This window comes from Heterodontus francisci, chromosome 5 (assembly GCF_036365525.1).
Source record: "Heterodontus francisci isolate sHetFra1 chromosome 5, sHetFra1.hap1, whole genome shotgun sequence".
Classification (NCBI taxonomy): domain Eukaryota; kingdom Metazoa; phylum Chordata; class Chondrichthyes; order Heterodontiformes; family Heterodontidae; genus Heterodontus; species Heterodontus francisci.
Window position 1 is genome coordinate 199,152,140 of NC_090375.1, and position 72,089 is coordinate 199,224,228.

At 44.9% G+C, this 72,089-nt stretch overlaps 4 gene segments (V, D, J or C); all 4 read left to right on the forward strand.

Annotated features, from left to right (window-relative positions):
- The first annotated feature begins 20,051 nt into the window (after positions 1 to 20,051).
- LOC137370318 (immunoglobulin lambda variable 3-22-like) lies at positions 20,052 to 20,501 on the forward strand. The segment is given in 2 exon segments: positions 20,052 to 20,094; positions 20,185 to 20,501. Coding segments are annotated over 2 exon segments (360 nt in total).
- Positions 20,502 to 37,301: 16,800 nt separating this feature from the next.
- Positions 37,302 to 37,915, forward strand: LOC137370320 (Ig kappa chain V-III region PC 4050-like). The segment is given in 2 exon segments: positions 37,302 to 37,390; positions 37,473 to 37,915. Coding segments are annotated over 2 exon segments (483 nt in total).
- Positions 37,916 to 45,240: 7,325 nt separating this feature from the next.
- LOC137370321 (probable non-functional T cell receptor gamma variable 10) lies at positions 45,241 to 45,719 on the forward strand. The segment is given in 2 exon segments: positions 45,241 to 45,305; positions 45,400 to 45,719. Coding segments are annotated over 2 exon segments (363 nt in total).
- A 19,037-nt stretch (positions 45,720 to 64,756) lies between these two features.
- On the forward strand, positions 64,757 to 65,251 carry LOC137370322 (Ig kappa chain V region 3381-like). The segment is given in 2 exon segments: positions 64,757 to 64,844; positions 64,935 to 65,251. Coding segments are annotated over 2 exon segments (360 nt in total).
- Positions 65,252 to 72,089: the final 6,838 nt, after the last annotated feature.

Consider the following 72,089-nt stretch of genomic DNA (forward strand, 5'->3'; position numbering starts at 1 on the left):
TAAACTAACAGTCCCTTTATCACATTCCAGAAACCCGCTGTAAGTTTCAAAGCGGGGTTGGCAGCACCTGTGCAGAGAGAAACCGAGTTAACGTTTCCGGCCTGTGATCTTTCAGAAAAACATTGTTCTGATGAAACGTCCCAGATGTGGAACGTTAATTCTGTTTCTCTCTACACAGATGCTGCCAGATCTGCTGAGTACTTCCGGCACTTTCTGTTCGCATTTCAGAGTTCCAGCATCCGCGGTATTTTGCTCTTATCTAAGTTTCAATGTCTCCAGTGGCCGCACGGTCGTCTCTGAACAATCTACCTCAACCATCAAACCAACACTAATGATATTTGCAGTCACTGTCCTGTCATTAGAAATTAGGAATAGCAGTAGGTCAGTCAGCTCTCAGAGCCTGTTCCACTGTTGAATGAAATCTTGGCTGATCTGTGATCGAACTCCGTGTACCCAAGTCGTCCCCATATCCTGGAGACGGGAAGTTCAGCATGATGGAAATACTCAGCAGGTCTGGCAGCATCTGTGGAAAGAGAAGCAGAGTTAACGTTTCGGGTCAGTGACCCTTCTTCGAAACTGACAAATATTAGAAATGTCAAAGGCTATAAGCAAGTGAGGCGGGGGTGGGGCAAGAGATAATAAAGGAGAAGGTGTAGATTGGACAAGGTCACATAGCTGACCAAAAGGTCATGGAGCAAAGGCAAACAATATGTTAATGGTCTGTTGAAAGACAAAGCATTAGTACAGTTAGGGTGTTAACGGACTGAAAATTGAACAGCAGCAAGTATGAACATGAAAAAGAACAGCGGGTAAGCAAACTGAACAAACTAAGATGAAATGAAATAAACATACAAAAAAATTGTTAAAAATGTAAAAAAGAAAAAATAAATAAAAATGAAAGTAAAATGGGGGGCCCGTTATGCTCTGAAATGATTGAATTCAATGTTCAGTCCGGCAGGCTGTAGTGTGCCTAATCGGTAAATGAGATCTGTTCCTCGAGCTTGCGTTGATGTTCACTGGAACACTGCAGCAATCCCAGGATAGAGAAGTGAGCATGAGAGCAGGGGGGAGTGTTGAAATGGCAAGCAACTGGAAGCTCAGGGTCCTGCTTGCGGACTGAGTGGAGGTGTTCTGCAAAGTGGTCACCCAGTCTGCGTTTGGTCTCCCCGATGTAGAGGAGACCACATTGTGAGCAGTGAATACAGTATACTACATTGAAAGAAGTGCAAGTAAATCGCTGCTATACCTGAAAGGAGTGGTTGGGGCCTGGGATAGTGAGGAGAGAGGAGGTAAATGGGCAGGTATTACACCTCCTGCGATTGCAGGGGAAGGTGCCATGGGAAGGGGATGAGGTGGTGGGGGTAATGGAAGAGTGGACAAGGGTGTTGCGGAGGGAGCGATCCCTTCGGAATGCAGACAGGGGAAGATGCGTTTGGTAGTGGCATCATGCTGGAGGTGGCAGAAATGGCGGAGGATGATGCTTTGGATATGTAGGCTGATGAGGACAAGGGGAACCCTGTCACGGTTCTGGGAGGGAGGGGAAGGGGTGAGGGTAGAGGTGCTATGTGTTGCTATTGGTATCTGCATGGGTCCCAGATATGCCTGGCTTTTTGTGGGATATGTTGAGCATTCTTTGTTCCAGTCCTACTCAGGCCCCCTCCCCCAACTCTTTTTCCGGTACATTGATGACTGTATCGATGCCGTTTCCTGCTCCCGATCCGAACTGGAAAACTTTATCAACTTTGCTTCTAATTTCTACCCTTCTCTCACCTTTACATGGTCCATCTCTGACATTTACCTTCCCTTCCTCGACCTCTCTATCTCCATCTCTGGGGATAGGTTGTCCACTAATATCCATTATCAGCCCACCAACTCTCACAGCTACCTTGACTACACTTCTTCACACCCTACCTCCTGTAAGGACTCCATTCCATTCTCCCAGTTTCTCCATCTCCAATGCATCTGCTCTGATGATGCTACCTTTCATGACGGTGCTTCTGATATGTCTTCCTTTTTCCTCAACCGAGGATTCCCCCCCACTGTTGTTGACAGAGCCCTCAACCGTGTCCGGCCCATTTCCCGCACCTCTACCCTCACCCCTTCCCCTCCCTCCCAGCACCGTGACAGGGTTTCCCCTGTCCTCACTTTCCACCCCATCAGCCTCCATATCCAAAGGATCATCCTCCGCCATTTCTGCCACCTCCAGCATGATGCCACGACCAAACGCATCTTCCCCTCCCTTCCCCTGTCAGCATTCCAAAGGGATCGTTTCCTCTGCGACACCCTGGTCCACTCCTCCAATACCCTCACCACCTCGTCCCCTTCCCATGGCACCTTCCCCTGCAATCGCAGGAGGTGTAATACCTGCCCATTTACCTCCTCTCTCCTCACTATCCCAGGCCCCAAGCACTACTTTCAGATATAGCAGCGATTTACTTGTACTTCTTTCAATGTAGTATACTGTATTCGCTGCTCACAATCTGGTCTCCTCTACATTGGGGAGAACAAACGCAGACTGGGTGACCGCTTTGCGGAACACCTCCACTCAGTCCACAAGCAGGACCCTGAGCTTCCGGTTGCTTGCCATTTCAACACTCCCCCCTGCTCTCATGCTCAGATCTCTGTCCTGGGATTGCTGCAGTGTTCCAGTGAACATCAACGCAAGCTCGAGGAACAGCATCTCATTTACCGATTAGGCACACTATGGCCCAATACATTCCACTCTTTATCACTACATTCAAGCCAAGTCACCAGCGTTGGTTCAATGAGGAGTGTAGGAGAGCATGCCAGGAACAACACCAGGTATATCTGAATTGAGTTATCATGCTGGTGAAACTTCAAAACAGGACTACAAACATGCTGAACAGTGGAAGAAGATGCGATAATTAGAGTTAAGTGACTCAACAACCATAATATTAGAACAAAGCTCTGCAGTTCTGCCATATCCACTGGTGAACAGTAATGGGCAGTTTAAGAACTAGTGGGAGTTCCCCATAACAACCCCAGGAAGCTCCCATAATAAATTCTGGCAGACGCTGGCCAGCACATCAGTGTAAAAGACAAGACTGAAGCAGTTGTTACCATCTTCAGCTAGAAGTACCAAGTGGATGATCCTTCTCGGCCTCCTCCTGCAGTCCCCAGCATCATAGATGCCTGTCTTCAGCCAAATCGATTCACTCCAGGTGGTATGAAGAAACGGCGGAGGTCACTGGACACAGCAAAGGCCATAGCGTGACAACTTAATGGCTGCAGTGCTCAAGATTTGTGCTCCAGAACTAGCCATGCCCCTATCAAGTTACACTAGTGCAGCTACAACACTGTAATCAACTCGACAATGTGGAAAATTTCCCAGGTATGTCCCGTGCACAAAAAGCAGGACAAATACAATGCAGCCAATTACTGCTCCATCAATCTACTCTCAATCATCAGCAGTGATGGAATGTGTTGTCAACTGTGCTATCATACAGCACTTACCCAGCAATAACCTGCTCCAAACTGATAAAATGTCATGACCTGAAATGTTAACTCTGTTTCTCTCTCCACAGTTGCTGCCTGAGCTGCTGTGTATTTCCAGCACTTTCTGTTTTTGTTGCACTGTGATAGCTCCCCTGCCCTTCATTGAAATAGTGCCATGGGATCTTTTATGTACACCTGAGAGTGCTGACGGGGCCACAGTTTCACATCTCATCCAAAAGACAGCACCTCTGACAGTGCAGCACTCCCTCAGTACTCCACTATAGTGTCAGTCTGGATTTTTGTGCTTAAGTCCTGGAGTAAGACATAAAATCACAACCTTCTGATTGATACACTAAAGTGCTTCCAGCTGCCATGGCTGACACAATCCCCATGACTCCAGGGACTTAAGGGAAATGGCGCAGCCTCCAGAAACATGAAGGATGGCACTGCAGGACCGCCAATGTACTCTGCCTCCCTACACATTAGCTGACAACCTTCAATCCCCAGTTTGATCAGCATTTAATCCTTTATGCTACAATAAAATATATGCCCAGTTTTACTGTAGGATTCAGCTGATTCCTCACCCACCATCCCTGTAACCTCCTGAAGTCCTACAACCCTCCCTATCTCTGTAACCCCCTCCAGCTCTACAACCTTCACTATCTCTGTAACCTCGAGCTCATTCACCTTCCTATTTCAGTTCCCTCTTCCACCCATGACGCCCCGTGCTTTCACTGTAATCTCCTCTAGCCCCGGCGACCCTCCCTTTCTCTGGAAATTCCTTCAGCTTTGAGATCCTCCGATATCTCTGCACTCCTCTATTTCTGGCCTCTTGTGCCTCCTGATTTTAATCACTCCACCTTTGGAGGTCGTGCCTTCAGTCACGTGGGCCTTAAGATCTGTCATTCCCTCCATATCCTATCCACTTTTCTACCTTTCTCGCCTCCTTTAAAACTCTCCTTATAATCTGTCTCAGTGACCAGACTTTGGGCCATAGAGAATCATAGAAGCAGAGAAAGATTACGGAACAGAAAGAGGCCACTTGGCCCATCGTATCTGTGCCAGCCGAAAAATGTTCTTCCCACTCTAATCCCACCTTCTAGCATTTGGCCCGCAGCCCTGCAGATTACAGCACTCTGTCCTGATATCTGGTATTGTCAAATTTAGTCTGTTAATGTTCCTATGAATTGTCTTGAGCTGTTTTATTACATTAAATGTGCTATTTAATTGCAATTTATTGATGCTGTTGTTCAATTTATATCGTGTGGACCCGATCTAAACTCCTAATATAAATAAATAGCTACAAGCAGCAGCTTCCAAGATAAATCTCCCTGCAATGTCGTTTGCTCCCTGAAAAGTGCTCCCGGTTATCAATCCAAGAAGAACACGGATCAGTCAACCCTGGTTTCCATGGTTATTTGATTAACTGCGCCTGTTTTCAGCCTGTAAGCTGCTCCTCAACGTAATTCTGATGAAAGACCATCCAGCTGAAACGTTAACTCTGTTTCTTTCTCCACAGATACTGCCTGGCCTGCTGAGTATTTCCAGCATTTGCTGTTTATATTGCAGATTTCCAGTAAATTTGGTGCGGGGCTTCTCAGCAGCTGGGACTATTTCCCAGACAGAGTGTGCATTAGGAAAGTGCTGTTAATGAGGTAAATCAACAATAAAAGCAATGCACCTAAACACCGCAGTTAATGTTGGAAAATGCCTCCAGGCTCTTCACAGGAGCATATTCTGGCAAAAATGGACTAAAAGAAGATATTAGATAACAAAGACAAAGAATAAAGAAAATTACAGGACAGGAACAGGCCCTTCGGCCCTCCAAGCCGACGCCGATCCAAATCCTCTATCTAAACCTGTCGCCTATTTTCTGAGGGTCTGTATCTCCTTGTTTCCTGCCCATTCATGTATCTGTCTAGATACATCTTAAAAGACGCTATCGTGCCCTCGTCTACCACCTCCACTGGCAAAGCATTCCATGCACCCACCACCCTCTGCATAAAGAAATTTCCACGCATATCCCCCCTAAACTTTTCCCCTTTCACTTTGAACTCGTGTCCCCTTGTAATTGAATCCCCCACTCTGGGAAAAAGCTTCTTGCTATCCACTCTGTCCATACCTCTCATGATTTTGTACACCTCAATCAGGTCCCCCCTCAACCTCCGTCTTTCTAATGAAAATAATCCTAATCTACTCAACCTCTCTTCATAGCTAGCGCCCTCCATACCAGGCAACATCCTGGTGAATCTCCTCTGCACCCTCTCCAAAGCATCCACATCCTTTTGGTAATGTGGCGACCAGAACTGCACGCAGTATTCCAAATGTGGCCGAACCAAAGTCCTATACAACTGTAACATGACCTGCCAACTCTTGTACTCAATACCCCGTCCGATGAAGGCAAGCATGCCGTATGCCTTCTTGACCACTCCATTGACCTGCGTTGCCACCTTCAGGGAACAATGGACCTGAACACCCAAATCTCTCTGGACATCAATTTTCCCCAGGACTTTTCCATTTACTGTATAGTTTACTCTTGAATTGGATCTTCCAAAATGCATCACCTCGCATTTGCTGTGATTGAACTCCATCTGCCATTTCTCTGCCCAACTCTCCAATCTATCTATATTCTGCTGTATTCTCTGACAGTCCCCTTCACTATCTGCTACTCCACCAATCTTAGTGTCGTCTGCAAACTTGCTAATCAGACCACCTATACTTTCCTCCAAATCATTTATGTATATCACAAACAACAGTGGTCCCAGCACGGATCCCTGTGGAACACCACTGATCACACGTCTCCATTTTGAGAAACTCCCTTCCACTGCTACTCTCTGTCTCCTGTTGCCCAGCCAGTTCTTTATCCATCTAGCTAGTATACCTTGGACCCCATGCGCCTTCACTTTCTCCATCAGCCTACCATGGGGAACCTTATCAAACGCCTTACTGAAGTCCATGTATATGACATCTACAGCCCTTCCGTCATCAATCAACTTTGTCACTTCCTCAAAGAATTCTATTAAGTTGGTAAGACATGACCTTCCCTGCACAAAACCATGTTGCCTATCACTGATAAGCCCATTTTCTTCCAAATGGGAATAGATCCTATCCCTCAGTATCTGCTCCAGCAGCTTCCCTACCACTGACGTCAGGCTCACCGGTCTATAATTACCTGGATTATCCCTGCTACCCTTCTTAAACAAGGTGACAACATTAGCAATTCTCCAGTCCTCCGGGACCTCACCCGTGTTTAAGGATGCTGCAACGATATCTGTTAAGGCCCCAACTATTTCCTCTCTCGCTTCCCACAGAAACCTGGAATAGATTCCATCCGGACCTGGGGACTTGTCCACCTTAATGCCTTTTAGAATACCCAACACTTCCTCCCTCCTTATGCCGACTTGACCTAGAGTAATCAAACATCTGTCCCTAACCTCAACATCTGTCATGTCCCTCTCCTCGGTGAATACCGATTCAAAGTACTCATTTAGAATCTCACCCATTTTCTCTGACTCCACGCATAACTTTCCTCCTTTGTCCTTGACTGGGCCAATCCTTTCTCTGGTTACCCTCTTGCTCCTTATATATGAATAAAAGGCTTTGGGATTTTCCTGAACCCTGTTTGCTAAAGATATTTCATGACCCCTTTTAGCCCTCTTAATTCCTCGTTTCAGATTGTGCCTACAATCCCGATATTCTTTCACAGCTTCGTCTTTCTTCAGCTGCCTAGACCTTATGTATGCTTCCTTTTTCCTCTTAGCTAGTCTCACAATTTCACCTGTCATCCATGGTTCCCTAATCTTGCCATTTCTATCCCTCATTTTCACAGGAACATGTCTCTCCTGCACGCTAATCAACCTCTCTTTAAAAGCCTCCCACATATCAAATGTGGATTTCCCTTCAAACAGCTGCTCCCAATCTACATTCCCCAGCTCCTGCCGAATTTTGGTATAGTTGGCCTTCCCCCAATTTAGCACTCTTCCTTTAGGACCACTCTCGTCTTTGTCCATGAGTGTTCTAAAACTTACGGAATTGTGATCACTATTCCCAAAGTAGTCCCCTACTGAAACGTCAACCACCTGGCCCGGCTCATTTCCCAACACCAGGTCCAGTATGGCCCCTTCCCGAGTTGGACTATTTACATACTGCTCTAGAAAACCCTCCTAGATGCTCCTTACAAATTCTGCTCCATCTAGACCTCTAACATTAAGTGAATCCCAGTCAATGTTGGGAAATTTAAAATCTCCTATCACCACCACCCTGTTGCTCCTACAGCTTTCCATAATCTGTTTACATATTTGTACCTCTATCTCACGCTCGCTGTTGGGAGGCCTGTAGTACAGCCCCAACATTGTTACCGCACCCTTCCTATTTCTGAGTTCTGCCCATATTGCCTCACAGCTCGTGTCCTCCATCGTGCCTTCCTTCAGCACAGCTGTGATATCCTCTTTGACCAGTAATGTAACTCCTCCACCCCTTTTACTTTCCTCTCTATCCCGCCTGAAGCATCGGTATCCTGGGATATTTAGTTGCCAATCATGCCCTTCCCTTAACCAAGTCTCAGTAATAGCAATGACATCATACTCCCAGGTACTAATCCAAGCCCTAAGTTCATCTGCCTTACCTACTACACTTCTTGCATTAAAACAAATACACCTCAAACCACCAGTCCCTTTGCTTTCATCATCTGTTAAAGTGCAAAAAGTCTGACTGAAGGTTTTCTTAAAGAAGGAGAAGAGTGCTGGAGAGGTGGAGGGTTCTGGGAGGTAATTTTGGAGCATTGGACCCAGATGGCTGAAGGCACGACCCTCAATGGTGAGGCAAAGGTACAAGGATCTGAAATATTCAGCCGTGGCGATAATTACTGCCTTTATGTACCGCGTGGTTTGAAATTGCGCTTTCAGAATTGGCGGTGGTTTGCAACAGCGACAATATTAGATTAGATTAGAGATACAGCACTGAAACAGGCCCTTCGGCCCACCGAGTCTGTGCCGAACATCAACCACCCATTTATACTAATCCTACACTAATCCCATATTCCTACCAAACATCCCCACCTGTCCCTATATTTCCCTACCACCCACCTATACTAGTGACAATTTATAATGGCCAGTTTACCTATCAACCTGCAAGTCTTTTGGCTTGTGGGAGGAAACCGGAGCACCCGGAGAAAACCCACGCAGACACAGGGAGAACTTGCAAACTCCACACAGGCAGTACCCGGAATCGAACACGGGTCCCTGGAGCTGTGAGGCTGCGGTGCTAACCACTGCGCCACTGTGCCGTCTGTCAGTTTTGACAGACAATTTACAGCCAGGAAATTCCTTCCAGCACTTTCTGTCACAATTTATTGGTGAGCAGGAGAACAAAGCGAATGTCAGATTGCACTGCGATGGAGCTCCTGACCCATCAATATTTCAGCCACAGGCCCAAACTCAGCTACCTGGGAATCTGGATGACACGGTCACAGAGATTATTGGCTCTCTTGAATCGCTGCAGTGTGTGTGTTGATGGTTCCCCCACAGTGCTGTCACGCAGGGAGTTCTAGGATTTTGACCCAATGATGTTGAAGGAATGTTCAAGTCCGATGGTGATGCTGTTCCAATGCGTTTGCTGCCCCAGTCCTTGCAGCTGGAAGTCGCTGGTTTGGGATTTGCTGTCGATTTGATCACCTTGTATCACAATGTTAAATATGCAATGGAAAGAACGAACCGAATTTTGCTTTTATAAAACCTCCTAAAAGTGTTTGAAATTCAATGGAGGTTTCATTCTACATAATAAATCATAAATACATGTAACATTAGAAGTCTGACTTAAAGGTGTGACTTGTGTCAGATGCTACATATATACTAGCAGAGAACAGTATGAACAGGAAGTCGAGTCACACGTGGAATGTTGTGTGAGAGTCATTGCCCTATATATTTTATCCAAATGTTAATACAAGTGTCTCACACCTCAGACAGGCAACATGTTGCTGTGTTGGGTTGTTTTCGTGACATTGTTTCCACGTAAATGGATTTATTATTTAACTACGTTTCATTTGTTTTATTCAGACTGTAAAACTATTTGTAATCTGGTATTTCCTTCCCCACAGATGGATGTTTTGCTCAGGATTTGAAACAGAAACAACTGTCAGTCACCGTGGGTAATGGGAGAAGGACTACAATTACGTGTGAGCTGGGTGAATCAGTCAGTGCTTCCGTTATCCATTGGTACAAACAGGCAGCGGGACAGCAGCCCGTTCGGATGCTCTACTACGATAGGTATGTTCGTCGGGATGACGGATTCGATAAAAGGTTTTCAACAGAGAAGAGTGGAGCCAAACAATATGTTCTGCGTATTAGCGATGTAAAGGCAGAAGATACCGCCACCTATTACTGTGCCTATTGGAAACGCACAGAGTTAAACAGCAATTCAATCCGCTTACAAAAACCCTCAACACTGCAATTCAAACATCACCAAAACCACATCCGACTCAACTGAAAACTGCCGAAATCCTCCTCATTCAGTTCAAGGTTTACTCTCTCGCATATCATAAAAATTACACAAAGTAAAGAGCTACCCTCACCGAATTGTCCATTCCTTTACCTTTAGATCCGACATGGAACATCACAGGAGAAGAGGACACAGACAGTGCAATCGGGTAAAATATCCTGTTGATTCTCTCCCCAGACGGTAGCCAGGCGGTGCCCAGCACGGCACTGACCCTGTCTGAGTCTTGCTCACCCATCACCCCATTGTTTTCCAGCCGCAATTGGTTCTCTGGCTCTGAAACAATCGAACTGGAAATCTTGATCCTCATTTACAAATCCTCCTCTACTCTACCTCTGCAACTTTCCCTACTTTATATCCCGGGCCATGCCATTTGGTCCTCCCACTCTGGCCTCTTGTACCTCTCTGTTCCATCAATTTTCAGCCTCGAAAGTCTACACGTTGGGATTCTTTTGCGAAACTCCCCCCTTCCTACCTTTTCCTCCAGCTTCAGAGGTTTCCCCAGAAGCGATCTTTTTGACTCGTTACAAATGAAGCATAACTTCCTCACTTTTCAGCCGTCTCGGTTGACTCATCCACTCCTGTTTAACTGTCATATCCCCTTTATTTGCATCTTGATTTGTTTTTAAATTAAAGGTAAATGAATAGGAACATTGGAACATGAGGAGACCACTCAGCCCCATGAGTTTACTCCACCATTCAATTAGTTCATGGTTGATCTATATTTCATAGGAACATAAGAGCAGGAGTAGCAGGAACTAGAACCCCTACATATGCACACAGACAGATGAACCAGGACACATTACTGATATGATAGCCTGGGCTGTTAGAACATCAAACAGCCTGTCTACAACCACTCAACACTCAGGGACAATGGCCTCTTGAAATATGTGTGAATGGTTTCCTTCTTGCCTTATCAAGATGCAGATATCACATCCATGGGTGGTTTACACCTACGAACGCCTCCCTGCTGAGAGCAGGATATGACCACATGCAGGTGGTCTTGCATAGCCAGGCTAGGATTAATAAGGCACTGAAACCCAATCGGACCCAATTCAAAATATTACCCGGGTCAGAAAGGGGGAATAAAGCCACAGATCACAAGGACATTGTTGCTGCAGCTGGGAAGTGCGACATGGTTAGTCACAGGAAGACATGCAGAAGACATCATTCAGTGAAACTGACTGCCCAGGAACGAGTTTCTGTATGTGGGTCTGCTAAGCAACTGATGTTGTCAGTGTATACTATTGCTTGGTCAGTTAATAAATGTGTTCCACATAAAGTGAAAATTGTATCCAAAGTCTGTTTTGTGTGATTGATGCTCAGGATAGGGTCAGAACCTTAGAGAGAAGTGAGACCCCTCTTTTAAGAGTCTTACAGCTCACAAGCCACGAATGTAAAACTAACTAGCCAGAGTGGTTTCTAGGTCTGTCCTTACATCATTTCTTGAATAAAGGTGTCACATCTGCCACTCTCCACTCCTCTGGTCCCTCCACCTTATCTAGGGAAGATAGGAAGATTTTGGCAAACCCTTCCACTATCTACACTCCCACTTTCTTTACCAACTTGAGATGCAAGCCATCCAGACCAGGTGATTTATCTACCCTAGTGTAGCCAATCATTTTAGTACCTGCCCCTCTCAAGCTTTACTCTATACATTGCCTTTACTCGGTCCACTTCTACTGATATTTTGTCAGATTCCTCTTCCTTCGGAAACACAAATACAAAGTACACATTAAGTATTCTTGCCTTGCCCTTTGCCTCCAAGCACAATTACTGAAATTAGCTTTTAACTCCAGATGTATTTAATTAACTGAATTTAAATTCTTCAGCTGCTGTTGTTGGATTTGAACTCATAATTCCAGATAATTAGTCCAGAACTCTGCATTGCTATAATAAAAGCAAAATACTGCAGATGGTGGAAATATGGAATAAGAACAGAAAGTGCTAGAAATACTCAGCAGGTCTGGCAGCGTCTGTGGCGAGAGAAGCAGAGTTAACGTTTCAAGTATGTAACATTTCATCAGGATTTGAGCAAGTGAAAGGGGGGCAGGGGAAGAAAATCAAAAGGGAAGGTGTGTGGCCGGGCAGTGCGCAGGAGAGATTAGCAACAGCGATGCTACAGAATTAAAGACAAAGGAAGTCCTAATAGTTACAGTAAAAACAAAGCATTAGTCCAGAGAGAATGTTAATGGCAGAATAATGAACAGCTCTATACAAGAACAAAAACATGAAAAACAAGTTTAAGACAGGCACCTTGTTAATAAATAAAATAAATACATTTTTTAAAAGATTAAAATGGCAGTCATACTCTGAAACTGTTGAATTCAACTTTGAGTCCAGAAGGCTGCATAGTGCACAATCGGAAGATGAGGTGCTGTTGCTCAAACTTACATACAGCTTCGCTGGAACACTGTGGCAGGCAAAGGACAGGAATATAGACATGAGAACAGGGTGGTGAGTTAAAGTTGCAAGCAACTGGAAGCTATGGGACATGCTTGACAACTGAGTGGAGGTATTCTGCAAAGCGACCACCCAATCTGGACATTGTTGAAATGACATAGGACATCAGAAGAGTCACAGTAGGTGGGAAAAGACAGGACAAGGGGAGAAAAATACAGTCAAGATAGGAAGAAACAAGTTCATTGGGGCAGAAAATGGCTGATGGGTCTACCAGGACAGTCCTGTTTGTGGCCTATTCAAGATTGCAGGACAGTGAAGTGGGATGCTGTCGAGGGATGATCTCCAGAGAAGATGAGTTTGCTGACAGTCCTGGAGACAATGGCTTGATGTTTAATGGTAGGGTCATGGACCAGGGGGAGGTAGGAAGATGTGTCTGAGACTTGGCACTCTGCCTCTGCAAGGTAGAAGCCGGTACACCAGACAACAACAGCACCACCCTTGTAAGTGGGTTTGATCATAGTGGGGTGAGACCTGAGAGAAGGGAGTGCAGCAAGTTCAGAGGGAGGCAGTTTAGAGTAAGTGAGGGAAATTAAGACAGCCAATGTCACGCCAACAGTTCTCAATGAAAAGATCAAGAGCAGGTGAGAGGCCAGAGGGAGGGATCCAGATAGTGGTAGAGTACAGCAGGTGGGTGAATGGGTCTGCTAGTTGGCAGATGACTCCTGGCCAACGAAGCCGATGGAGGAAGAGATCAACATCGTGCTGAGCATGAAATTAATTGAGGTGGGCATTAGGGAAGGGTGGTGAATTAAAATGACAAGCGACCAGAAGCTCAGGGTTATGCTTGTGGACTGAGTGGAGGTGTTCCACAAAGCAATCACGCAATCTGTGTTTGGTCTCTCCAGTGTAGAGGATACTGCATTGTGAGCAGCAAATGCAGTATACAAAATTGAAAGAAGTACATGTAAATTGCTGCTTCACTTGAAGGAATGTTTGTGGCCTTGGATAGTGAGGAGAGAGAAGGAGAAAGGACAGGCATTACACCACTTGTGATTGCATGAGAAGGTGCCGTGCAAGGCGACGAGGTGTCGGGGTGATGGAGGAATGGACCAGGGTGTTATGGAGAGAACAGTCCCTTCACAATGATGATAGATGAGGGGAGAGGAAGATGTGTTTGGTGGTGGCATCACACTGGAGGTGGTGGAAATGGTGGAGGATGACCCATTGGATGTGGAGGCTGCTGGGGTTGAAAGTGAGGAAAAGAGGAACTCTATCGGGGTTCTGGGAGGGAGGGGAAAGGGTAAGGGCAGAAGTGCGGGAGATGGGTTGGACACGGTCAAGGTCACAGTCAACAAAAGAGGGGGTGGGGGAGGGAATCCTCTGTTGAGGAAAAAGGAAGACAAATCAAAAGAGCTGTTGTGGAAGCCAAGTTGATGACGTTTTCCAGTTCAGGTCGAAAGGAGGAAATGACAGCGATAGAGTCATCAATGTACCAGAAATAGAGTTGGGAATGGGGCCTGAGTAGGACGGCTGCAAGGAGTGGTCGACATACTCCACAACAGGACAGGCATAACTAGGACCCATATGGGTATCCATAGCAACACCTTTAATTTGGAGGAAGTGAGTGGAGTTGAAGGAGAAGTTGTGCAATGTGAGAACAAGTTCAGTCAGGCAAAGAAAAGTGGTGGGGATGGGGACTGTTGGGGCCTCTATTCAAAGAAGATACCGAGATCTCTTAGAATATCCTGGTGGGGGATGGAGATACCGTGAGATTGGACATCCATAGAGAACAGGAATCGGTTAGGGCCAGGAAACTGGATATTGTAGAAACGACGAAGAGCGTCAGAAAAGTCACAGATGTAGGTGGGAAGAGACTGGACTAGGGGAGAAAAAATAGAGTCAAGATGGGAAGAAATAAGCTCAGTGCGGTCAGAACAAGCTGAAACAATGGGTCTACCAGGACAGTCCTGCTTGTGGATTTTGGGAAGGAGGTAGGAGCGGGCTGTTCGAGGCTGTGGGACTATGAGGTTGGAAGCTGTAGAGGGAAGATCTCCAGAAGGGATGAGGTCAGTGACAGCCTTGGAGACAGTGGCTTGATGTTGGGTGCTGGGATCATGGTCCAGGGAAGGTCGGAAGAAGTTTCTGAGAGTTGGTGCTCAGCCTCTGCAAGGTAGAGGTCAGTATCCCGGACAAAAACAGCACTACCCTGTCAGCAGCATTGATCACAATGTCAGGGTGAGACCTGAGAGAACAGAGTGCAGCATGCTCAGTGGGAGACCGGTTACAATGAGTGAGGGGAGCAGAGAAATTAAGACGGTTGATGTCACGCCAACAGTTCTCAATGAAAAGTTCAAGAGTGGGCAAGAAGGGAGAAGAAGGGGTCCAGATGGAGGTACAATACTGGAGGCAGGTTAATAAGTCTGGTACAGGGAGGACTTCTGGCCAAAAAAGTGTGCCAGAGGCGAAGGCGACAGAAGAAGTGGTCAACGTCATGCCGAGCAAAGAATTTATTGAGATGGGGGTGTCCTTTGCTAAGTTGAGATCATTCAGTATCAGCGAGGGGAAGATCAGAAAGTATTGTGAATAGATAGCGTGGTGTGGGATTTGGAGAATGGATGAGGTCAAAGGGAAGTGAAGGGGAAGAAAGTTTGGGAGGGCCATTGGGTCCCATGAGCTGCTGGTGCTTGCATTCCTTAACACTTGAAAGGAAGAGAAAAAGATTTTTGTTAATGTGTCGGATAAGATGAATGATGAAATGAAACTGCAGAACAGGACAGCTTTGAGATAGGGTGAGTTGGTCTTACCTCCCCTGGTGCATGGCACTGAGCGTGGATCTCAGGATGCAGCGAGAACAGCAGACCCCAGGAATGTTGTATATCTCGGAGATACCTGTAATCCTGGGTGGATTCAAAACATGAAAGTTGGAACTTCAGTTGGAATCCACGTGGAATAATTCAGAGCCGGAGACAGTCAATGAGGAAGGAGATGTGGCTTGGAAAACAAATTTTGCGACACAGCTTCTCAAACACCAGGAGGGAAATGGGGAGCGATGAAGGTAAATAAGGTAAAGGACAAATGGAAATCCTATCAGAAATAAGAGCAGAATTTCTTCAACGTAGGCATTCTTAGAAGAGAAGTGGAAGTGAATTAAAGACTAAAATTAAAGCAAAATACTGTGGATGCTGGAAATCTGAAATAAAAAACTGAAAGTGCTGGAAATATGCAGCTGGTCTGGCAACATCTGTGGAGAGCTCAACAGATTTAACGTTTCAGGTCTTTGATTTTTCATCATAACTGACTTAGAAATGTAATTGGCTTTGAGCAAGTGAAAGGGGTGGGGGTGGAAGAAGAACAAAAGGAACGGTGTGTGATAGAGGAGAGGACAGGAAAGATTAATGACAGAGATGTCACAGAACAAAAGAGAAAGGGAGTGCCAACAGTTGTAGTAAAAGACAAAACATTAGTCCAGAGATAGTGTTAATGGCAGAATATTGATCAGCTCTGTTCAAAAGGAAAAGTATGAAAAACAAGTTTAAGATTAGAACGTGGGCATTTAAAAAATAAAATTGAAAGAAAGAAATCTATAAATAATAGGGCTCGTGGTCTGAAAATGATTGAACTCAATATTGAGTCCAGAAGACTGTCGAGTGCCTAATCAGAAGATGAGGTGATGTTGTTTGAGTTTGCGTTGAGCTTCAGTTGAACACTGCAGCAGGCCCAGGGCAGAAATGTGGGCATGACCCGGGCATCCTGAAATCCAGAAATTTCTATCTTGCTGGGGATGTTCACCACAGCTCAGAGTAATCGATCTGCTCTCTTGCTGAAGCGTTTCATGCCCAGAGCATCAGGATCACAAAAGGTATTATAATTCATATAAATGCGGGTTCGGAGTGTCTATGTCTTTGTCGAGTGTAACTATATTCGGAGAGTGAAACGAATTCACTGTTAAGTTTGATCCAGTCCTGGGAAATAGGTTTACCTCTTCCCACTGTCTCTCCCCCTCCAATCTGACTGCACACACCTCCCAGCTGGTTCAAACAGATGAACTCAGAGCCATTCATTTCCCATTTAAAAGTTCGCAATCCAAATTGAATTTTGAATTAACAATTTACGCGACTGTAGAATCAATGGAAACAAATAAAAAACAACAGAACGAGGTGAGTTATCACACAGAGAGTGACAGGTCTCACATTTTATTCTGTAGAGTGACTGTAAACTGGGCGGGTTTTCTGCCGATAGGAAATTCGCGCCATTGGACTGATTATAGGAGGAGGGGGCGGGGCAGAATGGACCCGGTCTTCAACATTTATAACCGTGAGAGCAACCGAGTACCGAGCGGATGGGTCACTGCACGATGTTCTGGGTGATAGTGACGCTATTTTTACCCAGTGTGTGCTTATATTTATTTATTTATATGTTATGTCTGTCCAGCATTCTTTATCAAGTGTTCATCATTTTCAAATCAGATAATTTTGCGCATTTTTTCTAGGTGGGTGTTTTGCCCTGTCTGTAACACAGACTGCAATATCAATAACAAGAAGCCCCGGTAAAAGTGTCAGATTTCAGTGTACGGTAAGCGGAGGGAGCACCGTGATCCATTGGTACCAGCAGAGACCCGGTCAGGCGCTCGCCAGAATCCTCTATTATGACAAGAGCCTCACTCGGGATCCGGAATTCAGCTCCAGGTTCAAAGCAGACAACAATAACAATGTGTGCACTTTAATAATCAATAACATCGCGGAGGAAGACTCTGCCACTTATTACTGTGCCTATTGGGACAGCACAGTGCTGAACAGAGACAGAAACCCTTATCAAAAACTCGGGCGTTTCAGCTCGCTCCCCCGACAGCTACCACTCAACCAACGACAACTTACATTTATATATGTCTTTAACGTAATTTAAACTTTCAAGATGGATAGATTTTTGTTTAGGAGTATGAAAGGATATGGAGCAAAGGCAGAAAAATGGAGCTGAGGGACGGACCAGCCATGATCAGACTGTACAGTGAACAGGCTTAAAGGGCTGAATGACCTCTCCCTGTTTCTGTGATCCACAAGAAATGATAGGGTCATAGAGTCGTACAGCATAGAAACAGGCCCTTAGGCCCACTGCGTCCATGCCGGCCATAATGCCTATCTATACTAATCCCACCTGCCTGCATTAATTCCATATCCCTCTATGCCTTGCTCATTCAAGTACCTGTCCAGATGCCTATTAAATGACGCTACTGTTTCTGCCTCCACCACCTCCTCAGGCAGCACATTCCAGATACCCACTATTGTTTGTGTGAAAAATTTACCCCTTTGATCCCCTTTAAAGCTCCTCCCTCTCATCTTAAATGTATGCCCTCTAGTTTTAGTCACCCCTACCATGGGAAACAGACTCTGGCTATCTACCCTATCTATGCTTCTCATAATTTTATATAGCTCGATCATGTCCCCTCTCAGCCTCCTTCGCTCCATGGAAAACAGACCCAGCCTATCCAATCTCTCTTTATAACTCAAGCCCTCCAAACCAGGCAACATACTTGTGAATTTTTTCTGCACCTTCTCGAGCTTAATCACATCTTTCTTGTAGTGCGGTGACCAGAACTGCACACAGTACTCCAAATGTGGCCTAACCAATGTTACAGCTGTAACATGACGTCCCAACTCTTGTACTCAATGCCTCAGCCGAGAAAGGCAAGCATGCCATATGCCTTCTTCACCACCCTGTCTATCTGTGTTGCCACTTTCAGGGAACTATGTACTTGCACCCCAAGGTCTCTCTGCTCAAGAACTCTCCCCAGGGCCCTGCCATTCACTGTATATGTCCTGCCCTGGTTTAACTTCCCAAAATGCACCATTTCACACTTGTCTGCGTTAAATTCCATTTGCCACTCCCTTGCCCACTTTCCCTGTTGATCTATATCCTGTTGTAACCTTAGACAACCTTCTTCACTGTCCACTTGGTGTCATCTGCCAACTTACTAATCATGCCCTTTACATTCACATCCAAGTCATTAATATATATGACAAACAACAGAGGGTCCAGTACCGATCCCTGTGGCACACCACTGGTCACCGACCAATCTGAAAAACAACCCTCCACTACCACCCTCTGCCTCCTATCACCAAGCCAATTTTGAATGCAATTGGCTAGCTCACCCTGGATCCCATCTGTTCGAACTTTCTGGACCAGCATATCATGCGGGGACTTGTCAAAGGCCTTGCTGAAGTCCATGGACACAACATCCATCGCCCTGCCCTCGTCAATCCTCTTGGACACCTCCTCGAAAAACTCCATCAAATTCGTGAGACATGATTTCCCATGCACAAAGCCATGCTGACTATCCCTAATCAGACCATGCCTTTCCAGATGCATATAAATCCTGTCTCTCAGAATCCCTTCCAATAACTTTCCCACCACTGATGGAAGGCTCACCGGCCTGTAGTTCCCTGGCTTATCCCTGCTGCCCTTCTTAAATAAAGGCACAACATTAGCTATCCTCCAGTCTTCCGGTACCTCACCTGTGGCTAATGATGTTACAAAAATCTCTGCCAGGGCCCCAGCAATCTCCTCCCTTGCTTCCCATAGCATCCTAGGATACACCTGGTCAGGCCCTGGGGATTTATCCACCTTAATGCGCTTCAAAACCTCCAAAATCTCCTCCTTTGTAATGTTGAAATGCTGCAGGATATCGGTCTTCCCTCCCTTGAACTCACTAGCTTCCATGACTTTCTCCATGGAAAATACGTACGAGAAATATTCATTTCAGGCCTCGCCCATTTCCCGTGGCTCCACACATAGATTGCCACACTGCTCCTTAAAGGGACCTACTCTCTCCCTCGCTACCCATTTACTCTTAACATACTGAGAGAATCTTTTAGGATTCTCCTTTATCTTATCTGCCAGGGAAATCTCATGGCCCCTCTTCACCCCCCTAATTTCCTTCTTAAGTGTAGTCCTAAAGTCCTGGAAAGACTCGCTTGATCCGAGCTACCTATACCTGACCAATGCCTCCTTCTTTGTCCTGACCAGACCCTCAATATCCCTCGTCAACCAGGTTCGCTAAACCTGCCAGCCTTGCCCTTCCATCTAACACCTTGGTTAATCTCGTCCCTTCACATTCCCGACTGGAATAAAAACTGGACTACAAGAAGAAGTAAGCCCCTGTGTGTCTGACACATGTACAGGTCTTCAATCCCCCTGATAAAACGGAGCCCAACAGAATATTACAAATGATCGATTTTTCAATTATCTACTATTCAGTTTTTTTTTCACTTTTTTCTTTTCTCAGTCCATTACCACCTCCTTTTGCCTCACACCATCATCCCTTTTCTCATTTAATCTCTCCTGCCTCCCACTCGATCACAGACATTCCCTTTTTTTCTTTCACCCAACCACCCCGCCCCTTTCTCTGAATCTATTTATGCTCAAAACCTGTCGCATTTCTAACTTTTGCCAGTTCTGACGAAATGTCATCGACCTGAATCGTTAACTCTGTTTCTCTCTCCACAGATGCTGCCGGACCTGCTGAGTATTTCCATCATTTTCCGTTTTTATTGCAAATAATCGATCCGGGCATCTGGAAAGAAGTGAACGAGAAGACGGGGCGGGTTTAACAAAATCTCACTGATTGGGTTGTGGGAAGTGAATCATTTCCTTTTAGTTTGTAACCAGCTGGTTGAGTGAACAGTCCCTGATCCAGCAGAGTGAACATGTCACTGTATTACTGGTTCATTGTGGTGACCGTTTTTCCCTGTATGTGTTTCTGATGCTATTATTCAAATGCTGTTATTCAGTCTGCTCTGTCACGCTGTTTATTTGTAACCGTGTCTATTCGTTTCTCAGGCGGATGTTTCGCTCAAACCTTGAAACAGATTATCCCATCCGTTAGCAAAGCTGCTGGTAAAACCGGTAGATTCCAATGCGAAATACAAGGTGGCTCGGTCAGCAGCAGTAACCCCCTTCACTGGTACCAAAGCAAACCCGGCCAGGCACCCACCAGAATACTCTATTATGGGGGAAGTATATCGCGGGATCCAGGATTTGGTGAATTGTTGAAAGCTGGGAAGAGTAAAGACAATGAATTCTACCTCACAATCGACAAAATAAAGACAGAGGACGCGGCCACTTATTACTGCGTGTATTGGGTGTACACAGTGTGAAACAGAAAGACAAACTCTGTACAAAAACCCTGAAGCACTCGAGCTTTAACTATCAGAGAAACCCACACACTCCTCGCCTAACCCGGCTAAGCAGCAGCGACACCACAGCTGGATTTGTCTCAACCTTTTCTGCCCAAACCCAAGAATTGCCAAGTGATGCGATACGAGTGAAGAGTTGGTCTTTCAGAGACCGATTTCCAGGCTGTGGGATATTCGCTCAATGGCGACCGGATCAGTGTCATCCCGCGGGATGGAGCAGGCCTGCGCGGAGAGGAGGTGTTGTTTACACTGGAAGACTCAGCCAGCTCTGGTCCCATTGGAGCAGTAAAGCCGGCATCGCGGACAAACTTCACATGAAGTAGGAGAGGGGATTCTGGGCTTTTTTAACAGAGGCATAGAATAAAAAGCAGGGAAGTTGTATGAAACCTTTATAAAACACTGACCATGTCTATTGTGTCCAATTCTGGGCACAGCTCTATAGGAAGGATACCACTGGAGTAGGATACACTGGAGTAGTACCATGGATGAGGAATCTCAGTTCGGTAGAGAGATTAGAATAGCTGTTTTCTCTTGAGCAGAAAAGGTTAAGAGGATATTTAATAGAGTTGTTCAAAATTATGAACACACGAACATCCACATTCGGAGCAGGAGTAGACACTCAGCCCTTCGAGCCTCCTCCCTCATTCAATAACTTCATGGCTGAACTGATTACTCCACATTTCCACCTACCCCCGATAACCTTCCATCCACTTGCTGATCAAGAATCTATCTCCCTCTACCTTAAAAATATCCAAAGACTCTGTTTCCACCTCCTTTTGAGGAAGAGAATTCCAAACACTCACAACCCTCTGAGAGAAAGAACTTCTCCTTATCTCTTCTTAAATGGCTGACCCCTTATTTTTAAACAGTGACCCCTGTTTCTAAATTCTGCCACAAGGGGCATCATCCTTTCCACATTCAACATATCAAGACCCCTCAGGATCTTATGTGTTTCAATCAAGTCGCCTGTTACTCTTCTAAATTCCAAAAGATACAAGCCTATCCCATCCAATCTTTCCTCGTAAGACAGCCCGACCATTCCAGGTATTAGTCTAATAAACCTTCTCTCTGCTGCCTCCAACGCATGTACATTGTTCCTTAAATAAGGAGACCAGTACTGTACACAATACTCCAGATATGGTCTCAGCAATGCTCTGTATAGCTGAAGCATAACCTCTCGGCTCTTGTATTCAATTCCCTTTGCGATAAGTAACAATATGCTATTAGTTTTCCTAATTACGTGCTGTACATTAGTACTGACCTTTTGCAATTCATGGACTTGGACACCCAGATCCCTCTGCATCACAGAGTTCTGCAATCTCTCACCATTTAGATAATTGGCTTCTTTTCTATTCTTCCTGCCAAAGTGGACAATTTCGCATTTTCCCACATTATACTCCATTTGCCAGGTCTTTGCCCACTCACTTAACTTATCTATATCCCTTTGTAGCCCTCTTATATCTTCTTCACAACATACATCCCTACCTATCTTTGTGTCATCAGCAAATATAGCAACCATACCTTTGGTTCCTTCATCTAAGTCATTTACATAAATTGTAAAAAATTGCGCCCCCAGCACAGATCCCTGTGGCACAGCACTCGTTACATCTTGCCAACTAAAAAATGATCCATTTATGCCTACCCTCTGCTTACCATGAGCTAGCTAATCTTCTATCCATGCCAATATGTTATCCACTGCACCATGAGTTTTTATTTTCCGCAATAACCTTTGATGTGGCACCTTATCAACTGCATTCTGGAAATCTAAGTACAGTACATCCACCGGTTCCCCTGTATCCACAGCACATGAAACTCCCTCAAATAACTCCAATAAATTGGTGAAACATGACTTCCCTTTCACAAAACCATGTTGACACTGCCTGATTACCTTGAATTTATCTAAATGCCCAGCTATAACGTCTTTCACAATAGCTTCTAACATTTCCCCTAAGACAGGTGTTAACAAGCCTGTAGTTTCCTGCTTGCTATCTCCCTCCCTTTTTGAATAAAGGAGTTACATTGGCTATTTTCCAATCTAACGGAACCTTCCACAAATCTAGTGAATTTTGGAAAATTAAAACTAACACATCAACTATCTCAGTAGCCAATTCTTTTAACACCCTCGGATGAAGTCCATCAGGACTGAAAGGTCTTGATAAAATAAATAAGGAGAAATTATTTCCACTGCCAGGAGAGTCACTAACCAGTGTACACGGATTGAATTGGATAAGAAGCAGAGGGGTGATGAGATTTTGTTTTAGTTGGATTGAGATGTCGAGATTGGACACACTACCTTAGTGGTGGTGATCCCATAGTAACTTTCAAAAGGAAATGGGATAAACGTTTGAAAAGGAAAAGTTTGCAGGGTTATGTGGAAAGAGCAAGGCAGTCGGATTAATTGGATCGTTTTTTCAAAAGAGCCAGCACAGGCATGATGGGCCGAATGGCCCCTTCAATGCTGTAACACTCAATGATTCTGTCACCTGTACATGGAATCATCAGTCCCTAAACTCCAACATGTCATGGTCAGCTCATTTACAGGAATGGATTCACATTAAAAAAGGCAGGAAACCCCATTAACTTGCTTTCTCACCACACAGATCATGAGGTGAAAGTAAATGGAGACCCAGGCTAACACCTGATCTTGACCTATGGGTCCACTTAGGTACATGGGCTACCATTACCAAAGATGACAGCCAGAGACTCCCATTTGTTGTGTGGATTGTGGAGCACAACTGTCAGAGGCCCACCCTCCTGCCGATAAAGAATTTACATTTATTTCGCACCTTTTCATCTCAGGACGTCCCAAAGTGCTTTACAGCCAACGAAGTACTTTTTCAAGTTGAGATCTGTTGTAATTAGAAAAAGTGGCTGTCAATTTGCTCACAGCAAGCTCCTGCAAACAGCAATGGATGAATAATCTATTTTAGTGACGTTGGTTGAGGGATAAATATTGGCCAGGATACCGGAGAGAACTCCCCTGGTCTTCTTCAAATAGTGCCATGGGATCTTTTACATCCACATGACAGGGCAGACAGGGCCTCAGTTTAAGGTCTCATCGAAAAGACGGCACCTCCCACAGTGCAGCACTCCCTCATTACTGCACAGTGAGCGTCAGCTTAGATTAAATGTTCAAGTCTCTGATGTGCGTCTTGGACCCACGAAATTTCTAAACTGTCAATGACCAAATTTTTAGAAACTGAAAATAATCGCCAGGTTTCTATGTCGTGTTGGAGAGCGGGGTTGAAGAAAATATGAAGGACGGAAAGTGAGAAAAAAAGCGAAAGTGTGAAACGGGGGAAATGACAAATAAATACAGTCAGCAAGACAGGACAATAAGAACTCCAGTCATATGAGAGAGCGAAACGATTAAAAGCGAATTGTTGGAGACTATAATGATTACAAACCTGCATTAATGGGAGTGAAAAACAAGAGTGAGGCAGCAATTTAATTACTTCAATTTTGTATAAAAGATGCACCGTCTGTAGTTTACAATAGGTTTGACCCACTGCGGCTCTCAACTCCTGTATAACAATGGAAAAACGCTTAACCATTGAGTAAACAGCGGCGAAGCAATGATCCAGATCCTGAACAGATCACGGTACCACCAGGAAGTGGAACCGCTTCAGTCCGACTGCATCCGAGTTGCGAGTCATTTCCTGTTTAAGAATCTGGTTGAACAGAGCAAGTGCAACCTAATCTTCATTGCTGTAGCATGGTTGTTCCACTGGTTGGTTATTGTGCTGATTCTTTCCTCCAGTAAGTGTGCCAGGAATCAGTTACAATCATGGAATGGTTGCAGCACAGAAGGAGGCCATTCAACCTGTCGTGTACGTGCTGACTCTATGCAAGAGCAACTCACCTAGTCCTCCCTCACCCTTTCCCTGTTGCCCTGCATTTTTTCCCCTTCAGGTGTTTATCCAATTCTCTTTTGAAAGCCGCGATTGAATCTGCCTCCAGCACACTCTCAGGCACTGTATTCCAGATCCGAACCACACACTGCGTGAAAAATGCTTTTCCTCATGACATGTTGGGTTCTTTTGCCACTCGCCTTAAATTGGTGTTTGCTGCTGGTCGACACTTCCGCCAATGGGAACAATTTTACTCTATCGACTCTGATTTCTGCCTATCCTTCAAAACTATATGACTTTTCTGTGTTTTCTTTGCAGGTGAATATTTAGCCGAGGCATTGATGCAGTTTCTGATATCAAGCCTAAGACGACAATGGTCAAAATACAATGTGTGACACAAGCCACTAAAACTATTCACTGGTACCAGCAGCAAACAAACCAGGTGCCTAGAAGAACAATCTGCTATCGCTAAAGAGGAGCAGTGTTGGACCCTGGAATCTCAGTCAAATTCTCAGCTGAGAAGAATGACTCTTCATTCCTACTTGTAATTGATAACATTTGTTACGACCGGGTGAGGAAAGGGTCTCAGACTCCGCTCTTGGCCCTTTCTTGGTTTGGCCAGAACAGGGTTTAAATTTTCAAAGATGCTACTTTAGCTTCACCTCAGTGAGTCCTTGTTCACTGCTCTGCAATTGTAACTGTAAATGAACCAATCAGACAGGGTTTCTCAGGTTTAAACAAGAAAGGTGTAAGTTTATTAACCTTAACACTCTAACTCAGTTAAAGTTAATAAAATTATGCGACACAATCACACTAGTAAGCATACGCAATACACACACAAAAATGTATACAGAGGAGGAGAAAGAATTAAGTGGGGGGTGGGTGTGGAGTAGTAAATAGAATATAGTTACTGTCTTTGGTTTGGATGTAAAGACCATGATTGGAGTTAAGTCCTGCAGTTCTTGCTGGGGCCCAGTGCACACTTTCAAGCTTATTTCCCTGGCACCAAAAGACTGAAGAAGTCCTCTTAAGCTGCTTCCGTGGGTCCCTGGAACTTTGCTGGAGAGAGGGAGAGAGAGAGAGGGGTGCTTTCTTCTTGAAATTCAGTTGCAGTCTGCCCCAAAACTTTTTGTGAGGCACAATTCAGTCATTTCCCAGGTTAGCTGGCAGGCCAGTCATGTTACCAGCTGTTTGTTTGAAACTGCATTGTCTGTGAGGGTTGTTGATTCTTCAAAGCTTACGAGACACACTGAGTGGGGGAGGGGATGGAGTGGAGTGCTGGGTCTTACACAGACAATGGCTCTCAATGTTTTTGGATCATCACGATTGACAAAAGCCACTCACTAACTGAATCAGGGAGCACTCCCATTGTCTTTCTATTCAACTGTCTCTCAGAATGCAAATGTGCAGCCATGTTTTCAGCCATCCAGCTCTGTGGTCTTTTTAAACAAGGTATGTTCAATGTCCAGTAAAAGTGCAAATAGTGTTCCATGTGATAAAATTGATGCGTTTGCATTTGACAAGAGTGGTTTCGTCACACCTCCACCTCTCGCCGAATGAAATGTGACATTAGTGGGAGCATTTCATTATAAATTAGAAGGAAGAGAAAGTACAGGAAAACACACATGCATTTCTCTCATTCATTCTCATTCATTCAGAAACCTTAAAATTGTTTCAGCCTGTCTTTCCTTGTAGCAGTACTCCTTTGGACTGCCCCTTTGTCCTTGAGGTAGATCTAAGATAGTTATGTGTTGCTCAAGGGATTTAACGTTTCTTCACTATCAGGCTGCAATACGTTGGGAATGAAAATCCCAATAAACAGGCGATTTTTGGGAAGGTTTGAGGTTTGCGCATTTCCTTGATTTTCTAGGGTGTGTTTGTTCCTGTTGGGGTCTGCAGGGTGATGGTTAGATTTAATTTGCCCGGGTTTGGAGCTTTGATCATGGAAGGCGGCAGTGGGCGGATTCACTCTGATCTCCCTTTCAGTGCTCTGATGAGTCATGCAAGTGCCTTCCTCTTTAGGGTATTGTGGGTTCCTGACTGTGGTGGTGGATTCTTTGCTAATCTCATTGTCCTCTGGGACATTCCTGCATGCAGGTATTTGTCCAGATTCCACTGCACTCCCCTGGGGCACTTCGACGAGGGAAGGCATCACCCTCACTGTTCTCTGCCTTCTTGAGGACTTTCTTTGCCACTGCAGGTTTCTGCAAATGCTGTTAGCAACCCTGGTGGGGTGCGTCTGGTGTCTGCATTTACATAGGAGGATGTGGGGCCTTATTATTCCAACAATTCGGGGTTGGCTGACCGGACAGTAGGGTCTTTCATTTGGGAAACCTCCTGGACCTCCTTTAACCTGCCCTCTTGGTCCCTTTTCCCCTTTCTTCTCTAACGTTTAGCCAGCCCTGGGTTTGTTTGTCCCCTTTTATTCTTGTGGGGGTGACTATGAAAGGCTTTCCCCTGAGGAACTGACTTGCATATCACAGCAAATGCATCAGCCAGAACTGCGGTTGGCCTCGGTCTATGTACTTTTTGTTCCTCCATGTGGGTCTTTATGGGGAGTGGGAGAGAGTTTTTAAATTTCTCGAGGAGAATTACCTCTCTGACGTTTTCATAGCTGGGCTGCATTTTAAGAGCCCTGAAACACTGATCAAAAGCCAACTGCTTATTTCTCTCAAACTCCAAGTAAGTTTGATGTGCTGGCCAGCACATCAGTGCAAAAGACAAAACTGAAACATTTGTTACCATCTTCAGCCAGATGTACCAAGTGGATGATCCATCTCGGCCTCCTCCTGCAGTCCCCAGCATCACAGATGCCCGTCTTCAGCCAAATCGATTCACTCTATGTGATATTAAGAAATGGCTGAGCGTACTGGATACAGCAAAGGCCACGGCCCTGACAACATCCCGGCTGTCGTGCTGAGGACTTGTGTTCCAGAGCTCGCCATCCTCCTAGCCAAGCTACTCCAGTGCAGCTGCAAAACTGTAATCAACTCGGCAATGTGGTAAATTTAACAGATAAGTCCCGTGCTCAAAAAGCAGGACAAATACAATGCAGCCAATTACTGCTACATCAATCTACTCTCAATCATCAGCAAAGTGATGGAATGTGTTTTCAACTGTGCTGTCATGCAACACTTACTCAGCAATCATCTGCTCAGAACCGATAAAATGTCATGACCTGAAATATTAACTCTGTTTCTCTCTCCACAGATGCTGCCTGACCTGCTGTGTATTTCCAGCACTAACTGTTTTTGTTGCATTGTGAGAGCTCCCCTGCTCTTCATCGAAATCGTGCCATGGGATCTTTTATGTACACCTAAGAGTGCAGACAGGGCCTCGGTTTCACATCTCATCCAAAAGCCAGCACCTCTGAGAGTGCAGCACTCCCTCAGTATGGTACTGTGGTGTCGGTCTGAATTTTTGTGCTTGAGACCTGGAGTGAGACTTAAAACCACAACCGTCTGATTCATACACAAAAGTGCTTCCAGCTGAGCCATGGCTGACACAGTCCCCATGACTCCAGGGACTTATGGACAATGATGCAGGCTCCAGAAACATGAAGGATGGTACTGTAGGACTGCCAATGTCCTCTGACTCCCTGCACATTAGCAGAGAACCTTCAATCCCCAGTTTGCTAAACATTTAATCCTTTATGCTGCAATAAAATATCTGCCCAGTTTTTCTGCAGGATTCCGCTGATTCCTCAACCACCATCCCTGTAACCTCCTCCAGCCTTACAACTTTCCCTATTTCTGTAACCTCCTCCAACCCTACAACCCTCCCTATCTCTTTAACCTCCTGCAGCCCTACAACCCTCCCTATCTCTGTAACCTCCTCGAGCCCATTAGCCCACCTTATTTCTTTTACCTCTTCGACGCCCGACACCCCTCGCTATCACTGTAATCTCCTCTAGCCCCGACAACCCTCCCTTTCTCTGTAGATTCCTCCAACTTTGAGATCCTCTGAGATCTCTGCTCTCCTCGATTCCGGGCCTCATGTGGCTCCTGATTTTAATCATTCCACCACTGAAGGCCATGCCTTCAGCCATCTGGGCCTTATGGTCTGTTACTCCCTCCATAACCCTCCCACTTTTCCACCTCTCTCTCCTCCTTTAAAAATGCCTTCATAACCTGCCCCAGTGAGCAAGCTTTGGGCCATAATCATAGAATCATAGAACGTTTACGGAACAGAAAGAGGCAACTTGGCCCATCGTGTCTGTGCTAGCTGAAATACGTTTCACCCATTGCAATCCCACCTTCCAGCATTTGCAGATTACGGAACTCTGGCCTAATATCTGGTATTGTCAAATTTAGTCTGTTAATGATCCGATGAAGTGTCTGAGGATGTTTTATTACATTAAATGTGCTATTTCATTAGACGTTGTTGATGCTATTGTTCAATTTATATTGTATGGACCCGATCTAAGCTCCTAACTTAAGTAAATAGCTACAAGCAGCAGCTTCCAAGAAAGAACTCCCTGGAATGTCGTTTTCTCCCTGAAAAGCGCTCCCGGGTATCAATCCAAAAAGAACACGAATCAGTCAACCCTGGTTTCCATGGTTATTTGATGAGCTGCCTGTTTTCAGCCTGTAAGCTGCTGCCCAACGTAATTCTGATGAAAGGCCATCCACCTGAAACGTTAACTCTGTTTCTTTCTCCACAGATACTGCCTGGCCTGCTGAGTATTTCCAGCATTTGCTGTTTATATTTCAGATTTCCAGTAAATTTGGTGCTGGGCTTCTCAGCAGCTGGGACTATTTCCCAGGTAGAGTGTGCATTAGGAAAGTGCTGTTAATGAGGTAAATCCACAATAAAAACAATGCACCTAAACACTGCAGTTAATGTAGGAAAATGTATCTAGGCTCTTCACAGGAGCATATTCTGGCAAGAATGGACTAAAGGACTAGATAAAGTGCAAAAAGTGTGACTGAAGGTTTTCTTAAAGCAGAAGAGTGCTGGAGAGGTGGAGGGTTCTGGGCGGTAATTTTGGAGCATTGGACCCAGATAGCTCTATCTTTTCTCCACTGGACCAGTCTCTTCCCACCTACATCCGTGACTCTTCTGATGCCCTCTGTCATTTTGACAATTTCCAGTTTCCTGGCCCCAACCGCCTCCTCTTCACTATGGACGTCCAATCTCTCTACACCTCCATCCCACACGGTTTGAGGGCTCTCCGCTTCTTTCCAGAACAGAGGCCCAACCAGCCCCCATCCACCACCACCCTCCTCTGCCTGGCTGATCTTGTTCTCACATTGAACAACTTCTCCTTCAACTCCACGCACTTCCTTCAAGTAAAAGGTGTTGCTATGGGAACCCGCATGGGTCCTAGTTATGCCTGTCTTTTTGAGGGATATGTCGAGCATTCTTTGTTCCAGTCCTACTCAGGCCCCCTCCCCAAACTCTTTTTCCGGTACATTGATGACTGTATCGGTGCCTTTCTGGCTCCCGCTCCGAACTGGAAAACTTTATCAACTTTGCTTCCAATTTCCACCCTTCTCTCACCTTTACATGGTCCATCTCCGACACTTCCCTTCACTTCCTCGACTTCTCTATCTCCTTCTCTGGGGATAGGCTGTCTACTAATATCCATTATAAGCCCACCGACTCCTACAGCTACCTCGACTACACTTCTTCACACCCTGCCTCCTGTAAGGACTCCATTCCATTCTCCCAGTTTCTCCATCTCCGACACATCTGCTCTGATGATGCTACCTTCCATGACAGCACTTCTGATATGTTGTCTTTTTTCCTCAACCAAGGATTCCCCCCACTGTTGTTGACAGGGCCCTCAACTGTGTCTGTCCCATTTCCCGCACCTCTAGCCTGAACCCTTCCCCTCCCTCCCAGAACCGTGACAGGGTTCGCCTTGTCCTCACTTTTCACCCCATCAGCCTCCATATCCAAAGGATCATCCTCCGCCATTTCTGCCACCTCTAGCATGATGCCACTACCAAATGCATCTTCCCCTCCCTTTCCCTGTCAGCATTCCAAATGAACCATTCCATCCGCGACACCCTGGTCCACTTCTCCATTACCCCTACCACCTCGTCCCCTTCCCATGGCACTTTCCCCTGCAATCGCAGGAGGTGCAATACCTGCCCATTTACCTCCTCTCTCCTCACTTTCCAAGGCCCCAAACACTCCTTTCAGGCGAAGCAGCAATTTACATGTACTTCTTTCAATATAGTATACTGTATTTGTTGTTCACAATGTGGTCTCTACACTCCAAAGGTGGAGTGATTAAAATCAGGATGCACAGGAGGCCAGGAATAGAAGAGTGCCGAGATATCAGAGGATCTCAAAGCTGAAGGAATCTACAGAGATAGGGAGTGTTGCCGGGGGCTAGAGGAGATTACAGTGAAAGCACGGGGCGTCGTGGGTGGAAGAGGTAACTGAAATAGGAAGGTGAATGAGCTCGAGGTTACAGAGATAGGGAAGGTTGTAGAGCTGGAGGGGGTTACAGAGATAGGGAGGGTTGTATGACTTCAGGAAGTTACAGGGATGGTGGGTGAGGAATCAGCTGAATCCTACAGTAAAACTGGTCATATGTTTTATTGTAGCATAAAGGATTAAATGCTGATCAAACTGGGGATTGAAGGTTGTCAGCTAATGTGTAGGGAGTCAGAGTACATTGGCGGTCCTGCAGTGCCATCCTTCATGTTTCTGGAGGATGCACCATTTCCCTTAAGTCACTGGTGTCATGGGGATTGTGTCAGCCATGGCAGCTGGATGCACTTTTGTGCATCAATCAGAAGGTTGTGATTTTATGTCTTACTCCAAGACTTAAGCACAGAAATCCAGACTGATACTATAGTGGAGTACTGAGGGAGTGCTGCACTCTCAGAGGTGATGTCTTTTGGATGAGATGTGAAACTGTATCCCCGTCTGCACTCTCAGGTGTACATAAAAGATCCCATGGCACTATTTCAAAGAAGGGCAGGGGAGCTATCACAGTGCAACAAAAACAGAAAGTGCTGGAAATACACAGCAGCTCAGGCAGCAACTGTGGAGAGAGAAATAGAGTTAACATTTCAGGTCATGACATTTTATTAGTTTGGAGCAGGTTATTGCTGGGTAAGTGCTGTATGATAGCACAGTTCACAACATATTCCATCACTTTGCTGATGATTGAGAGTAGATTGATGTAGCAGTAATTGGCTGCATTGTATTTATCCTGCTTTTTGTGCACGGGACATACCTGGGAAATTTTCCACATTGTCGAGTTGATTACAGTGTTGTAACTGCACTAGTGCAACTTGATAGGGGCATGGCTAGTTCTGGAGCACAAGTCTTGAGCACTGCAGCCGTTACGTTGTCACGTTATGGCCTTTGCTGTGTCCAGTGACCTCTGCCGTTTCTTAATATCACCTGGAGTGAATCGATTTGGCTGAAGACTGGCATCTATGATGCTGGGGACTGCAGGAGGAGGCCGAGATGGATCATCCACTTGGTACTTCTAGCTGAAGATGGTAACAACTGCTTCAGTCTTGTCTTTTACACTGATGTGCTGGCCAGCGTCTGCCAGAATTTATTATGGGAGCTTCCTGGGGTTGTTATGGGGAACTCCCACTAGTTCTTAAACTGCCCATTACTGTTCACCGCTGGATATGGCAGAACTGCAGAGAGTTGTTCCAATATTATGGTTGTTGAGTCACTTAACTCTAATTATAGCATATTTTTCCACTGTTCAGCATGTTTGTAGTCCTGTTTTGAAGTTTCACCAGCATAGTACATCATTTTAGATATACCTGGTGTTGTTCCTGGCATGCTCTCCTACACTCCTCATTGAACCAACTTTAGTCCCTTGGCTTGAATGTACTGATACAGTGTGGAATGTATTGGGCCATAGTATGCCTAATCGGTAAATGAGATGCTGTTCCTCGAGCTTGCGTTGATGTTCACTGGAACACTGCAGCAAGCCCAGGATAGAGATGTGAGCATGAGAGCAGCGGGGTGTATTGAAATGACAAGAAACCGGAAGCTCAGGATCCTGCTTGTGGACTGAGCGGAGGTGTTCCGCAAAGTGGTCACCCAGTCTGCGTTTGGTCTCCCCAATGTGGAGGAGACCAGATTGAGAGCAGCGAATACAGTATACTACATTGAAAGAAGTACAAGTAAATCGCTGCTATATCTGAAAGTAGTGCTTGGGGCCTGGGATAGTGAGGAGAGAGGAGGTAAATGGGCAGGTATTACACCTCCTGCGATTGCAGGGGAAGGTGCCATGGGAAGGGGACGAGGTGGTGGGGGTATTGGAGGAGTGGATCAGGGTGTCGCGGAGGGAACGATCCCTTCAGAATGCTGACAGGGGAAGGGAGGGGAAGATGCGTTTGGCAGTGGCATCATGCTGGAGGTGGCAGAAATGGCGGAGGATGATCCTTTGTATATGGAGGCTGATGGGGTGGAAAGTGAGGACAGGGGAAACCCTGTCACGGTGCTGGGAGGGAAGGGAAGGGGTGAGGGTAGAGGTGCGGGAAATGGGCCGGGCATGTTTGAGGGCCCTGTCAACCATAGTGGGGGGGAATCCTCGGTTGAGGAAAAAGAAAGACATATCAGAAGCACTGTCATGAAAGGTAGCATCATCAGAGCAGATGCGTCGGAGATGGAGAAACTGGGAGAATGGAATGGAGTCCTTACAGTAGGTAGGGTGTGAAGAAGTGTAGTCAAGGTAGCTGTGGGAGTTGGTGGGCTTATAATTGTTATTAGTGGAAAACCTATCCCCAGACAGAGAGGTCGAGGAAGGGAAGGTAAATGTCAGAGATGGACCATGTAAAGGTGAGAGAAGGGTGGAAATTAGAAGCAAAGTTGATTAAGCTTTCCAGTTCGGGGCGGGAGCAGGAAACGGCACCGATCCAGTCATCAATGTACCGGAAAAAGAGTTGGGGGAGGGGGCCTGAGTAGGACTGGAACAAAGAATGCTCAACCGATCCCACAAAAAGCCAGGCACATCTAGGACCCATGTGGATACCAATAGCAACACATAGCACCACTACCCTCACCCCTTCCCCTCCCTCCCAGAACCGTGACAGGGTTCCCCTTGTCCTCATCAGCCTACATATCCAAAGGATCATCCTCTGCCATTTCCGCCACCTCCAGCTTGATGCCACGACCAAACGCATCTTCTCCTGTCTGCATTCCGAAGGGATCATTCCCTCTGCGACACCCTTGTCCACTCCTCCATTACCCCCAACACCTCGTCTCCTTCCCATGGCACCTTCCCCTGCAATCGCAGGAGGTGCAATACCTGCCCATTTACCTCTTCTATCCTCACTATCCCAGGCCCCAACCACTCCTTTCAGGGAAAGCAGCGATTTACTTGTACTTCTTTCTATGTAGTATATTGTATTCACTGCTCACAGTTTGGTCTCCTCTATATTGGGGAGAACAAATGCAGACTGGGTGACCACTTTGCAGAACAGCAGGACCCTGAGCTTCCAGTTGCTTGCCATTTCAACACTCCCCCCTGCTCTCATGCTCACTTCTCTATCCTGGGATTGCTGCAGTGTTCCAGTGAACATCAACGCAAGCTCGGGGAACAGATCTCATTTTCCGATTAGGCACACTACAGCCTGCCGGACTGAACATTGAGTTCAATCATTTCAGAGAATGACGGGCCCCACATTTTACTTTCATTTTTAGTTATTTTATCTTTTTTTTTTACAATTTTTACATTTTTTTGGATGTTTATCTTTTTTATCTCAGTTTGTTCAGTTTGCTTACGCACTGTTTTCTCCATGTTTGTACTTGCTGATGTTCAATCTTCATTCCGTTAACACCCTACCTAACACCGGAAAGGGTATAGCTGCTAGACTGGTTTGCGGCAGGTGGTAGGGGAACCAACACGTGGGAAAACATATTTGACCACGTCCTCACCAACCTGCCTGCTGCAGATGCTTCTATCCATGACTGTATTGGCAGGAGTGACCACCGCACAGTCCTTGTGGAGGCAAAGTCCCACCTTCAAATTGAGGATACCCTCCACCATGTTGTGTGGCACCATCATCTTGCTAAATGGGATAGATTTCGAACAGATCTATCAATGCAAAATTGGGCATCCATGAGGCGCTGTGGGCCATCAGCAGCAGCAGAATTGTACTCAACCACAATCTGTAACCTCATGGCCCGGCATATCCCCCACTCAACGATTACCATCAAGCCAGGACCCAACCCTGGTTCAATGAAGAGTTCAGGAGGGCATGCCAGGAGCAGCACCAGGCATATCTCAAAATGAGGTGTCAACCTGGTGAAGCTACAACATAGGACTATCTGCTTGCCAAACTGCGTAAGCAGCATGCGATAGACAGAGCTAAGCCATAACCAATCAGATCAGATCTAAGCTGTGCAGTGCTGCCACATCCAGCCGTGAATGGTGGTGGACAATTAAACCACGAACTGGAGGAGGAGTCTCCACAAATATCCCCATTCTCAATGATGGGGAGCCCAGCACATCAGTGCAAAAGATAAGGCTGAAGCATTTGCAACAATCTTCAGCCAGAAGTGCCGAGTTGATGATCCATCTCGGCCTCCTCCTGAAGTCCCCAGCATCACAGATGCCAGTCTGCAAAGAACTCGTTCACTCCATATGATATCAAGAAACGACTGAAGGCATTGGATGCTGCAAAAGCTATGAGACCTGACAATATTCCGGCAATAGCACTGAAGACCAGCACTCCAGGACTTGCCGTGCCCCTAGCCAAACTGTTCCAGTATAGCTACAACACTGGCATCTACCCTGCAATGTGGAAAATTGCCCAGGTATGTCCTGTATACATAAAGAAGGACATGTCCAACCCAGCCAATTACCGCCCCATCAGTCCACTCTCAATCATCAGTAAAGTGATGGAAGGTGTCATCAACAGTGCCATCAACTGGCACCTGCTTCGCAATAACCTGCTCAGTGACACTCAGTTTGGATTTCGCCAGGGCCACTCAGCTCCTGACCTGATTACAGCCTTGGTTCAAACATGGACAAAAGAGCTGAATTCAAGAGGTGAGTTGAGAGTGTCTGCCTATGACGTCAAGGCAGCATTTGACCAAGTATGGCATCAAGGAACACTAGCAAAACTGAGGTCAATGGAAATCAGGGGGAAAATCCCCCGCTGGCTGGAGTCATACCTGGTGCAATCAGCTGAGCTCCAGGACATCACTGCAGGAGTTCCTCAGGGCAGTATCCTAGGCCCAACCATCTTCAGCTGCTTCATCAATGACCTTCCTTCAATCATAAGGTCAGAAGTGGGGATGTTCGCTGATGATTGCACAATGTTCAGCACCATTCGTGACTCCTCAGATACTGAAGCAGTCCATGTGGTAATGCAGCAAGACCTGGACAATATCCAGGCTTGGGCTGATAAGTGGCAAGTAACATTCGCGCCACACAAGTGTCAGGCAATGACCATCTCCAACAAGAGAGAATCTATCCATCTCCCCTTGACATTCAACAGCATTACCATCGCTGAATCCCCCACTATCAACATCCTACGGGCAACCATTGACCAGAAACTGAACTGGAGTAGCCATATAAATACCGTGGCTACAAGAGCAGGTCAGAGGCTAGAAATCCTGAGGCGAGTAACTCACCTCCTGACTCCCCAAAGCCTGTCCACCATCTACAAGTCACAAGTCAGGAATGTGATGGTATACTCTCCACTTGTCCGGATGGGTGCAGCTCCAACAACACTCAAGAAGCTCGACACCATCCAGAAGAAAGCAGCCCGCTTGACCTGCACCCCATCGACAAACATTCACTCCCTGCACCACCAACGCACAGTGGCAGCAGTGTGTACCATCTACAAGATGCACTGCAGCAATGCACAAGGCTCCTTTGACAGCACCTTCCAAACCCGCGACCTCTACCAACTAGAAGGACAAGGGCAGCAAATGCATGGGAACACCACCACCTGCAAATTCCCCTCCAAGTCACACACCATCCTGACTTGGAACTATATCGTCGTTCCTTCACTGTCGCTGGGTCAAAATCCTGGAACTCCCTTCCGAACAGCATTGTGGGTATACCTACCCCAAATGGACTGCAGCGGTTCAAGAAGGCAGCTCACCACCACCTTCTCAAGGGCAATTAGGGATGGGCAATAAATGCTGAGCTGGCCAGCGTCGCCAACATCCCATGAATGAATTAAAATAAAATCTGCACTCATGCTTTGTCTTTCAACACACCATTAACGTATTGTTTGCCTTTGCTCCATGACCTTCTGGTTAGCTATTCTGTGGCCTTGTCCTATCTATACCTTCTCCTTTGTTATCTCTTGCCCTACCCCCGCCTTGCTTGCTTATAACCTTTGACATTTCTAATATTTGCCAGTTCCTAAGAAGGGTCACAGACACGAAACGTTAACTCTGCTTCTCTCTCCAAAGATGCTGTCAGAGCTGCTGAGTATTTCCAGCATATCTTGTTTTTATTTCAGATTTCCAGCATCCACAGTATTTTGCTTTTATAACAATATCACTCAGTTTTGACAGACACTTTACACCCAGGAAATTCCTTCCAGCGCTTTTCTGTCACAGTTTAATGGTGAGCAGGAGAACAAAGGGCATGTCAGATTGATCACCTTGTATCACAATGTTAAATATGCAAGGGCAAGAACGAACCAAATTTTGCTGTTGTAATGCTGTTAAAAAGTGGTTGTGCAATTCAATGGAGACTTCATTTTACATAATAACTAATAAATACTATCATTAGAAGTCTGAAACACAAAAATGAAATGCTGGAAATATTCAGCAGGTCTGGCAGCATCTGTGGAGAGAAGCACATTTCAGGTCAGCGACCCTTCAACAGAATAATGGAAGTGTGACTGAAAGGCGTGACTTGTGTCAGATGCTACTTTTATACCAGGAGAGAGCAGTATGAACAGGAAGTCGAGTCACACGCGGAATGTTGTGTTAGAGTCATTGCCCTATATATTTTATCTAGATGTTAATACAAGTGCCTCACACCTCAGACAGGCAACATGTTGCTGTGTTGGGTTGTTTTCGTGACATTTTTTCCACGTAAATGGATTTATTCTTTACGTTTCAGTAGTTTTATTCAGACTGTAAAATTATTTGTAATTTGGTGTTTCTTTCCCCACAGATGGATGTTTTGCTCAGGATTTGAAACAGAAACAACTGTCAATCACCGTTCGAACGAGGAGAACTCGTACAATTACGTGTGAGCTGGGTGAATCAGTCACTGCTTCCGTTATCCATTGGTACAAACAGGCAGCGGGACAGCAGCCCGTTCGGATTCTCTACTACGATGGGAGCGTTCGTCGGGATAAAGGATTGGATCAAAGATTTTCAGCAGAGAAGAATGGAGACAAACAATATGTTCTGCTTATTGACGGTGTAAAGGTAGAGGATGCCGCCACCTATTACTGTGCCTATTGGAAACACACAGAGTTAAACAGCAATTCAATCCACTTACAAAAACCCTCAACACTGCAATTCAAACATCACCAAAACCACATCCGACTCACAGCTGAAAACTGCCGAAGTCTACCTCCTTCAGTTAAAGGTTTACTCTCTCACATATGAAAATTACACAAAGTAAACAGCTACCCTCACCGAGTTGTCCATTCTTTTACCTTTAGATCCGACATGGAACATCAAAGGAGAAGAGGACACAGACAGTGCAATCGGGTGAAATATCCTGTTGATTCTCTCCCCAGACGGTAGCCAGGCGGTGCCCAGCACGACACTGACCCTGTCTGAGTCTTGCTCACCCATCACCCCATTGTTTTCCAGCCACAAATGGTTCTCTGGCCCCAAACAATCGAACTGGAAATCTTGATCCTCACTTCCAAATCGTCCTCGACCCTACCTCTGCAACCTTCCCCACTTTACATCCCGGGCCATGTCATTTGGTCCTCCTATTCTGGCCTCTTGTCCCTCTCTGCTCCATTTTCAATCAGCCTCGAAAGTCTACACGTTGGGATTCTTTTGCTAAACTCCCCCCTTCCTACTTTTCTCTCCAGCTTTAGAGATCTCCCCAGAAACTATCTCTTTGACTCTTTAAAAGTAGAGCCTAACTTCCTCACTTTTCAGCAGTCTCTGTTCACTCATCCACTCCTATTTAACTGTCATATCCCCTTTATTAGCACCTTGAATTTTTTAAATTAAAGGTAAATAAATAGGAACATAGGAACATGAGAGGACCATCCAGCCCCATGAGTTTACTCCACCATTCAATTAGATCTGTCTGTTCTATATTTCAGCTCCATTTACCCGGCCTTGCTCGATATCCCTTGATATGCTTACCCAACAGAAATCTATCAACCGTGACCTGGAACATTTCAATTGTGCTCCAGCAATCACAGCCTATTGGGGGAGAAAGTTCCAGATTTCCAAAACCATTTGTGTAAAGAAATACTTCCTGACATCACCCCTGAACAGCCTCTCACTAATTTTAAATTACACCCTTGTTCAGGACTCCCCCATCAAAATAAATATTTTCTCTCTATCTACTCCATTGAATCCTTTCCTCATTTATAAATATTGATTAGAACACTCCTCAATCATCTATACTCAAGAGAATACATGCCAAGGTTATACAATCTGTCCTCATAATTTAACCCATCATTCTGGTAAATGTACGCTGCAACTCTCCCAATTCTAGGCATTCATCCTGATGTACAGTGTGCAAAACTGAATGCAATACTCCAGGTTGGATCTGATCAAGGTTGTGTACAACTGAAGCTAAACATCCTCACTTTTGTATTCTGCAGTATTGAAGTACCATCTTTCATATGAAACTAAGGCCCATCTGCCCTATCAGGATAATATAAAATGCTCCAAGGCACTATTTTGAAGAGCAGAGGAGTTCTCCCTGGTATCCTGACTAATATTCATCCCTGAACCAAAATCATTATCTGGATTATCCCAATGCTGTTTGTGGGGCCATTTTGGCTGTCGTGTCTTTCTTTTTTACATTACCACAGTGGATACACTTCAAAAGTCTTTCTTTCTTCACTACAGAGGTAAATATTTGAGTATCCGTCTTGATTACACTTTGTTCTTACTCCCTAGCTGTTACTCACATGAACATCAAGATTCCATTAGACTTCGACAGTTCCTAGATTCTCACCATTAAGAAAATATTCTAGTTGCTCTTTCTCTGCTCTATCATGAATGACCTGACGGTTCCCCATATTGAAGTCCATTTGCCACAGAGTTGCCCACTCATTTTATCTGTCTATTTGCATTTGTAATTTGCTGCTCCCATCTACACAACCTACTGTGTCATCAGCAAACTTGGATATACAGCTCCACATTCCTTTATCCGCTAATATATATGGCTAAGAAAATCTAAGGCCCCAGTGCAGATCCCTAGATAAACAACTGTTGTAAATTTCCGTCAATCACGGTGCATTCGCGTGGCAGACTTGTTCCTGTTCTCAGTCTCCTAACTTGCAACAGATTACCAACCCATGTTACCTTGAGCTTTGATGTTTACTAATAATCTCATGCAACACCTTTTCAAATACCTCTTGGCTGCCCATATAGACACCATACATAGACACGTCCCTGTCCACCACGTTAGTGATCTCCTCAAAAAGTCAAGTAGAACAGTCAGATGTGACCTACACCTCACAAATCCGTGCTGAATCTCTGTGCAGCGCAGTCACTCTGTCCCTGCAGACAGACTGCAGCAACCTTCCCACATTCCCTAACACTGGAGAGCTTTCTGGAGTTATGACCAACACTCCTGTAATTTCCTAACTCATTTTTTGAAATACCCTGGGTGGAAGCCACTAGGTTTGGAGATTTATTTGTCTTAATTTCCATTATTTCCATGATAATGTTTTGCCAAGCTCCTCACCTTGCATCATTTTTGAGTTAGCTGGTATCCGTTCTTTCATTTGTCTATTTTCTGCTCTTCCACTGTGAAAATGGATACAAACAAGTCTGTCTCTTCCTTATTATCTGATATAGTCTCACCTGCATCTGCCTTTAAATGGGTCCACAATTCCGAACTGGCTGCACCCAGTCTTCCTGTTGCCCCCAGTAGCAGAAATAAAAAAAAGTGTCATTTGGATATCTCTTGTATTTTTGTTCTGCTGTGAGACATTTGTTAATATCTGCTGCATTTTTGTTCATTACTAAAATATAACCAGTTGTGGACCAGTGTGTTGAGCTCACCATGTGGGAAACACGTGGAGGCGAAGGACATCAGGATTAAGGGAGAGGAATCCTGACCGAACACATCATTACTGGGGTTCATATTGGACATATTAAAAATAAAAGAACGGTAACTGATCAAGCACTCCCACACATACACACCCAGACAGATGAGTCAGGACATGCCACTGGTGTGGTAGCCTGGGCTGTTACAACATCAAACAGCCTGTCTACAATCACACTCACGGACATTGACCTTTTGAAATCTGTGCAAATGGTTTCCTTCTTGCCTTATCAAGATACAGATATCAAATTTTGGGTGGTAAGCATTAAGAACTCCTCCTGCTGAGCACAGGATATGACCACATGCAAGTGGTCTTGCATAGCCAGGGTGGGATTAATAAGACACTGAATCCCAATCGGATGGACCACTTCATAACATTACCTTATATGTCAAGGGTCTGGGGTTAGAAATGTGTATAAAGCCAAAGCTCACAAGGACATTGTTGCTGCAGCTGGGACGTGTGACTTGGTCAGTCATAGGAAATTGTGTGGGAGAAGTCATTCAGCGGTCCTGACTACCTGGGAACAAGCCCTATATGCTGGTCTACTCAGCAGCATATGTTCTAAGTATATACTATTGCCTGGTGAGTTAATAAAGGTGTTCCACATAAAGTCCAAATTGTATCCAAAGTCTGTTTCGTGCAACTGATAATCAGTTTGGAGTCAGGACCTGAGAGGTAAGTGAGACCCACATTTTAAGAGTCTTACAGCTGGCGACCACGATCAGGTACCCTGAAAGAAAAATCTAACCAGGTTTTGGATGGGTTGTCACGAAATGCGTGGCAGTGAATTTGCCTCTAAATTAGCACAGGTCAGCCTGGAGGGGGTGAACAGGTATATGGGGCTAAAGAGTGGATACAGATGTCTATGTGTCGGCAAAGCTTGGAAACAACAGTTTGGCTGGTAGCAGATCAGCACAGGAATTAGGAAGCCAAGACAGTAAAATTTAGTCAGGAGATTGATGAAAGAGATAAGAAGTTAAACATAGACACATAGAAAATAGGAGCAGGAGTAGGTGATTCGGCCCTTCAGGCCTGCTCTGCCATTCAAAAAAGATTATGACTGATCATCTAATTCAGTACCCTGTTGCTGATTTTTCTCCATATCCCTTGATTCCTTTTGCATTAAGAAATATATCCATCTCCTTCTTGAATATATTTAATGACTTGGCCTCCACTGCCTTCTGCAGTAGAGAATTCCTCAGGTTCACCACCCTCTGAATGAAGACATTTCTCCTCATCTCAGTTCTAAATGGCATACCCATATCCTGAGACTGTGACCCCTGATTCTGGACACCTCAGCCATCGGGAACATCCTCCCGGCATCTAGCCTGTCTAGTCCTGTTATAACTTTATAGCTTTCTATGAGATCCCCTCTCATTCTTCTAAACTCTAGTGAATATCGTTCTAGTTGATCCAGTCCCTCCTCATACGTCAATTCTGCCATCCCAGGAATCAGCCTAGTAAATCTTCTTTGCACTCCCTCCATGGCAAGAACATCCTTTCTCAGATAAGGAGATCAAAAGTGCAGACAATACACCAGATGTGGTCTCACCAAGGGCCTGTTTAACTGTAGTAAGACATCCTTGCTCTTGTACTCAAATCCTCTTGCAATGAAGGCCAACAGACATTCGCCTTCCTAATTGCTTGCTGCACCTGAATGCTTGGTTTCAGCGACTGGTGTACAAGGACACCCAGGTCTCGTTGCACCTCACCCTTTCCTAATCTACCACCATTCAGATAATAATCTGCCTTTCTGTTTTTACAACCAAAGTGGATAACCTCATATTTATACATGTTATACTGCATTTGCCATGCATTTGCCCACTCACCCAACTTGTCCAAATCACATTGGAGCCTCTTTGCATCCTCCTCACGGCTCACATTCCCCCTAGCTTTGTGTCATCTGCAAACTTGGAAATGTTACATTTAGTTCCCTCACCCAAGTCATTAATATATATTGTGAATAGCTGGGGCCCAAGCACTTATACCTGTGGTATCACACTAGCCATTGCCTGCCACCCGGAAAAAGACAGGTTTATTTCTACTCTCTGTTTCCTGTGTCAACCATTTCTCCATCCATGCCAATATATTACACCCAATCCCATGTGCTTTAATTTTGCACACTAACCTCTTATGTGGGACCTTATCAAAATCCTTCTGAAAATCCAAATGCACCACATCCACTGGTTCTCTCTTATCTATTCTAGTAGTTGGACCATTAAATCCAGTTGATTTGTTAAGCACGATTTCCCTTTCATAAACCAATGCTGACTTTGCCCAATCCTGTTTATGCTTTCCAGATGTTCTGTTATCACATCCTTTATAATAAACTCTAACATTTTCCCCACTACTGATGTAAGGCTAACTGGTTTGTAATTCCCTATTTTTCCTCTCACTCCTTTTTAAATAGTGGGGTAACATTTTCCACCCTCCAATCTGTAGGAACTGTTCCAGAGTCTATAGAATTTTGGAAGATGACCACCAATGCATCCAATATTTCCAGGACCACTTCCTTTAGTACTCTGAAATGTAATTTATCAAGCCCTGGGGATTTGTCAGCCTTTAACCCCATTAGTTTCCCTAGCACTATTTTTTAATCATACTGATTTCCTTCAGTTCCTCCCTCTCATTCGACCCTTGGTTCCCTAACATTACTGGGAGGTTATTTGTGTCCTCCTTTGTGAAGACCATTTCTTTGTTTCCCATTATACTTTCCCCCATTTCTGACTGTAAGGGATGTACATTTGTCTTCACTAATCCATTTCTCTTGATGTATTGAAAGAAGGTTTTACAGTCATTTTTTATGTTCCCCACAAGTTTACTCTCGTACTCTAATCCCCCCACTTAAACAACCTCTTTCTCCTTCTTTGCTGAATTCTAAGCTGCTCCCAATCCTCAGACTTGCTGCTTTATCTGGCAATTTTACGTGCCTCTCCCATTTGGATCTAATACGATCCCTAATTTCTTGTGTAAGCCACAGTTGAGCCAGCTTTCTCGTTTTATTTTTGTGCCAAACAGGAATGAATAATTGTTGTAATTCATGCACTCGTTCTTTAAATATTATGCAATGCCTATCCACCATCAACATTTTCAGTAAACTTCCCCAATCCACCATCGCCAACTCGTGCCTCATATCTTCATAGTTTCCTTGATTTCGATTCAGGACCCTAGTTTCGGATTCAACTACTTCATTCTCCATCTTAATGAAGAATTCTATCATGTTATGGTCGCTCCTCCCCATGGGACCCCGCACAACAGGATTGTTAATTAATTTCTCATTGCACAATACCCAGTCTAGGATAACCTGTTCTCTAGTTGGTTCCTCAGTATATTAGTCTAAAAAACTGTCACGTACACACTCCAGGAAATCCTCCTCCACAGTATTATTGCTAATTTGGTTTGACCAATCTATATGTAGATTAAATTCACCCATGGTTACAGTTGTACCCTTATTGCATGCGTCTCTAATTACCTTTTTAATGCTATCCCTTACATCTCCACTACTGAATGGAGACCTATAGACAACATCCACCAACGTTTTCTGCCCCTTGGTGTTTCTTAGCTTCACCTATACAGATTCCACATCTAGATTTTCTAAGCCAATATCCTTCCTCACTATTGCATTGATTTCCTCCTTTACTGGACCTGCCCGGATGCAACCCATCCAGCCTGTACTGGTCTCACCTTCCCGAGAACCGGTCTCAATGTCCCAGGAATCTGAATCCCTCCCCCCTACACCATTTCTCCAGTCATGCATTCATCTGGTGTATCTGCTATTTCTGCTCCTGCTAGCACATGCCACTGGTAGTAATCCTACGATTATTACCTTTTTTTTTCTTTTTTCTTTTTTTTTACTCTGTATCTAACCCCGTTTTATTTTTCGTTTTTTTTTTCTTTTTTATAAGGTGGCCTTTATATCCCAGGTATATAAATACGGTCTCAGGTTAAAAGAAAGGAGAGGAGAGAAAGAAATACCGAGAGTGAAAGATAGAAAGTGAGAGAGACAGCTAGAGAAAGAGAAAATAGAGAGTAATAGAGAGAATGAAAGAGAGAAACAGAGAGGAGAGAGAACAAAATAGAAAGAGAACAAGAGAGACAGAGAAAAATAGAGAGAATAAGACAAAGAGGTAATAGATACACTATACAGGGCTCTGGGCAGATCACATTGAATAACGTTTCCACCTCTTGTCGTCCAGAGACACACGAGACAATGTGCTGGAGGCAGTGCAGAGAGGTGTGAAGAGGATGGTCCTGTTTTCAGGAGTTTGAGTTCTGGACGAATATTAATTGGTTCTGGTGAGAAAGTGTCTGAGAGAAGTTCTTAAAGGTGTGTAAGATTGTTACCGGAATGGAAGAGGTAGATGTGTAATGTTACTTTCATTTAAACTTTAGTAATAGGACAAGGAAACACGGGCCAACCTTGTAGAAGGAAACTCCAGAGCGAGATCAGAAAGCTGGTCACCCAGCGAGTGATCAACGCTTGGAATGGACTCCAGGGCAGCGTGGTTGAGATGAAAGCCTGTTTTAATGAAATAGTGAATAACAAGATGAAACGTCACAGCCACCAAATGGAAACGTCACCCTTGAGACCACATGGAAATTCAGCAATGGGTGAAACTGATTGACAATTTCCGGTATCTCAGCGTCCCAGTAACAGGTATTTGTAAACCTGGATCAGTTCTGTGTTGGGTACACAAACATGAAGGGTCAAGTCATTGTGATTTTACTCATCACCTTCGTTGGTCAGTATTTTAGATTCTAACTGATTATTTTTGTTCATCTCCCGCCTCCGTTTTGTGAAATATTCTAATTGATTTCTATTCTTCTCTCTTGCAGGGAAATCTGTTGCACAAACCTTGACACAGTCCCCATTTTCGATGACCAGAGCTCCGACGAGAACTGTCCGGTTTTACTGTAAGGTTGAAGGGACAAATTTCGAAGATGCCGTTATCCACTGGTACCGGCAGATCCCGGGTCAAGAGCTGCAACGCATGTTATATTTTAAGAATCCATCTGAGACTTTACAGGATATGACCGACCAAGTAATTTTTGCTAAAAAAGAATCCAAAACTAAATCCAGCACCCTGCTCATGAGGAATATCCAGGAGGATGACGCTGGGACCTATTACTGTGCCTGCTGGGACCACAGTGACTGAAAGCGAAGGGAAACTCATACAAAAACCGAAACTGCACGAACACCATCATGCTCAGTCTGTGTAAGCTGTTCACACACAAACCACAAGTGTAGCGTTTGGAGATTTCCACGAGCTTTTAATTCTACCGTGTGCTGGGTAGATAGCTCGGTATTTTCACGATGTTATTTGCATAATATCTTTGAGCTGGGATGATTATCATTACTTTGTTAACTCCGTGAGATACAGTTGAAAAAGTCTTCCCTACCTTTAAGGCGATATTATGATAAGGCGATATTATGATAGCTTGGTCAAAGATGCAGCTTTTATGGAGCGTCTTAAAGGAGGAAAGAGAAGTAGAGAGATTTAGCGAGGGAATTCCAGAGCTTTGGACCGAGCTAGCTGAAGGTGCAGCCTGCCAATGGTTGAGCAATTGCAAGAGCATAAGAAATAGGGGCAGAAGTAGACCATATGGACCATCAAGCCTGCTCCGCCATTCAAAACGACCATGGCTGATCTTAGGATTCAACTCCACTTTACCGCCTACTTGCGATATCCTTTGATTCCCTGAGAGACTAAAAATCTATCTATCCTAGCCTTAAATGTATTCAATGATGGAGCATCTACAACCCCCTGGGGTAGAGAATTCCAAAGATTACATTACATTACAGTTATGACAGATCTGTCTTTATTCTATAAATGGATATTACAATTCACATACTGTTTAAACTAACAGTCCCTTTATCACATTCTGGAAAACCGCTGTTAAGTTTCAAAGCCGGTTTGGCAGCATCTGTGTAGAGAGAAACCAAGTTAACGTTTCCGGTCTGTGATCTTTCAGAAAAACATTGTTGTGATGAAACGTCCCAGATGTGGAACGTTAATTCTGTTTCTCTCTACACAGATGCTGCCAGACCTGCTGAGTACTTCCGGCACTTTCTGTTCGCATTTCAGAGTTCCAGCATCCGCGGTATTTTGCTCTTATATAAGTTTCAATGTCTCCAGTGGCCGCACGGTTCTATAAGAAAAAACTACCTCAACCATCAAACCAACACTAATGATATTTGCAGTCACGGTCCTGTCATTAGAAATTAGGAACAGGAGTAGGTCAGTTAGCTCTTAGAGCCTGTTCCCCTTTCAATGAAATCTTGACTGAACTGTGATCTAGCTCCATGTACCCAAGTCGGCCCCATATCCTGTAGACAGGAAGGTTAGCATGATGTTACTGAACTCGTAGTCCACAGGCCTGGGCTATTATGGCCGCTGATGGAATTTAAAGTCAGTTACATGAAACATAGAATAAAAAGCTAGTCTCAGTAAAGATGACCATCCAACTATCGGACTGTCTTAAAACACCATCTGGTTCACTCATGTCCTTTATGGAAGGAAATCTGCTGTTCTTACCCTGGTCTGGCCTCTCTGTGGCTCCAGACCCACAACAACGTGGTTGTCTCTTAACTGCCCACTGAAATAGCTGAGCGGTTGTATCAAATCACTATGGAAAATCAAATAGAAATAGAACAGGACGAAACACCTGGCATCCACCTAGGCATCAGATATGACAAAGGCACAGCCTGAAATGTCTTACTTACTAACATCTGGGGACTTGTGCCAAAATTGGGAGAGCTGTACTACAGACCAACACCCATTGGCAGGACAGAACCATCAGAGATGATGGCATAGTGGCATACAGTTTGGAGGGAGTGGCCCTGGGAGTCCTCAACATTGACTCCGGAAATTGTGAATCTGGCCAATTACCGATAAGGAAACCTTTGGCGGATTACCCTCTACAGCCCTCAGCTGATGAATCAGTGTTCCTCCATGTTGAACGCCACGTGGAATAGACACTGAAGGTAGAAAGGGGACAGAATGTAGTCTGTGTGGGTGACTTCAATGTCCATCACTGAGTGGCTGGGTAGCACCACTAATGACCTAGGTGGCAGAATCCTAAAGGGCATACGTGCCAGACGGGGCCTACGGCAGGAATGAACTAATATGAGGGAAAATCTCCTTGCCCAGGTCCTCACCATTTACCTGTTGCTGATGCATCTGTCCATGACAGTATTTGTAGGAGTGACGATTGCATAGTCCTTGTGGAGACGAAATTCTGTGTTCACACAGAGGACATCGCCCATTATGTTGTGTAGCACTACCGCCATGTTGAATTGGCCAGATTCTGATCGGAATTAGCAGCTCAAACATTGACTACGGCCCAGAATATTCCACACTTTATCACTACATTCAAGCCAAGGGACCAACCTTGGTTCAATGAGGAGTTTAAGAGAGCATGCCAGGAACAACACCAGGTATATCTGAATTGAGTTATCATGCTGGTGAATATTCAAAACAGGACTACAAACATGCTGAACAGTGGAAGAAGATGCTATATTTAGAGTTAAGTGACCCCACAACCAAAATATTAGAACAAAGCTCTGCAGTCCTGCCATATCCACTGGTGAACAGTGATGGACAGTTTAAGAACGAGCGGGAGTTCCCCATAACAACCCCAGGAAGTTCCCATAATAAATTCTGGCAGACGCTGGCCAGCACATCAGAGCAAAAGACAAAACTGAAGCAATTGTTACCATCTTCAGCTCGAAGTGCCAAGTGGATGATCCATCTCGGCCTCCTCCTGCAGTCCCCAGCATCACAGATGCCAGTCTTCAGCCAAGTCGATTCACTCCAGGTGACATTAAGAAACGGCTGAGGTCACTTGACACAGCAAAGGCCACAGCCTGACAGCTTACCGGCTGCCGTGCTCAAGATTTGTGCTCCAGAACTAGCCATGCCCCTATCAAGTTGCACTAGTGCAGTTACAACACTGTAATCAACTCGACAATGTGGAAAGTTTCCCAGGTATGTCCCGTGCACAAAAAGCAGGACAAATACAATGCAGCCAATTACTGCTCCATCAATCTACTCTCAATCATCAGCAAAGTGATGGAATGTGTTGTCAACCGTCCTATCATACAGCACTTACCCAGCAATAACCTGCTCCAAACTGATAAAATGTCATGACCTGAAATGTTAACTCCGTTTCTCTCTCCACAGTTGCTGCCTGAGCTGCTGTGTATTTCCAGCACTTTCTGTTTTTGTTGCACTGTGATAGCTCCCCTGCCCTTCTTTGAAATAGTGCCATGGGATCTTTTATGTACACCTGAGAGTGCAGACGGGGCCACAGTTTCACATCTCATCCAGAAGACATCACCTCTGAGAGTGCAGCACTCCCTCAGTACTCCACTATAGTGTCAGTCTGGATTTTTGTGCTTAAGTCCTGGAGTAAGACATAAAATCACAACCTTCTGATTGATACACAAAAGTGCTTCCAGCTGCCATGGCTGACACAATCCCCATGACTCCAGGGACTTAAGGGAAATGGCACAGCCTCCAGAAACATGAAGGATGGCACTGCAGGACCGCCAATGTACTCTGCCTCCCTACACATTAGCTGACAACCTTCAATCCCCAGTTTGATCAGCATTTAATCCTTTATGCTACAATAAAACATATGGCCAGTTTTACTGTAGGATTCAGCTGATTCCTCACGCAACATCCCTGTAACCGCCTGAAGCCCTACAACCTTCCCTATCTCTGTAACCCCCTCCAGCTCTACAACCTTCCCTATCTCTGTAACCTCGAGCTCATTCACCTTCCTATTTCTGTTACCTCTTCCACCCCCGACATCCCGTGCTTGCACTGTAATCTCCTCTCGCCCCGGCAACCCTCCCTATCTCTGTAGATTCCTTCAGCTTTGAGATCCTCTGAGATCACTGCACTCCACTATTCCTGGCCTCTTGTGCCTCCTGATTTTAATCACTCCACCTTTGGAGGTCGTGCCTTCAGCCACGTGGGCCTTAAGATCTGTCAGTCCCTCCATAATCCCCTCCACTTTTCTACCTTTCTCTCCTCCTTTAAAACTCTCCTTATAATCTGTCTCAGTGACCAGACTTTGGGCCATAGAGAATCATAGAAGCATAGAAAGATTACAGAACAGAAAGAGGCCACTTGGCCCATCGTATCTGTGCCAGCCGAAACACGTTCTTCCCATTCTAATCCCGCCTTCCAGCATTTGGACCGTAGCCCCGCAGATTACAGCACTCTGTCCTGATATCTGGTATTGTCAAATTTAGTCTGCTAATGTTCCTATGAAGTGTCTGAGGATGTTTTATTACATTAAATGTGCTATTTAATTGCAATTTATTGATGTTATTGTTCAATTTATATCGTGTGGAACCGATCTAAACTCCTAATGCAAATAAATCGCTACAAGCAGCAGCTTCCAAGATAAATCTCCCTGCAATGTCGTTTTCTCCCTGAAAAGTGCTCCCGGGTATCAATCCAAGAAGAACACGGATCAGTCAACCCTGGTTTCCATGGTTATTTGATTAACTGCGTCTGTTTTCTGCCTGTAAGCTGCTGCTCAACGTAATTCTGATGAAAGGCCACCCACCTGAAACGTTAACTCTGTTTCTTTCTCCACAGATGCTGCCTGGCCTGCTGAGTATTTCCAGCATTTGCTGTTCGTATTTCAGATTTCCAGTAAATTTGGTGCGGGGCTTCTCAGCAGCTGGGACTATTTCCCAGGTAGAGTGTGCATTAGGAAAGTGCTGTTAACTTAGGTCAATCAACAATAAAAGCAATGCATTTAAACAGCGCATTTAATGTTGGAAAATGCCTCCAGGCTCTTCACAGGAGCATATTCTGGTAAAAATGAACTAAAAGAAGATATTAGATAAAGTGTAAAAAGCCTGACTGAAGTTTTTCTGAAAGGAGGAGGAGTGGTGGAGAGGTGGAGGGCTCTGGGAGGTAAGTTCAGAGCATTGGACCCAGATGGCTGAAGGCACGGCCCTCAATGGTGAGGCAAATGTACAAAGATCTGAAATATTCAGCAGTGGCTAAAATTGCTGCCGTGATGTACCGCGTGGTTTGAAATCGCGCTTTCAGAATTGGCGGTGGTTGGTAACAGCGACAATATCAGTCAGTTTTGGTAGACAGTTTACAGCTAGGAAATTCCTTCCAGCGCTTTTCTGTCACAACTTAATGGTGAGCAGGAGAACAAAGGGAATGTCAGATTGCACTGGGATGGAGCTCCTGACCCATCAATATTTCAGCCACAGGCCCAAACTCAGCTACCTGGGAATCTGGATGACACGGTCACAGAGATTATTGGCTTTCTTGAATCATTGCAGTGTGTGTGTTGAAGGTTCCCCCACAGTGCTGTCACGCAGGGAGTTCTAGGATTTTGACCCAAAGTTTGCTGCCAAAGTCCTTCCAGCTGGAAGTCGCCGGTTTGGGATTTCCTGTCGATTTGATCACCTTGTATCACAATGTTAGATATGTGAGGGAAAGAACGAACCGAATTTTGCTCTTTTAAAACCGCCAAAAAGTGTTTGAAATTCAATGGAGGTTTCATTCCACATAAAAAATCATAAATACGTAACATTAGAAGTCTGACTGAAAGGCGTGACTTGTGTCAGATATACCAGTAGAGAGCAGTATGAACAGGAAGTCGAGTCACACGTGGAATGTTGTGTTAGAGTCATTGCCCTATATATTTTATCCAAATGTTAATACAAGTGTCTCACACCTCAGATAGGCAACATGTTGCTGTGTTGGGTTGTTTTCGTGACATTTTTTCCACGTAAATGGATTTATTCTTTAACTACGTTTCAATTGTTTTATTCAGGCTGTAGAACTATTTGTAATCTGGTATTTCCTTCCCCACAGATGGATGTTTTGCTCAGGATTTGAAACAGAAACAACTGTCAGTCACCGTGGGTAATGGGAGAAGGACTACAATTAGGTGTGAGCTGGGTGAATCAGTCAGTGCTTCCGTTATCCATTGGTACAAACAGGCAGCGGGACAGCAGCCCGTTCGGATGCTCTACTACGATGGGAATGTTCGTCGGGATGACGGATTCGATAAAAGGTTTTCAACAGAGAAGAGTGGAGCCAAACAATATGTTCTGCGTATTAGCGATATAAAGGCAGAAGATACCGCCACCTATTACTGTGCCTATTGGAAACACACAGAGCTAAACAGCAATTCAATCCGCTTACAAAAACCCTCAACACTGCAATTCAAACATAACCAAAACCACATCCGACTCACAACTGAAAACTGCCAAAATCCTCCTCCTTCAGTTAAATGTTTACTCTGTCACATATCATTAAAATTACACAAAGTAAACAGCTACCCTCACCGAGTTGTCCATTCCTTTACCTTTAGATCCGACATGGAACATCAAAGGAGAAGAGGACACAGACAGTGCAATCGGGTGAAATATCCTGTTGATTCTCTCCCCAGACGGTAGCCAGGCGGTGCCCAGCACGACACTGACACTGTCTGAGTCTTGCTCACCCATCACCCCATTGTTTTCCAGCCGCAATTGGTTCGCTGGCTCCAAAACAATCGAACTGGAAATCTTGATCCTCATTTACAAATCCTCCTCTACTCTACCTCTGCAATTTTCCCTACTTTATATCCCGGGCCATGTCATTTGGTCCTCCCACTCTGGCCTCTTGTACCTCTCTGCTCCATCAACATTCAGCCTCGAAAGTCTACACGTTGGGATTCTTTTGCTAAACTCCCCCCTTCCTACCTTTTTCTCCAGCTTCAGAGGTTTCCCCAGAAGCGATCTTTTTGACTCGTTACAAATGAAGCATAACTTCCTCACTTTTCAGCGGTCTCTGTTCACTCATCCACTTCTGTTTAACTGTCATATCCCCTTTAGTTGCATCTTGATTTGTTTTTAAATTAAAGGTAAATGAATAGAAACATAGGAACATGAGGAGACCACTCAGCCCCATGGGTTTACTCCACCATTCAATTCGATTATGGCCGATCTATATTTCAGCTCCATTTACCCGGCTTTGCTCCATATCCCTTGATATGCTTACCCAACATGAATCGTGACCTTGAACATTTCAATTGCGCTCCAGCATCCACAGTCTATTACTGGGGAGAGTTCCAGCTTTCCACAACCCTTTGTGTGAAGAACTGCTTCCTGACATCACCCCTGAACGGCCCAGCTCTAATTTTACATTACACCCTTGTTCAGGACTCCCCCACCAAAGAAAATAGATACTCTATATCTACTCTATTGAATCCTTTCCTCATTTAAAAATAATGATTCGATCACTCCTCAGTCATCTATACTTAACAGAATACACGGCAGGTTTATACAATCTGTCCTCATAATTTAAACCATCATTCTGGTAAATGTGCACTGCAACTCTCCTAATTCTAGGTATCCATCATAAAGTACAGTGTCCAAAACTGAATGCAATGCTCCAGATGGGGTCTGATCAATGCTGTACAACTGAAGCATAACTTCCTCACTTTTGTATTCCATTTCTTTGACATCTGTGGCTCAATGGCAACACTATCATCTCTGAGTTGGAAGATCAGAATTGAACTTGTAATGTAAGCTGACATTCTGGTGTAGTACCGAGGGAGTGCATTCAGTATTGAGATAGCATCTTTCATATGAAACGTGAAAGTAGGGCTCTATCTTCCCTAACAGGAGAATATAAAATGCTCCATGGCACTATTTTGAAGATGAGTAGGGTGCCCTGGCCAATATTTATCCCTGAACCAAAATCATTATCTAGATGATCTCATTGCTGTTTGGGGGGCCATGTTGTGCACAAATTGACTGCCGTGTTTTTCACATTGCCACAGTGGCTATGGTTAAAAAGTCTCTTTCTTCACTACAAAGGTCAATATTCGAGTATGCTTCTTGATTACACTTTGTTCCTGTTCTATAGATTTTACTCACATGAACACCAAGCTTCCATTTGACTTCTACAGTTTCTAGATTCTCACCATTAAGAAAATATTCCAGTTTCTCTTTCATGAATAACCTGACACTTCCTCATATTGACCTCCTTTTGCCACAGTTATGCCCACTCGCTTTATCCGTCTATTTGCATTTGTAATTTGCTGCTCCCATCTACACAACTTACTGTGTCATCAGCAAACTTAGATGGACAGCTCCACATTCCTCCATCCATAGAGACATGCAGCACTGAAACAGGCCCTTCAGCACACCGAGTCTGTGCCGCCCATCAGCCACCCATTTGCACTAACCCTACATTAATCACATATTCCCTACCACATTCCCACCTTCCCTCAATTCTCCTACCGCCTACCTACTCCAGTGGCAATTTACAATGACCAATTTACCTATCAACCTGCAGTTCTTTGGTTGTGGGAGGAAACCAGAGCACCCAACAGAAACCCACACGCTCACAGGGAGAACTTGCAATTCCGCACAGGCAGTACCCACAACGGAACCCGGGTCGCTGGAGCTGTGAGGCTGCAGTGCTAACCACTGCACCACTCACTAATCCACTAATATGCATTGCCCACACAATAAGAAACAACGCCTTTAGACTTGTCTTTTTAACACTGTTAGTCATCTTAGTTTTATTTTTGCACTATGGCCCCATTTGTTTCTTGCCCTTGTTTTCTCTGCCTTCCACGTTTGCTTACCTTTTTGTCTTTCATTTCTATTCTTGTTTACTCCTCCTCTGTCTCCCCGCTTATATTCTCATCCCCCTGCCATTCTAGTTTAAACCCTCCCCTCCCAACAGCATTAGCAAACCAGACATCGTCATAAAGAATGGCAGAGCAGGCTCGAAGGGGCGAATGGCCTACTCATACTCCGATTTTCTATGTTTCTAAACACTTCCCCCCCACCCCCTCTCTATCGCCCCCACTGAGGAAATTGGTCCTGGTCCTAGTCAGATGCAACTCGTCCATCCTGTACTGGTCCCCCCTTCCCAAGAACCGGTGCCAATGTCCCAGAAATCTGAATCCATCCTCCCTACACCATTTCTACAGCCACGTATTCATCTGATAACTCCTGCTATTTCTGCTCCCCTTAGCACATGACACTGGTAGTAATCCTGAGATTACTACCTTTGAGGTCTTACTTTTTAATTTTACGTCCTAACTCCCTACATTCAGCTTGTAGGACCTCATCCCTTCTTTTTTACCTATGTCCTTGGTACCAATATGTACCACGACAACTGGCTGCTCGCCCTCCCCCCTCAGATTGCCCTGCAGCTACTGAGAGACATCCTTGACCAGGGAGGCAACATACCATCCTGGAATCTCTTTTGCGCTGCAGAAACACCAGTCTATTCCCATTATGATTGAATCCCTTATCACTATAGCCCTGCCACTCTTCTTTCTTCCCTCCTGTGCAGCAGAGCCACCCATGGTGCCATGAACTTGGCTCTTGCTGCTTTCCCCTGAGCCATCTCCCCCAACAATCCAAAGTGATATTTCTGTTAGAGAGGGGGATGGCCACAGGGGACTCCTGCACTAACTGCCTTCCTCTACTCTGCCTGGTGGTCACCCATTCCCTCTCTGCCTTTGCAGCATTTGCGTGAGATGTGACCACCTTGCTAACCGTGCTATCCACAATGATCTCAGCATTGCAGATGCTCCACAGCGAATCCAAGTGTAGCTCCAGCTCTGCAATGCAGGTAGCCAGTAGCTGAAAATGGATCCCCTTCATGAACACATGGCCATCAAGGACGCTAGAAGAGTCCCTGATTTCTCACATAGCACAGGAAGAGCATATCACGGGGGCGAGATCTCCTTCCATGACTTACTTTCAGATTTCTTCGTTACTCCCTTTAATTAAAAATTACTAATTACACTAGGGGCCTTGTTCTACTCCAATCACTACCCACTACAATTAAGGTCCTGACCTTTACTTTTGAAGCTAATGGACTGCAATAGTATAAATAGTAGAAAAAGTAGAAAAACTCACCTGAACCTACTTACCAATCAGCTGCTTCCCTGTGCCCAAATGACTTTTTGAATCCTGCTGTCAGTTGTAATTCCGCTGCCTGAAGGTCCGAAATGTATGCTGCTCCTCACCTCCTCTCGGGTCTTGGCCTCTCTGCCTCTGTTCACGTCCTTTATCTCTCTCTCTCTTGCTTTGCCTCCCCTCAGCTCCTCTCAGGTATTCCGAATTTTACTGGTATCCTCACCCCGGAGGCTCTGTTTCACTGCTCTCACTGTTGATTGTGACATCATTCTGATGTCACTTATCGGTGTTTTCCCCAGCTCTGCTCTCCACTCTCTCTGGCTCCAGTCTTTGACTCTGATTTGGCACACCATTTGAACCTCCGGCTCTTCAGTTTGTGCTCCGTCCTCCACTCTCCCTGGCTCTGGTCCGACTCTCTTTGGCTCCGGTGTGGATTGTATCATTTTAACAGTCCCTGAAATGTGCTTCTTTACAGCTGTGGTGTCTGGTGATCACAATCCATCAGGATTATCTGGCCCAGGGAGTAGTACTTTGACTCCACAAGCACCGTCTCTTAGTATGCAAATATCCTCCAGTCAAAGGTCTGGTGATCTCTTCAACAAAGCCTTTCCCCACTCCAGCAACAGTTTAAAATCAAAGTTCATATGACAAAATTAATATGCCTCATTCTTGGCAGGTGGGGGTCTGCATGACAGTTATGCTGTCAGGCATTTGTTCATATCTCCTGGATTTCTGTTCATAAGTAAAATATCACCAGTTGTGGTTTGGAGCAGCATGTGGAGCTCACCAAGTGCTGAAGACATGGAGTCGAAGGATATCGGGACAAAGGAAAAAAAATTCTGACCAAAGACATCGTCACCGAGGTTCATATTGGACTTTTAAAAAATAAAAGACAGTGTAACGGAACTAGGACCCCTACATATACATACAGACAGATGAATCAGGACACATTACTGATATGATAGCCTGGGCTGTTAAAACATCAAACAGCCTGTCTACAACCACTCAACACTCAGGGACAATGGCCTCTTGAAATATGTGTGAATGGTTTCCTTCTTGCCTTATCAAGATGCAGATATCACATCCATGGGTGGTTTACACCTAAGAACGCCTCCCTGCTGCGAGCAGGATATGACCACATGCAGGTGGTCTTGCATATCCAGGCTAGGATTAATAAGGCACTGAAACCCAATCGGATGACCCATTTCAAAATGTTACCCGGGTCAGAAAGGGGGAATAAAGCCACAGATCATAAGGACATTGTTCCTGCAGCTAGGAGGTGCGACATTGTTAGTCACAGGAAGACATGCAGAAGGCATCGTTCAGTGAACTTGACTGCCCAGGAACGAGTTTCTGTATGTGGGTCTGCTAAGCAACTGGTGTTGTCAGTGTATACTATTGCTTGGTCAGTTAATAAAGGTGTTCCGCATAAAGTGGAAATTGTATCCAAAGTCTGTTTTGTGTGATTGATGCTCAGGTTGGGGTCAAGATCTTAGAAAGAAGTGAGACCCCTCTTTTAAGAGTCTTACAGCTCACAAGCCACGAATGTAAAACTAACTAGCCAGAGTGGTTTCTAGGTCTGTCTTTACATCATTTCTTGAATAAAGGTGTCACATTTGCCACTCTCCACTCCTCTGGTCCCTCCACCTTATCTAGGGAAGATAGGAAGATTTTGGCAAGCCCTTCCACTATCTACACTCCCACTTTCTTTGCCAACTTGAGATGCAAGCCATCCAGACCAGGTGATTTATCTACCCTAGAGTAGCCAACCATTTTAGTACCTCCCCCTCTCAAGCTTTACTCTATACATTGCCTTTACTCGGTCCACTTCTACTGATATTTTGTCAGATTCCTCTTCCTTCGGAAACACAAATACAAAGTACACATTAAGTATTCTAGCCTTGCCCTTTGCCTCCTAGCACAATTACTGAAATTAGCTTTTAACTCCAGATGTATTTAATTAACTGAATATAAATTCTTCTGCTGCTGTGGTGGGATTTGAAATCATAATTCCAGATCATTAGTCCAGAACTCTGCATTGCTATAATAAGAGCAAAATACTGCAGATGGTGGAAATATGGAATAAGAACAGAAAGTGCTAGAAATACTCAGCAGGTCTGGCAGCTTCTGTGGCGAGAGAAGCAGAGTTAACGTTTCAAGTATGTAACATTTCATCATGATTTGAGCAAGTGAAAGGGGGCAGGGGAAGAAAATCAAAAGGGAAGGTGTGTGGCCGGGCAGTGGGCAGGAGAGATTAGCAACAGTGATGCCGCAGAATTAAAGACAAAGGGAGTCCCAATAGTTGCAGTAAAAACAAAGCATTAATCCAGAGAGAATGTTAATTGCAGAATAAGGAACAGCTGTATACAAGAACAAAAACATGAAAACCAATTTTAAGATAGGCAAATTGTTAATAAATAAAATAAATACATTTTTTAAAGATTAAAATGGCTGTCATGCTCTGAAACTGTTGAATTCAACTTTGAGTCTAGAAGGCTGCATAGTGCACAATCGGAAGATGAGGTGCTGTTACTCAAACTTACGTACAGCTTCACTGGAACACTGTGAAAGGCCAAGAGCAGGAATATAGGCATGAGAACAGGGTGGTGAGTTAAAGGTACAAGCAACTGGTGGTTATGGGACATGCTTGACAACTGAGTGGAGGTATTCTGCAAAGCGATCACCCAATCTGGACATTGTTGAAATGACATAGGACATCAGAAGAGTCACAGTAGGTGGGAAAAGACTGGACAAGGGGAGAAAAATATAGTCAAGAAAGGAAGAAACAAGTTCATTGGGGCAGGAAAAGGCTGATGGGTCTACCAGGACAGTCCTGTTTGTAGATATTGGGAAGGAGGTGGAAGTGGCCAATTCGAGGTTGCAGGACAGTGAGGTGGGACGCTGTCGAGAGAAGATCTCCAGAGGTGATGAGGTCGCTGACAGTCCTGGAGACAGTGGTAGGGTCATGGACCAGGGGGAGGTAGGAAGAAGTGTCTGAGACTTGGCACTCTGCCTCTGCAAAGTAGAAGTCGGTACACCAGACAACAGCAGCACCACCCATGTAAGTGGGTTTGATCACAGTGTCGGACTGGGGCCTGAGTGAATGGCGTGTAGCAAGTTCAGAGGGAGACAGGTTAGAATGAGTGAGGGAAATTAAGAGAGCCGATGTCACGCCAACAGTTCTCAATGAAAAGATCAAGAGCAGGTGAGAGGCCAGAGGGAGGGGTCCAGTTAGTGGTAGAGTACAGCTGGCGGGTGAATGGGTCTGCTGGTAAGCAGATGACTCCTGGCCAAAGGCGTGAGCCCAGAGGCAAAGACGATGGAATAAGACATCAACATCATGCTGAGCGTGAAATTAATTGAGGTGTGCATTAGAGGAGGGTGGTGAATAAAAATGACAAGCGACCAGAAGCTCAGGGTTATGCTTGTGGAATGAGTGGGCATGTTCTACAAAGCAATCACCCAATCTGTGTTTGGTCTCTCCAGTGCAGAGGATACTGCATTGTGAGCAGCGAATACAGTATACCAAATTGAAATAAGTACATGTAAATTGCTGCTTCACCTGAAGGAATGTTTGGGGGCCTTGGATAATGAGGAGAAAGGAGGTGAAAGGACAGGCATTACACCTCTTGTGATTGCATGGGAAGGTGCCGTGGGAAGGCGATGAGGTGTCGGGGTGAGGGAGGAGTGGACCAGGATGTTATGAAGAGAACAGTCCTCTCACAATGCTGATAATGAGAGGACAGGAAGATGTGCTTGGTGGTGGTGCAAATGGTGGAGGATGACCCATTCGATGTGAAGATGGGGTGGTAAGTGAGGAAAAGAGGAACCCTGTCAGCGTTGATCACAATGTCAGGGTGAGACCTGAGAGAACAGAGTGCAGCATGTTCAGTGGGAGACCGGTTACAATGAGTGAGGGGAGCAAAGAAATTAACACGGCTGATGTCACACCAACAGTTCTCAATGAAAAGTTCAAGAGTGGGCAAGAAGGGAGAAGAAGCGGTCCAGGTGGAGGCAGAATACTGGAGGCAGGTTAATAAGTCTGCTGGTAGGGGGAGGACTTCTGGCCAAAAAAGTGTGCCAGAGGCGAAGGTGACAGAAGAAGTGGTCAACGTCATGCCGAGCACAGAATTCATTGAGGTGGGGGTGTCCTTTGCTAAGTTGAGATCATTCAGTCTCAGAGAGGGGAAGATCAGAAAGTATTGTGAATAAATAGCATGGTGTGGGATTTGGAGAATGGATGAGGTCAAAGGGAAGTGAAGGGGAAGAAAGATTAGGAGGGACATTGGGTCCCATGAGCTGCTGGTGCTTGCATTCCTTAACACTTGAAAGGAAGAGAAAAAGATTTTTGTTAATGTGTCGGATAAGATGAATGATGAAATGAAACTGCAGAACAGGACAGCTTTGAGATAGGGTGAGTTGGTCTTACCTCCCCTGGTGCATGGCACTGAGTGTGGATCTCAGGATGCAGCGAGAACAGCAGACCCCAGGAATGTTGCATTTCTCGGAGATACCTGTAATTCTGGGTGGATTCAAAACACGAAAGTTGGAAGTTCAGTTGGAATCCACGTGGAATAATTCAGAGCCGGAGACAGTCAGTGAGGAAGGAGATGTGGCTTGGAAAACAAATTTTGCGACACAGCTTCTCAAACACCAGGAGGGAAATGGGGAGCGATGAAGGTAAATAAGGTAAAAGACAAATGGAAATCCTATCGGAAATAAGAGCAGAACTTCTTCAAGGTAGGCATTCTTAGAAGAGAAGTGGAAGTGAATTAAAGACTAATATTAAAGCAAAATACTGTGGATGCTGGAAATCTGAAATAAAAACTGAAAGTGCTGGAAATATGCAGCAGGTCTGGCAACATCTGTGGAGAGCGCAACAGATTTAACGTTTCAGGTCTTTTTTCATCATAACTGACTTCGAAATTTAATAGACTTTGAGCAAGTGAAAGGGGGAGTGGGAAGAAGAACACAAGGAACGGTGTGTGATAGAGCAGAGGACAGGAAAGATGAATGACAGAGATGTCACAGAACGAAAGACAAAGGGAGTGCCAACAGTTGTAGTAAAAGTCAAAACATTAGTCCAGAGAGAGTGTTAATGGCAAAGTATTGATCAGCTCTGTTCAAAAGGAAAAGCATGGAAAACAAGTTTAAGATTAGCACGTGGGTATTTAAAAAACATAAAATTGAAAGAAAGAAATCATAAATGATAGGGCTCGTGGTCTGAAAATTATTGAACTCAATATTGAGTCCAGAGGGCTGTAGAGTGCCTAATCAGAAGATGAGGTGCTGTTCCTTAGGTTTGCGTTGAGCTTCAGTTGAACACTGCAGCAGGCCGAGGACAGATATGTGGGCATGACCCGGGCATTCGGAAATCCAGAAATTTATATCTTGGTGGGGATGCTCACCACAGCTCAGAGTAATCGATCTGCTCGCTTGCTGCAGCGTTTCATGCCCAGAGCAGCAGGATCACGAAAGATATTTTAATTCACATAAATGCGAGTTCAGAGCATTTATTTCTTTGTCGCGTGTTAACTATATTAGGAGAGGGAAACGAATTCACTGTTAAGTTTGATCCAGTCCTGCGAGATAGGTTTGCCTCTTCCCCCTGTCTTTGTCCCTCCAATCTGACTGCACACACCTCCCAGCCGGTTCAAGCAAGCAGATGAACTCAGAGCCATTCATTTTCTATTTAAAAGTTAGCAATACGAAATTGAATTTTGAAATAACAACTTTCGCGACTGTAAAATCAATAGAAACAAAGGAAAAACAACAGAACGAGGTGACTTATCACACAGAGTGGGACAGGTCTCACATTTTATAATGTAGAGGGACTGTAAACTGAGCAAGTTTTCTGCCGACAGGTAATTTGAGCCATTGGACTGATTGTAGGAGGAGGGGGCGGGGCAGAATGGACCCGGTCTTCAACATTTATAACCGTGAGAGCAACCGGATACCGAGCGGATGGGTCACTGCACGATGTTCTGGGTGACAGTGACGCTATTTATACCTAGTGAGTGCTTATATTTATTTATTTATATGTTATGTCTGTCCAGCATTCTTTATCAAGCGTTCATCATTTTCAAATCAGATAATTTTGCGCATTTTTTCTAGGTGGGTGTTTTGCCCTGTCTGTAACACAGACTGCAATATCAATAACAAGAAGCCCCAGTAAAAGTGTCAGATTTCAGTGTACGGTAAGCGGAGGGAGCACCGTGATCCATTGGTACCAGCAGAGACCCGGTCAGGCGCTCGCCAGAATCCTCTATTATGACAAGAACCTCATTCGGGATCCGGACTTCAGCTCCAGGTTCAAAGCAGACAAGAATAACAATGTGTGCACTTTAATAATCAATAACATCGTGGAGGAAGACTCTGCCACTTATTACTGTGCCTATTGGGACAGCACAGTGCTGAACAGAGACAGAAACCCTTATCAAAATCCCAGGCGTTTCAGCTCGCTCCCACGTCAGTTACCACTCAACAAACAACAACTTACATTTATATACGTCTTTAACGTAATTTAACCTTTCAAGATGGATTGATTTTTGTTTAGGAGTATGAAAGAATATGGAGCAAAGGCGGAAAAATGGAGCTGAGGGACGGACCAGCCATGATCAGACTGAATAGTGAACGGGTTTGATGGGCTGAATGGCCTCTTCCTGTTTCTGTGATCCACAAGAAATCATAGAGTCATAGAGTCGTACAGCATAGAAACAGGCCCTTCCGTCCACTGCGTCCATGCCGACCATAATGCCTATCTAAAATAATCCCACCTGCCTGTATTAATTCCATATCCCACTATGTGTTGCACATTCATGTACCTGTCCAGATGCCTCTGAAATGTCGCTACTGTTTCTGCCTCCACCACCTCCTCAGGCAGCTCATTCCAGATACCCACTATTCTTTGTGTGAAAAAAATTACCCCTTTGATCCCATTTAAACCTCCTCCCTTTCATCTTAAATCTATGCCCTCTAGTTTTAGTCACCCGTACCATGGGAAACAGACTCTAGCTATCTATCCTATCGATGCCTCTCATAATTTTATATAGCTCTATCATGTCCCCTCTTAGCCTCCTTCGCTCCATGGAAAACAGACCCAGCCTATCCAATCCCACTTTATAACTCAAGCCCTCCAAACCAGGCAACATCCTTGTGAATTTTTTTGCACCCTCTCTAGCTTAATCACATCTTTCCTGCAGTGCAGTGACCAGAACTGCAAACAGTACTCCAAATGCGGCCTAACCAACATTATGTACAACTGTAACATGATGTCCCAACTCTTGTACTCAATGCCTCGGCCGAGAAAGGCAAGAATGCCATATGCCTTCTTCACCACCCTGCCTACCTGTATTGCCACTTTCAGGGAACTATGTACTTGCACCCCAAGGTCTCTCTGCTAAACACTTCACAGGGCCCTGCCATTCACTGTAAATGTCCTGCCCTGGTTTAACTTCCCAAAATGCACCATTTCACACTTGTCTGCGTTAAATTCCATTTGCCACTCCCTTGCCCACTTTCCCTGTTGATCTATATCCTGTTGTAACCTTAGACAACCGTCTTCACTGTCCACTTGGTGTCATCTGCAAACTTACATTCACATCCAAGTCATTAATATATATGATAAACAACAGAGGGCCCAGCACCAATCCCTGCGGCACACCACTGGTCACCGGCCTCCAATCTGAAAAACAACCCTCCACTACCACCCTCTGCCTCCTATCAGCAAGCCAATTTTGTTTGCAATTGGCTAGCTCACCCTGGATCCCATCTGTTCGAACTTTCTGGACCAGCCTATCATACGGGGACTTGTCAAAGGCCTTGCTGAAGTCCAAGTAGACAACGTCCACCGCCCTACCCTCGTCAATCCTCTTGGACACCTCCTCAAAAAACTCAATCAAATTCGTGAGATATGATTTCCCATGCACAAAGCCATGCTGACTATCCCTAATCAGACCATGTCTTTCCAGATGCATATAAATCCTGTCTCTCAGAATCCCTTCCAATAACTTTCCCACCACTGATGTAAGGCTCACCGGCCTGTAGTTCCCTGGCTTATCCCTGCTGCCCTTCTTAAATAAAGGCACAACATTAGCTATCCTCCAGTCTTCCGGTATCTCACCCATGGCTAATGATGATACAAAAATCTCTGCCAGGGCCCCAGCAATCTCATCCCTTGCTTTCAATAGCATCCTCGGATACACCTAGTCAGGCCTTGGGGATTCATTCACCTTAATGCGCTTCAAAACCTCCAACACCTCCTCCTTTGTAATGTTGATATGCTCCAGGATATCGGTCTTCCCTCCCTTGAACTCACTAGCTTCCATGACCTTCTCCATGGAAAATACGGACGAGAAATATTCATTTAAGGCCTCGCCCATTTCCCGTGGCTCCACACATAGATTGCAACACTGATCCTTAAGGGGACCTACTCTCTCCCTAGCTACCCTTTTACTCTTAATATACTGAGAGAATCATTTAGGATTCTCCTTTATCTTATCTGCCAGGGAAATCTCATGGCCCCTCTTCACCCCCCTAATTTCCTTCTTACGTGTAGTCCTAAAGTACTGGAAGGACTCGCTTGATCCGAGCTACCTATAACTGACCAATGCCTCCTTCTTTGTCCTGACTAGACCCTCAATATCCCTCGTCAACCAAGGTTCGCTAAACCTGCCAGCCTTGCCCTTCCATCTAACACCTTGGTTAATCTCGTCCCTTCACATTCCCGACTGGAATAAAAACTGGACTACAAGAAGAAGTAAGCCCCTGTGTGTCTGACACATGCACAGGTCTTCAATCCCCCTGATAAAACTGTGCCCAACAGAATATTACAAATGATCGATTTTTCAATTATCTACTATTCAGTTTTTTTCCCCACTTTTTTCTTTTCTCATTCCATTACCACCTCCTTTTGCCACACACCATCATCCCTTTTCTCATTTAATCTCTCCTGCCTCCCACTCTATCACAGACATTCCCTTTTTTTCTTTCACCCAACCACCCCGCCGCCCCTTTCCCTGAATCTATTTTTGCTCAAAACCTGTCGCATTTCTAACTTTTGCCAGTTCTGACGAAATGTCATCGACCTGAATCGTTAACTCTGTTTCTCTCTCCACAGATGCTGCCGGACCTGCTGAGTATTTCCAGCATTTTCCGTTTTTATTGCAAATAATCAATCCGGGCATCTGGAAAGAAGTGAACGAGATGACGAGACGGGTTTAACAAAATCTCACTGATTGGGTTGTGGGAAGTGAATCATTTCCTTTTAGTTTGTAACCAGCTGGTTGAGTGAACAGTCCCTGATCCAGCAGAGTGAACATGTCACTGTATTACTGGTTCATTGTGGTGATCGTTTTTCCCTGTATGTGTTTCTGATGCTATTATTCAAATGCTGTTATTCAGTCTGCTCTGTCACGCTGTTTATTTGTAACCGTGTCTATTCTTTTCTCAGGCGGATGTTTCGCTCAAACCTTGAGACAGATTATCCCATCCGTTAGCAAAGCTGCTGGTAAAACCGGTAGATTCCAATGCGAAATACAAGGTGGCTCTGTCAGCAGCAGTAACCCTCTCCACTGGTACCAACACAAACCCGGCCAGGCACCCACCAGAATACTCTATTATGGGGGAAGTATATCGCGGGATCCAGGATTTGGTAAATTGTTTAAAGCCGGGAAGAGTAAAGACAACGAATTCTACCTCACAATCGACAAAATAAAGACAGAGGATGCGGCCACTTATTACTGCGCGTACTGGGTGTACACAGTGTGAAACAGAAAGACAAACTCTGTGCAAAAACCCTGAAGCACTCGAGCTTTAACTATCAGAATAACCCACACACTCCTCGCCTAATCTGGCTAAGCAGCAGCGACACCGCAGCTGGATTTGTCTCTTCGCTTTTTCTGCCCAAACCCAAGAATTGCCAAGTGCTGCGATACCAGCCAAGACTCGATCATTTTGATCTATTTGCTTCTTCTGAAGTGCCGGACATGGCGTTAAAAACCCAAAGATGACTTAATAGGGAGCTCGCGGTCCTTGGTAAAGATGGACCTGCTCTGTCGGTGTTGCATTGAGGTTCTCCTGAGGGCGGGTTCGAGTAAAGAGTTGGTCTTTCAGAACCGATTTCCAGTGTGTGAGATATTCGCTCACCGGCGACCGGAGCAGTGTAAACCCGCGGGATGGAACAGGCCTGCGCGGAGAGGAGGTGTTGTTTCCACTGGGAGACTCAGCCAGCTCTGGTCGCGTTGGAGCAGTAAAGCCGGCATCGCGGACAAACTTCACATGAAGTAGGAGAGGGGATTCCGGGCTTTTTTTTAACAGAGGCATAGAATAAAAAGCAGGGAAGTTGTATGAAACCTTTATAAATCACTGACTATGTCTATTGTGTCCAATTCTGGGCACAGTTCTATAGGAAGGATACCACTGGAGTAGGATACACTGGAGTAGTACCATGGATGAGGAATCTCAGTTCGGTGGAGAGATTAGAATAGCTGGAGCTGTTTTCTCTTGAGCAGAAAAAGTTAAGAGGAGATTTAATAGAGTTGTTCAAAATTATGAACACACGAACATCCGCATTAGGAGAAGGAGCAGACACTCAGCCCTTCGAGCCTTCCCCCTCATTCAATAGGTTCATGGCTGAACTGATAACTCCACATTTCCACCTACCCCCGATAACCTTCCATCCACTTGCTGATCAAGAATCTATCTACCTCTGCCTTAAAAATATCCAAAGACTCTGCTTCCACCTCCTTTTGAGGAAGAGAATTCCAAACACTCACAACCCTTATCTCTTCTTAAATGGCTGACCCCTTATTTTTAAACAGTGACCCCTGTTTCTAGATTCTGCCACAAGGGGCATCATCCTTACCACATTCAACATATCAAGACCCCTCAGGATCTTATGTGTTTCAATCAAGTCGCCCGTTACTCTTCTAAATTCCAAAAGATACAAGCCTATCCCATCCAATCTTTCCTCGTAAGACAGCCTGACCATTCCAGGTATTAGCCTAATAAACCTTCTCTCTGCTGCCTCCAATGCATTTACATTGTTCCTTAAATAAGGAGACCAGTACTGTACACAATACTCCAGATATGGTCTCAGCAATGCCCTGTATAGCTGAAGCATAACCTCTCTGCTTTTGTATTCAATTCCCTTTGCGATAAGTAACAATATGCTATTAGTTTTCCTAATTACGTGCTGTACATTAGTACTGACCTTTTGCAATTCATGGACTAGGACACCCAAATCCCTCTGCATCACAGAGTTCTGCAATCTCTCACCATTTAGATAACTGGCTTCTTTTCTATTCTTCCTGCCAAAGTGGACAATTTCGCACTTTCCCACATTATACTCCATTTGCCAGGTCTTTGCCCACTCACTTAACTTATCTATATCCCTTTGTAGCCCTCTTATATCTTCTTCACAACTTACATCCCTACCTATCTTTGTGTCATCAGCAAATATAGCAACCATACCTTTGGTCCCTTCATCTAAGTCATTTACATAAATTGTAAAAAATTGCGCCCCCAGCACAGATCCCTGTGACACAGCACTCGTTACATCTTGCCAACTAAAAAATAATCCATTTATGCCTACTCTCTGCTTCCTGTGAGCTAGCTAATCTTCTATCCATGCCAATATGTTATCCACTACACCATGAGTTTTTATTTTCCGCAATAACCTTTGATGTGGCACCTTATCAATTGCATTCTGGAAATCTAAGTACAGTACATCCACCGGTTCCCCTGTATCCACAGCACATGAAACTCCCTCAAATAACTCCAATAAATTGGTGAAACATGACTTCCCTTTCACAAAACCATGTTGACACTGCCTGATTACCTTGAATTTATCTAAATGCCCAGCTATAACGTCTTTCATAATAGCTTCTAACATTTTCCCTAAGACAGATGTTAACAAGCCTGTAGTTTCCTGCTTGCTATCTCCCTCCCTTTTTGAACAAAGGAGTTACACTTGCTATTTTCCAATCTAACGGAACCTTCCACAAATCTAGTGAATTTTGGAAAATTAAAACTAACACATCAACTATCTCAGTAGCCAATTCATTTAACACCCTCGGATGAAGTCCATCAGGACTGAAAGGTCTTGATAAAATAAATAAGGAGAAATTATTTCCACTGCCAGGAGAGTCACTAACCAGTGTACACGGATTGAATTGGATAAGAAGCAGAGGGGTGATGAGATTTTGTTTTAGTTGGATTGAGATGTCGAGATTGGACACACTACCTTAGTGGTGGTGATCCATAGTAACTTTCAAAAGGAAATGGGATAAACGTTTGAAAAGGAAACGTTTGCAGGGTTATGTGGAAAGAGCAAGGCAGTCGGATTAATTGGATCGTTTTTTCAAAATAGCCAGCACAGGCATGATGGGCCGAATGGCCCCTTCAATGCTGTAACACTCAGTGACTCTGTCACCTATACATGGAATCATCAGTCCCTAAACTCCAACATGTCATGGTCAGCTCATTTACAGGAATGGATTCACATTAAAAAAGGCAGGAAACCCCATTAACTTGCTTTCTCACCACACAGATCATGAGGTGAAAGTAACTCGAGACCCAGGCGAACACCTGATCTTGACCTATGGGTCAACTTAGGTACATGGGCTACCATTACCAAAGATGACAGCCAGAGACTCCCATTTGTTGTGTGGATTGTGGAGCACAACTGTTAGAGGCCCACCCTCCTGCCGACAAAGAATTTACATTTATATCGCACCTTTTCATCTCAGGACGTCCCAAAGTGCTTTACAGCCAACGAAGTACCTTTTCAAGTTGAGATCTGTTGTAATTAGGAAAAGTGGCTGTCAATTTGCTCACAGCAAGCTCCTGCAAACAGCAATGGATGAATAATCTATTTTAGTGACGTTGGTTGAGGGATAAATATTGGCCAGGATACCGGAGAGAACTCCCCTGGTCTTCTTCAAATAGTGCCATGGGATCTTTTACATCCACGTGACAGGGCAGGCAGGGCCTCAGTTTAGGTCTCATCTAAAAGACGGCACCTCCCACAGTGCAGCACTCCCTCATTACTGCACAGTGAGTGTCATCTTAGATTCAATGTTCAAGTCTCTGATGTGCGTCTTGAACCCACGAAATTTCTACACTGTCAATGACCAAATTTTTAGAAACTGAAAATAATCGCCGGGTTTCTATGTCGTGTTAGAGAGCGGGGTTGAAGAAAATATGAAGGACGGAAAGTGAGAAAAAAGCGAAAGTGTGAAACGGGGGGAATGACAAATAAATACAGTCAGCAAGACAGGACAGTAAGAACTCCAGTCATATGAGAGCGCGAAACGATTAAAAGCGAATTGTTGGAGCCAATAATGATTACAAACCTGCATTAATGGGAGTGAAAAACAAGAGCGAGGCAGTAATTTAATTCTTTCAATTTTGTATAAAAGGTGCACCTTCTGTAGTTTACAATAGGTTTGACCCACTGCGGCTCTCACCTCCTGTATAACAATGGAAAAACGCTTAACCATTGAGTAAACAGCGGCGAAGCAATGATCCAGATCCTGAACAGATCACGGTACCACCAGGAAGTGGAACCGCTTCACTCCGACTGCATCCGAGTTGCGAGTCATTTCCTGTTTAAGAATCTGGTTGAACAGAGCAAGTGCAACCTAATCTTCATTGCTGTACCATGTTGTTCCACTGGTTGGTTATTGTGCTGATGCTTTCCTCCAGTAAGTGTGCCAGGAATCAGTTACAATCATGGAATGGTTGCAGCACAGAAGGAGGCCATTCAACCTGTCGTGTACGTGCTGACTCTATGCAAGAGCAACTCACCTAGTCCTCCCTCACCCTTTCCCTGTTGCCCTGCATTTTTTCCCCTTCAGGTGTTTATCCAATTCTCTTTTGAAAGCCGCGATTGAATCTGCCTCCAGCACACTCTCAGGCACTGTATTCCAGATCCGAACCACACACTGCGTGAAAAATGCTTTTCCTCATGTCATGTTGGGTTCTTTTGCCACTCGCCTTAAATTGTTGTTTGCTGGTTGTCGACACTTCCGCCAATGGGAACAATTTTACTCTATCGACTCTGATTTCTGCCTATCCTTCAAAACTATATGACTTTTCTGTGTTTTCTTTGCAGGTGAATATTTAGCCGAGGCATTGATGCAGTTTCTGATATCAAGCCTAAGACTACAATGGTCAAAATACAATGTGTGACACAAGCCACTGAAACTATTCACTGGTACCAGCAGCAAACAAACCAGGTGCCTAGAAGAACAATCTGCTATCGCTAAAGAGGAGCAGTGTTGGACCCTGGAATCTCAGTCAAATTCTCAGCTGAGAAGAATGACTCTTCATTCCTTCTTGTAATTGATAACATTTGTTACGACCGGGTGAGGAAAGGGTCTCAGACTCCGCTCTTGGCCCTTTCTTGGTTTGGCCAGAACAGGGTTTAAATTTAAAGTTTATTAACCTTAACACTCTAACTCAGTTAAAGTTAATAAAATTACGCGACACAATCACACTAGTAAGCATACGCAATACACACACAAAAATGAGTACAGAGGAGGAGAAAGAATTAAGTGGGGGGTGGGTGTGGAGTAGTAAATAGAATATAGTTACTGTCTTTGGTTTGGATGTAAAGACCATGATTGGAGTTGAGTCCTGCAGTTCTTGCTGGGGCCCAGTGCACACTTTCAAGCTTATTTCCCTGGCACCAAAAGACTGAAGAAGTCCTCTTAAGCTGCTTCCGTGGGTCCCTGGAACTTTGCTGGAGAGAGGGAGAGAGAGAGAGGGGTGCTTTCTTCTTGAAATTAAGTTGCAGTCTGCCCCAAAACTTTTTGTGAGGCACAATTCAGTCATTTCCCAGGTTAGCTGGCAGGCCAGTCATGTTACCAGCTGTTTGTTTGAAACTGCATTGTCTGTGAGTGTTGTTGATTCTTCAAAGCTTACGAGACACACTGAGTGGGGGAGGGGATGGAGTGGAGTGCTGGGTCTTACACAGACAATGGCTCTCAATGTTTTTGGATCATCACGATTGACAAAAGCCACTCACTAACTGAATCAGGGAGCACTCCCATTGTCTTTCTATTCAACTGTCTCTCAGAATGCAAATGTGCAGCCATGTTTTCAGCCATCCAGCTCTGTGGTCTTTTTAAACAAGATTTGTTCAATGTCCAGTAAAAGTGCAAATAGTGTTCCATGTGATAAAATTGATACGTTTGCATTTGGTAAGAGTGGTTTCGTCACACCTCCACCTCTCGCCGAATGAAATGTGACATTAGTGGGAGCATTTCATTATAAATTAGAACAAAGAACAAAGAACAAAGATAATTACAGCACAGGAACAGGCCCTTCGGCCCTCCAAGCCTGCGCCGATCCAGATCCTCTCTCTAAACATGTCGCCTATTTTCTAAGGTTCTGTATCTCTTTTCTTCCTGCCCATTCATGTATCTGTCTAGATACATCTTAAAAGACTCCATCGTGCCCGCATCTACCACCTCCGCTGGCAGTGCGTTCCAGGTGCCCACCACCCTCTGCGTAAAGAACTTTCCACGCATATCCCCCCTAAACTTTTCCCCTTTCACTTTGAACTCGTGTCCTCTAGTAATTGAAACCCCCACTCTGGGAAAAAGCCTCTTGCTATCCACCCTGTCTATACCTCTCATGATTTTGTACACCTCAATCAGGTCCCCCCTCAACCTCCGTCTTTCTAATGAAAATAATCCTAATCTACTCAACCTCTCTTCATAGCTAGCGCCCTCCATACCAGGCAACATCCTGGTGAACCTCCTCTGCACCCTCTCCAAAGCATCCACATCCTTTTGATAATGTGGCGACCAGAACTGTACGCAGTATTCCAAATGTGGCCGAACCAAAGTCCTATACAACTGTAACATGACCTGCCAACTCTTGTACTCAATACCCCGTCCGATGAAGGAAAGCATGCCGTATGCCTTCTTGACCACTCTATTTACCTGCGCTGCCACCTTCAGGGAACAGTGGACCTGAACACCCAAATCTCTCTGGACATCAATTTTCCCCAGGACTTTTCCATTTACAGAATAGTTCACTCTTGAATTGGATCTTCCAAAATGCATCACCTCGCATTTGCCCTGATTGAACTCCATCTGCCATTTCTCTGCCCAACTCTCCAATCTATCTATATTCTGCTGTATTCTCTGACAGTCCCCTTCACTATCTGCTACTCCACCAATCTTAGTGTCGTCTGCAAACTTGCTAATCAGTCCACCTATACTTTCCTCCAAATCATTAATGTATATCACAAACAACAGTGGTCCCAGCACGGATCCCTGTGGAACACCACTGGTCACACGTCTCCATTTTGAGAAACTCCCTTCTACTGCTACTCTCTGTCTCCTGTTGCCCAGCCAGTTCTTTATCCATCTAGCTAGTACACCTTGGACCCCAAGCGCCTTCACTTTCTCCATCAGCCTGCCATGGGGAACCTTATCAAACGCCTTACTGAAGTCCATGTCTATGACATCGACAGCCCTTCCCTCATCAATCAACTTTGTCACTTCCTCAAAGAATTCTATTAAGTTGGTAAGACATGACCTTCCCTGCACAAAACCATGTTGCCTATCACTGATGAGCCCATTTTCTTCCA